The sequence below is a fragment of the Diospyros lotus genome, chromosome 3 (assembly GCF_014633365.1).
Source record: "Diospyros lotus cultivar Yz01 chromosome 3, ASM1463336v1, whole genome shotgun sequence".
Taxonomy (NCBI): Eukaryota; Viridiplantae; Streptophyta; class Magnoliopsida; order Ericales; family Ebenaceae; genus Diospyros; species Diospyros lotus.
Window position 1 is genome coordinate 28,661,343 of NC_068340.1, and position 72,089 is coordinate 28,733,431.

Here is a 72,089-nt window from a genome sequence, read left to right on the forward strand (position 1 = left end):
ACATGATCTCTCTCTCTCTCTGTTTCTCTCTAACGCTTCTGCTCTAGTCATCTCTCTGTTTCTCTCTTCTGTTTGGCGGCATCTTCGACCACTTTGCTTGTTCCCATTCAGTCTCAGTCTCTCCCGTATGTGTGACAGCATATCAGCCATAACAAGCCGAAGGAACTCTTGCTGTCTCTTTCACTCTCGATTCCGTCTCTATTAGCCTCGATCTATAAGGAGGTAAGTCATTTAGTTTTATCAACGATGATTTTCAACACACAACGATGATATATACATATATACATGGTATTTTGGTTTGGCCGAAAGGTTTAAATTTAGATTTCTGTAGATTCGACCATTGGATGTTAGAGGTTTTTGGCTATGTGGGTCAATGGGGATAAGGGTGTCGGGTGGTTACATCTGATCGCCAGAAACTATCAGCCACGGTGGCCAGTGGCAACCGACAGTGCATTTTTAAGATTGGTCGAAAATTAAAACTTAGATCTACTAAAATACAACCATTAAATTTGATCCATTTTTTTGTATGTGAACTCTCTTGACTTGGTGTTTCTAATGGTAGAATTTGATTATGGGAATTTTAGGCTGACGGTGTTGGTGGCTGTAGTTGATATACATATATATACATATTATTTTGTAATTATTTTAGTTTATATTATGGAGGTTGATATTTAATATAATTTTTAATTATAAATTTGTATAGAAGATGTTGAAGTTGAATATTGAATTTGTGATTTTTTAACATTGTAAAGGTTAAAATTAAATTGAATTGGTTGAAATTTAAATGTTAATAAATTGAATTGATTTGTATGTTGTGTGAATTTTTTGAATTGAAATTATTAAGTTTATTTAAGAATTGAATGGTAAATAGTTATTGATAATTTTATTTGAATTTAAATATTTATTAATGTATATATATATTTTAAATTTATATTAAATAAAATTTAAATTATGTCAATGTTTTTAATAATAAATTGAAGATTTTAAAATATTTAAAAATTTTGAATATTTTAATTTTGTATATTTTGAAACATTAAAAGATTGGTGACATATCACTTGTTTAATAACTTTGATTTGGTTTAGCCAATAGTTTTAAGATTTTACTTTTCATTATTTATAAAATGAAGTATTCATAAATAACACTTCAACAATGAAGGGTAATTGTTATCGTCTGTCTGATTTTGAAGGAAAGAATCCAATAGCAATAATCAAATGAGTGTAAAATAACGCTAGAAGGGTTTTAACAATTACAAGGTCTTGGTTGATTTTAATTTTGTAAGTAACCTCGTTCTAGGATAATAAATTTTCTTTTTCTTTTTCTTAATTTTCTGTTTCTCTTATTTCATTTAGACATTTGAGTCAATAACTTTGCAACAAGAATTAAAAGTACGGGAAAAAAATTTATTTTCAGAAATCAATCACAATATTAACTTGGGTTAAAATAGAATTAACAGCAAGAATAATATAATTAAAATTAATTAATTTTTTTGATAATAAATTAAATATTTTAAAATCTTTAAATTCCTTTTAAAACTTAAAAATAGAACACTGATTTGCTATAACCTACAACCTTTTGAGGCTCATCTACTTTTGATTTTACTATGATAATCTTTTCATTTTTTATACAAAAAATATTTAGTTTTTTGGTAACTTGAAAAAAATTAAAAACTATAAAATTTAAAATATTCATAATTTTTGAATATTTTAAAATCTTCAATTTATTATAAAAAATTAACATAATTTAAATTTTATTTAATATATATTAATAAATATCTAAATTCGAATTAAATTAACAATAATTATTTACCATTCAATTCTTAAATAAACTTAATAATTTCCATTTAAAGATTCACAAAACAAATACAAATTAATTTAATTTATTAACATTTAAATTTCACTATATTCAAATATCACAAATTCAATATTCAAATTCCCATCTTCATTACAAATTCATAATTAAAAATTATATTAAATATCAACCTCCACAATATAAATTAAAATAATTACAAAATAATATGTATATATATGTATATTAGTTGCTGCCACCAATGCCACCGGTGATCACCGTCGGCCGAAGATCCCATGATCAGACTTTATCCTTAGAAACATTAAGTCAAGAGAGTTCACATACAAAAAAATAAATCAAATTTAATGGTTGAATTTTAGTAGATTTGATTTTTAATTTTTGACCAATCTAAAAAATGCACTGTCAGTCGCCACCGGCCATCGTGGCCGGGGGTTTCCAGAGATTAGATGCAACCACCCAACACCCAATAACCCATCGACCAATATACCCCAAAACCAATAAGATCTAACGGTCGAGACTCCGTAGATCTAAGCTTAACATTTAAGCCAAACCCCAAAAATAAGTATATACGTATATATGATGGATGTGTTGAAAATCATTATGGGAGAGACTTACCTCCTTGTAGATTGGAGCAATGAAAACGACGAGCGACGACGATGGCAGGTTTCTCTCTTAAGGTCAAGGTTGGCTGGGTGTGGGCAAAGATAGTGCAAGCAGCGGTGGCGGCGATGACATGTTCTTTCTTCAAGGTCAAGGGTGAGTGAAAGAGAGAGTGTAATATCCGGGAATGATTTGAGGGTATAAATAATATTTGATTAAGGGTACAAGTGGAATTATCGAAAAAATAAGGCTATAGGACACACTATCGCAGTCTTAAAGTGACCGAAACAACCCGAGGGAGTACCCCGGACCCTAGATAGCCAAGAAAAATGGTATAGTATCGACGAGTGATTTAAATTATGATTTTTAGTGATGAAAGAAATTAGATCAGGAACAGTTTTCAGTACAGCTGTCTACCGGGCTGAGAAAACCAAATCGACTTAGGAGATGTCCAGAAGGTCAACGGAGTGCGTCAATGACTAGTATTTAATGTGTAGAACAAGCGTTAAGCGATTTCGGGTTAAATCAAATGGATTTAAGGTCAATTTGACCAACCGGGCCTAAGTGTAATTTTTTAAATTTGCCCGAATGAGGTCAAAACGATAATTTTTTGAAAGTTTCAAGGATGAAACGAATAGTACAAGACTTGTGGGACTTATTGGTATATTTAGATAGTTTAGGGGCACAAGAAAAAGGGCTGAAATGACAATGGAAGAAGCAGGGGGGCTATAGTGCAATTTAGCAAAATTTGAACAGTGTGAACACAAAGCCAAAGTCGTCCGCAGCAAATCCTCACACATGGAGGCTGATCTCGGCGATGGGACAGCCGGGGAGGAGCTGAGAGAGGTCATATACAGCGTGGGCTAGCTTGGGGGCCAAGCCATGGCCGCTGATTGGCCGGATTTTGGTCGGAATTTCTCTATAAATAGCTAGGTTTTCGGTCGAGAATGGAGGCTCAAAATTGGCCGCGATTTGGAGTGATTTTGAGAAAATGGATAAGGGGCTATTGATCTTTGCATCACGAATAATGTATCTAGAGCATTTGGAGGATTTTTAGCATCGTTTGAAGGCTATTTGAAGCTCGACTGAAGTTTCAATGTGGTCCGCCTCGCCGGACCTGCAACTGGCAGTTTGGGCCATTTTCCGGTGGCCTTTCGGCCTCAAACCGGTGCCAATAGGATCAATTAAGCATGGGCTTCAAGGGGGTGTCGTCATTTTGGTCATCGAAGCAACCGCCGGCAGCCGGTTCAACGAAGAAGACGATGGCGCGTGCAGCCACGCGCCAGCCTCCACACGCACCCACGCGCTAGGCGCATGAAATGGGCATTTTTGGTATTTCCTTTTTCATAATTTTTGTTGATTTATTTTAGGATTTATCATGTTGAAACATTTTGGAAAATGTTTGAAGAAATAATTATTTTGGAATTATCGAGGTGGAAATTGGAAGAAAATAGAGAAAAATATGGAAAAATTGAGGAAAATATATTTTAATGCTTCCTTAATTGAATATGGTGTTTAGGGAATATTGTGGCTTGAGGTTGTGCACGAGGATTGAGGTTGGTAATTTGGTAATTTGGCACGCAAATCGAGACTATGCACGAGGATCGAGGCGATCCGAATATGTTCAAGGTGAGTGGTTTGACTTTAGTTTTACCATTGTTTTGGATATGTCTTGGTGAGCGAGTGACACGGTAAGGCACTCGAGAGATTGCTCATGCATTTTATTCATGTATATATGGCATTATTTACATATTGATCATGTGGTATATTGCATCAAATGTTTTTACTTGCAAAAGAGTCGGTGCATGGCGTATGATTTTCATAACATCGGAGTATTGATTTTCGTGTCGTCATTGGGTTCGTATGGGACGGGATGGGGTCTTCTTGAGAATGAGACAGGGTTAATCCTGGTGAACTAGTGACACGGTAGGGCACTCGAGAGATTAAGTATGTTGCGGCAAGGTCAACCCCAACGATGTGTGAAAGGTGTTTCCACGGGAGGTTGAGTATGTCAGGGAGATTTCTCAAGATAGACATGTTGCATATCGTTTTGTCTATGTATGCCATGCTCGTATGTTTGTTCATGCATTATGTAAACTACTTCATGCCGTCACTTAGATGTTTCGTCATCTAACCTGGGTTATGCCCCTGGAACGTTCAATGTTCCAGTCAGGGACTGCTGTGAGGGCAAGGACATGGTCAATTGAAGGTCAACGGTGTTTAGATTGATAGTCGTTGTAAACTTTGGGGGTTTAGTATATATTTCAGCTTGTGTATGAACAGTTGTACGATAATGATGTTATCATTTGGTCATTTGTATTACATATTTTGTTATGGAAATACTATGTAAGAACCTCGATGTTTGATGTTAATGTATCCGTTGCGTTATGATATGTCTCGTTTAGTTGTTAAGATTATTGATCTTGTTAAATTAAACGGGCAAAACTGGGGCTTTCGGGATCTTGTGTGTGCATGTGAAGGTTGTTCATGAAGCACCGCGCATGATAATGTAAAAAAAAAAAAAAAAAAGATTCCTGGAAATACCCTTATAGTGACACGCCCGGCGAGGCGAGGTGTTACAGAGAGAGCACCGTTCGCCATTCGCCGCCCATCGCCCCCTTGCCCCGCCACCACCGCGAGCACCGTCATCGAGCCCTCACTGTCGTGAGCACCATCCGAAACAACCCAAGGGTTACTGGAAGGGAAAGACAATGACGTCCGAAATAAGAGAGAGAAAGAGAGAAGAGTGAGAGAGATGAGGCAAAATCTGAAATAATTGGTCTTGGGCCACTCAAAAAATCGCGACATATTGCGATATTTTGGAGTTGATAAATCGCGATATATCGATGGTGGCTTTAAGGGTGGCCGAATAGCATTACTCCTCAAAGAGGAGCATGGGAGAGTGAGAAAGAGAGAAGGCTAGAATGAGAGAGAGAAATGAATTTGAAAATTGAAAATTTGCTATCTTATCTTAATTTAAATATCGTGATATTTTGCATTAAAATATCACGATTACTCCTGGGTGGCACTTCGGATGGCATTGTGATGGGTTGAATAGCATTACTCCCTCTTTGAGTAAGCTCATTCCTTCCTCTCGTTCAGGCCATCTCTTTCTCTCATGTGCGTTCAACTGAGCCTCATGCACCTCTTGGGCTCGTTCTGGCTATCTCTCTCTCTCCCCAGCCCCGTGCAATAGCATCTTCGGTGTCCCTTGGGCTCGTTCTAGCCCCGATCTACAAGGAGGTAAGTCTTTAATTTTATCAGCAAAGATATATATGCGTTATTGGGTTTGCCTGAATCTTTAAGCTTAGATCTACAGAGTTTTTGCCGTTGGATCTTGTTAGTTTTTGGGTATGTTGGTCGATGGAGATAGGGGTGTCGGGTGGTTGCCTCTGATTGCCAGAAACGACCAGCTATGGTGGCCATAACTGCCACCACCAACGCTGCTGACAACCACCGCCGGCAGAAGCTTCCAACGATCAAGGCCTAGCATTAGAAACACAAAGTCAAGAGAGTTAACATACAAAAAAATGAAACAGATTTAACGATTAGATTTTAGTAGATCTGATTTTAATTTTCGGTCAAACTTAAAAAAGCACTGCCAGCCACCATAGGCCATCATACCTGGTGGTTTCCGGCAATCAGAGGTAACCACCCGACACCCCTATCCCCATTGACCAACATACCCAAAAATCAGCAAGATCGAACGACTGAATATCCGTAGATCTAAATTTAAAGTTTCGACCAAACCCATAACGCGTATATACGCATTGCTAGTCACCACCGGCTACCGTGGTCGACGGTTTTCGACGATCAGAGGCAACCACCCGACACCCCTATCCCCATCAACCAACAGACCCAAAAACCAACAAAATCTAATGACAAAAACTCCATAGATCTAAGCTTAAGGATTCGACCAAACCCAAATACGTTTAGAAGACTTGCCTCCTTTTAGATCGAGGCCAATATATACGCGTTATGGGAAAAAGAAAGAGAGAGGGCCGAAGCTGCTAGAATGGGGGAAGCTCGGTCGCACGGGCGGGAGAAAGAGAAGGGGAAAGAGAGAAGAAGAGAGGGGGGAAAGAAGTATAAACAGAAAGGAAGCACGGGAGAGAGAGAAAGATGAGTTGAGAATTTATATATATTGAGGGTATATCTATAATTATATTAGTGGCTAAATTTGTAATTATATTAGGCTATCGACAGTCTCAGATAAATTGTTGAAAGTTATGAGAGATTGCTCCATGAAACTAGCCTAATCAACCACGGACAACTCTAATTCATAAAGGAGTTTTGCCACCTCCCAAGGAAAAATATCATGAAATTGTGGAAAGTATCACAAACAAAATCACCCTTGGGTCTTAGTTAAATCAATCTTATCTCACTGCTTGGGATGATAAAGATATAAGAAAAATAGTTGAATATGTCTTGAAACAAAGGAAATTGGTAATTATAAAGGAAGACCCACATAAAAGAAAAATTCCTTTCACTACATAAATCAAGGAAAAACCTCTTCCCCCTATGTTTAAAATGCCTCAGATCAACTCTTACTCAAGAAAATGAGACCCATCATTTTAACCACATACAAAACTATGAATATGTAATGATATTACATGGATGGGGAAATGCTATTATGTGTAAAGCCTTCTTAACTTTAATATATCATGCTCGTACATGGTTCAACAACTTAACAAAGAGGTCTATCTCTTCCTCTAAGACGATAATTCATTAAGGCATTCATTAGTACCTTTGCAAGAATCCCTTGCCTTAAAACAACCAACATTATTAGCCTACTTATCCGTATGGGCCAATGAATACATATTATAGGTCGAGATAATGTGAATAGTTGGTGAATAAGAGGAAATAGATAGAAAACAGTAAGGAAAAGATTCAAATAGGAAGAAAAGCAAAAGAAAGGAAAAATTCAAAAAACCTAATAGCCCTCCATAACTCCAATTTAGAAATTATACTCCACTCACAAAGCCCTTATCCATTATATTAGCAATAATCGAAGGGTCATAACTTATCAAATTCCGTAAGAAAATTGACAACCTCTAAGAAAGAAAATAAATGTTTTTTGTCAGTTCCACAATACTCACAGGCACTCTACTAGCAAATGTTGTAAGTTAACGAATTAAATAGAGGCTTTGATCAGAAAAGGGGAAATTATAAGATTTGTGGATACTAAGACCCAACCAAAATGCCCTAAGAAGATGAGGTATAATAAAATGCAAGAGGAAAACATCGATAGCCAAGGTTTGGGGAGTATTAGTCGCCCCTCAAATATCTAGTCCCTTAGGAGCTAAGTATTATAAGAAAATGATTCAATGGAGTATTATAAGCATATTCATCTAAATAAAATCTTTCATCTTCTTAAAATTTCTTTTTTGTGTGTTTTGTTTTTTAGGACAATGAATGCATGAAAGATACTAAAATCCCAATGAACTAGCAAACTTAAAATCAAAAGCAACAAATGGGCGAGAATGATCTAGGAAAGAAAAGGGATGGATTAGCAATATGGAAATCAGAAATGCTAAAAGTGTGAGAATGATTCAAAATCAGAAAGGTAAAAAGTGTAAGAATGATCTGGAACAAAATTAATATAAAAAAGCGCAAAAAATGTGAGAATTATTTAGAACAAAACTAGTATCAAAAGTGCAAGAAAATTGTGAGAATGATAAAGAGACAACTTAGCATCAGAAATGCAAAAGCATGAGAATGGATTAAAATTGAAACGCTAAAACATTTAGGACATTCCAGAATTTAAAACAATAAAAGTGCAAAAATGATCTAGAATAACGAATACCAATTAAGATGCCTAAGGGTCACTTGCCAATCAAGAACTCGCCCTAGATACACATGGTTACTTAGCAAATAGATAATACAAGAATCCTTTAACAAAATCCTCCCAAAAGATTGGGGAGCAAATCCCAACTCAACAAGGGAGGGACACAAAAAGCAAAGAGCCCTACAAGCTTACTTAGTTGGATGGAAGAATCTCCACACTAAAGATTGGGCAAGAGCCTTGAAATAAAACTAATGTATCAACATTATGGCCCTAAATGGTAAAGTTCTCAACAATTAACTAAGGTACTCATCTTTATAAAGGAAACTTGAAAGATGAAGTGACAATGGAATCGATAATTTAAATCATCTAACAAAAAAATCCCAGAAAAATCATAATCGTTAGATGGACGAGAAATGAAAATCCAGTGTGGAAAAATCTATTGAATAAAAAATGTTTTGACAATAAGTCAAAAAGCTTTCTGGGAAAGCTTCCCAGAAATGGTTGATCGTCGCATGGAATACCATTTATTTCGAGAAACTCAAATGAAATAGTGAAAAGCAATTGATGTATTAGAAATCAAGATTGCTAAAGACAAAGCCCATGCACAAGAAGATAAAGAGGTATACATCTCAAAACTTGAGAGATTGTTCAGTCTTCAAGAGACTATCAACAACTTCCAAGAGACTGCCAACAGTTTTTGAAAATTGTCGATAGTTCGAGAGATTGTAAATAGTTCTAGGAAACTATCGATAGTTCCAATAAATTGGGGGAGATTGTCGATAGTCTTGAGAAGAAGGCTAATGGAAAAGGTTTCTATAGACCTTCTAACCTCTTGGAGACTTTCTCTTCTCACTAGGAAGTCCTGAGCAAAACGCAAATATGATAAATTATGACATTCGAAAATCTCTTCGAAAATTTTGTAAAGGATTGACATTATCTGTAAAAATTCCAATCCTAGTTGATATTGAAATATCATTAATGCTTATCACAAACTTCTACATTCCTTTATAAATAGGTGAATCCTCATTGCAAAAAAAGGTATTTCTTTGATATTTTTTTCAATACTATTTGCAAGCCTTCAAATTAAGTATTTGACTTGAGTATTTGAGTGTTCTCAAGGAGTTACCCTGTACCTTTTAATTGTGTTATCTTTTGCAACACTTGGAACAACCTAATTAAGGATTCCTTTATTACAAATCTATTATTATGTCCCAACTACAACAAAAAATAACTAAAACATTCTTTTAGTATGATGAATGTTTTGAACCTAGGCAATGTATCAAACTAAAAAAGAAAGTTAAGAGTTAATAGTAGATTATAGTTGAATCCTAGTAAAATTGATATGTAATTTTATCAAATAAATAAATAAATAAATATTAATTTATTTAAAATCTAAAAGTAAATGCAAAAATACATTGCATAGTTTATAACTAAAAATATATTAAATAAAATATAATCACATTATATGTTTTGATATATTTTTGAATTTTTTATTTTTCTTTCTCAAATCCTAATTCCAAACATTTAGATTGCGTTCTCTTTGCTTTTTAATTTTCAATTTTAAGTTTTAAATTTATTTTCAGTTTTTTGTTTTGGTAGTCTGTTTTTAGAAAATTAAAAATGCATTCTCTTTGTCATTTTGAAAAACTATTTTTCAAAATAGAAAATTAGAAAACGCGTTCTTTTTGAAATTTTGAATTTTTTTTAATAATATTTTATTCAATAAATTTGATTATTAAGTAAATTATAAATATTTAATGTTAATATATTATTAAAATATATATATTAAAGTTAATGAATTTTATAATATTTTTTTCTATTACAATAATAAAATATGAATAAATAAATAAATAAATGTGTTTTGAGTTTAGAGTTTGTTTTGAATGAAAACACTCCAAACAACTTTTTGTTGTTTTGAATTTTCTTTACAAATTTTTTTTTGTTTTCAAAAATATATTTTTAAAAACAGCAAAGAGAACGAGTTTTTATTATTTTAAAAAATTGAAAACTAAAAATGACTTGAAAACAGCAAAGAGAACGCAACCTTACATTTTCAAGGTATTTAAAAATATTAAAATAATACTTTTTAAAAAATAATAATACTCTTTTAAAAAAACATTAGTGAGAAAAAATAATAAAAGAAGAAAAAAATATTATAATATATTAACATCAATTTGCTTACTATTCACAATGGAAAACAATGGCCGCCCACTGTAAGATTTGGTGGAGATCGAGACAATTGACAAATGACTTGAGATAACATAATTAAGGTTATTATATGATCAAATGAAGCTTCCATTATTTGTTATTTATATGGCAAGTAAAGTAGCACCTTATAAATCTAAGCAAGTTAACATATATATATATATATATATTTGATGTGGAAATTTGTTTGTGACAGGAGAAAATTACCGCCCCCCTAATCAGGTAGCATAGGGAGACTTGCGTTTTAGTGGAATCAAATGTCATGATTAATGAATTATTAGAGATTATTTATGCTAAAATTCAACGATTCTTGTGGGTAACTAAAATGTTAAATTAATCCATAAAATATTGAGTTTTTATCAACTTAACCTCTTGAATTGACTAAGACAATTATAATTCTTTGTGATTATGGTACCTCTCATTAGCCAAAACATTCAAACACACACACTACCTAATTCAATCCACAAATAAGGCTGATTAGGACAATAATAATCCACCTTCTGAATTGTGATTAAAAAGGTAAACTCAATGTGAATAGGTCAATTGACGACAAAAATACAAATAGTGGAATGGGAAATGATTTTTCACAATAACTCAATTAATTATATGAAGATTAGGGGCAACTATAGGGATATGTGGGGCACTTGGCACCCCCACCCATCTTTGATGCATTGTAACCTTTTTTAAATTATACTATATTTTTTCATGTTATACTGTGATTCACACCTCTTTTTAGGTATACCATGCTCTCTTATTTTTTATATCACATCGTAGATATATATATATATATCTAAATATATTATTTCAGTCACAATTTTTTTTTATTAATCATAGTTGATAAGAGACAACATAATACCTAAAACAATATATAAAGTTCATTAAAATTATTAGTCTTTGGTGCTATCAAATGGTAGATTGTAATTTTTTTTGAAGTCAATAAATTATAAATTTTATTTGTAGGATGATCATTATTGTACGACTTTCAGTATTCTTGCATTCGATTATATCAAAAAATATAAATCGCAGACGTGAAACTTTATCTCATTATATAGTGTGATGATCAAATTCACGATTCATCGAATTAATACCGACATATCACTAGCACGACCACTCAATCATGCCTTGAGGCTATAAATTTTGTTCTTGTAACCGTTCCTAAAAACTGAATCATGGGAATTGAACTGATGGCGAGATATTGAAGGGTCCTATCCAAAATCGCAAGCCGAGGGCGGCCAGCCAGAACAGAAAAGGGGTCTTTTTTTTTTTCCCCGTTTTTTATGTGGCCGAAGCGCCCCCACTTCTCCAGCCTCCAGGCCTCATTGGTTACTTGCAACTCACTTTATGATGCAAAGTTGAACACGGCTGTGGCTTTTGTATTTCCAAGAGAGCCCGGGCCGTCGGCGTCGTTGTTTGCGCGATCCTCATCGACTGTGGTTTTTGCTTGGTGGCGGGGTTGGGGAGTGGCGGCCGTTTCGGGAGCAAAGCAATGTCTGTCGGCGTTCTCGCTTTACAGGGGTCTTTCAACGAACACGTAGCAGGTGACCTCCCTCTGCCTTCGCATTTTGTTTGTATTTTTTTATTTCGTATTGTCTTGAATTCTGTTTCCGTATGTGTTATTTGTTTGATTTTGTTCTGGCGGGGCAGCGCTTAGGAGGCTCGGCGTGAAAGGTGTGGAGATAAGGAAGCCCGAACAGTTGCAGAGCGTGAGCTCCCTTATCATCCCTGGAGGTGAAAGCACTACCATGGCCAAGCTCGCCGAGTATCACAACCTGGTAATTTCACGCTCTATGCGTGTGTGTGTTTTGTGTGTGACACAAAACACACACAAATATATATATGTACATTTATACATGTTGAAAAAGTTACATATTTTAGCCCAAACAAAAAAAAAAGAGTTTCATATTAGTGATTCTATGCTATTGCTCTGTTTGAATTGTAAAATGTCTACTTGTTTTTCCATGAACTCAGTGAAACACACAAATGTAATGTCACCCCAGCTATTTCATTTAGTCTCTGGAGAATAGAAGGAAAAAAAAGAACAAAGTTCTGGAATCTGTATGTGCTTTTCTTGTCCCCCCTTCCATAGATGAGAATCCTCAGGCACTACCCTTCAGGCGCATTAGGTAACCCCACTAGGCCCATGGAATAGCCCACAAACCAGGCGTCCCAGGTAAGCACATGAATGTGGACTTGCCCCTAGTGGTTTGAGCCCTAATTGTAGAGGAATTGATCAGGTTATGGAATTTAGTTTCACCTTAAATTGATATTACTTTTATTATTTGTACCAAAAGTAATAATTTATACCCAGTTCACTAAACACATTTTGAGATAAATTAACTAACTCATACACATTATTATTATTTTTTATCATTAATAAAAACATTAAATATCTATCCATACTTTCATGGCATTAGAATCAGAGGAATTGATTAGGCTATGATATTGATCCATGCAGCAAGATATAGAGTAAATTAAAAAGAAAATATGGTAATGCTATTTGTACATGGAGTTTGGACACTACTTTGTACTCTTAAGAAATTAGCAGTACATTCAAGGCATTAGTGACTTGTTGAAAAAATTATCAACTAATTTTCGAAAAATTATAAACACATCACATATTAGCAGTATTTTTAATTTTCAAAATTGGTTGATAATTCTGCTAAGAAGTGTCACAAATTTCTTGAATGTACAAATAGCATGGCCGAAGAAAATAGTGATACTCAACCTAGTGACATAAGGAGCATACTTAATGAGGTCCTAGGAGACATCATTTCCTAAAAATAAGATTTCAACCAAATTGTTGCTTTCCTCTTGAAGTTGCTAAAAGTGGAAAGAAGATGTTGAATATTGGAGTGAATACCACACAAGAAACCCTACTCTCTCACAATCAACACTCACCCGATAGAACAAAAATAGGATGACACAAGTTAAAAGAAAATCAAAGCAATAACAGAAAGATAAATGAGACAAGAAAACTTATCCTGGTTCAGTCATGAAAATCCAAACTGCCAATAGGATCAAGACAAAATCTACTAGAAAGCCAATAGGATACAACACTCCCTCTCACACACTCTTAGCTATGAACAATAGCCTCCCACCCGAGAATACAAGGACCGAGCAAAACTCTCTCTCAATTCTCTCTAAAACCCGTGCAAGATAATCTGAAAGGAATGAATGCTGAATGCCTACCTTTGAACCTATCCGCCTCTATTTATAACATATAGAGGCGGTTACAAAAACAGGGACTTCAATGCAAAATAAAAAGAAATAAAGGTCCATTGGTGCTAACTCAAAGTAAGTTAGTTCCGTTACATTTTAAACTCATAAAACATAAAATACGCACTTATTTCTAACTATATTTAAAATCCTCTACTGAGAATTGATCCTAACTAATGCAAATCCTAACAGAAGATTTCATCCAAATTGTCGCTTTCATCTCAAAGTAGCTAGAAGTGGAAAATAACAAAAATATTTTATTCTCTTTGGGTGGTTTGTTTATCAATGAAGGAAAATGGTAGAGTTTTGTCTGTTTTGTCTTCATGGAAGTATTACCATTTTACAATGCGGAATAAGTTGTTGCAATGACGACAACAATAACAACAATCACAAATCTTACTCCCTTATTATAGTTACTACGTGAAAACATATATTTCAAATGCTAAAGGTTGGTTGCTACTTAGAAATTCCATGAATACACTGAAAAATTGAGAGACTTAGCCAAATAAAATTGGGCCAATAATAGGGAAAGTAGGATAAGAAGATACACAGATTTTAAAACCACATAATTTGTGAGTTGGGCCAATGAACTACCAAGTAATCTCCAAGTTTGTCTCAAACGTCCATGCAGAGACAATCTACCATTTTCCTTCGTAGATAAACAAACCACCCAAAGAGAATAAGACATTCCATCATTTCCACTTCTAGCTACTTTGAGAGGAAAGTGACAATCTTCTTTTCCACTTTTAGCTGCTTGGAAAGGAAAGTGACACTTTAGTTAAAATCTTCTTTTCAGGAAAGGATGGCTCCTAGGACTTCATTAACTATGCTCCATATGTCACTAGGCTGACATTATTTTCCTTTTAATTTACTCTGTATGTTGCCACATGGATCAATGTCATGGCTTAGTCAATGTCTCTGACTTTCTAATTTTCATGTCATCAATTTATGGTTGGATCTATAATGTTTTTATTAATGATCAATGTTATAGCCTAATCAATTCCTCTGCAATTAAGGTTCAAACCTCTCTACAGGTGACCCCGCATACTTGAAGGATAGTGCATGAGGGCTCTTATCAATGGAATAATAGAAGGCTGTGTGTGTAGTCCCGGGGGGTGGGGGGGGGGGTGGTGTGTGGGGGAGGATGTACAATGTCATAGTGTGGATCACTATTAGTTTACTTGGTAAATTAGTTTATCAAAAAGATATCTTTGTTTTAGTCTACAGACAGTATATGTTATCATTATGTGTGATCATATATGATTGTTGAAGGAATAGAAATGGTAAGTGTTATGTGGTGCTGTCCGTACTCATCACAATCTTCTCTCCATGTTGTATTTATGTGTCATCATCAACATCATCATCATCTTGTATCTTGTCGTTGTTTGGAGAGCTAAAGACTTCATCAATTCACTTAAGAATAAATGTTTCTCAGTCATGTAATTTTTGCATTTCACATGCTATAATCCGAAATCAAAAGCATGGTAATTATGCATAACAATGCAGTTTATTGATGATCTCACGTTGTTTGCCCCTTACTTTTTTCCCTATTGAGCAACTTTGTTTAGTGCACAAGGAATTAAACAAGATAAAATTGTTGTCCTTCATAGATATAATAGCAGTGACTTGTCAACAAGTCTAGGATATTAAAAATTGCTCATTTGATCAGTCTCTGTAAAAAGACATAAATGAAAATGCAAAATGATGGCACCTTATAATATCTAGATCAAGTATATGTTTAAATAAAGATAAGGCACAACCAAAATTGGATGGGTGACATATTGCAGTGATTACACAAGAAGAACAAGGGAACAAAGTTTTAAAACACTTAAATTGTTTCAATACATGTTAGGCCAGATGTAACATTCGGTTACCATCCCACATATAAAATGTGGGAAGACACTGAAGCTGGCAGCATTTTTTCACAGTTCATCATGCTGGGAAAGGTTGCAATATTGTAATTGGCTCATTTCATAGGAAAGGTGGCTACCACATCATGCAACAATGGCTATCAAGTAATGGTGGTGGTCTTAACCATTAATAAAGTTAATCTTAGCATTTTATAGATCCTATGGTTGGCTAAGCTAGCTAGTTGGGCACACATTAAAATAAGAGAGAACAATGAAGTGAAAATGAGGATGAAAAAAAGGTGAAGTGAGTGGAGAGTTGGGAGTGAGTGCCTTCTTTTATTATATTCGATAGACACATACTCCACTGGTCTTATTAGCATATAAACTTGTTGAAAATTTCAAAATGCTCCCATTTTCTTACTTCTCCCTTAGACGGTAACCAAATAGGCATAATTATTTCCAACGACAACAACAATCACCAACCTTAATCCCACTGGATGGGGTTGACCACATGAACTCTAGACCACTAGCCATCTTTGTCCATAGCGCAATTATTTCCATTCATGATTATTGTCATTTCATCATCACTTGCAGTTTCCTGCTCTCCGTGAGTTCGTTAAAATGGGAAAGCCTGTCTGGGGGACTTGTGCAGGGCTTATCTTCTTGGCAAACAAAGCTGCGGGTGGGTTTCTTCCTCCCAACTCTCCTCTTCCATTGCTCAACTAGGGCTATGCAGATTTACTAGCTATGTAAAATCAATTTTTAGTCATGAGTCCCTAGTGATTTTGTCATTTCACAGATTGTTTTTGAATTTGTGGTCTTTGGTTTGTCCTTGTTCAGGCCAGAAAACTGGAGGGCAGGAACTAATTGGGGGCCTCAACTGTACTGTTCATCGCAACTTCTTTGGCAGCCAGGTATTCCTTAGCATTTGGCATCCTTGAGTTTTCATGTTTATCAAGGATGGAAGTAATAAAAGAAACAGTTATTGAATCTATGCCAACAAATGTTCAGGTGATATAGAAGTTGGATTTAACAATTTTAAAGGATGGAAATGTAGATGACAACTTTATAAATTAGTTCATGTTCCTAAAGTGTTGCAATATGACATTGTGCTCTTTCATCTGTAACTTAATGGAAGGGCAAACATGATAAGAATAATAATTCAATTAATGCAATAAAAGCTGCAAGGGGAGTGAATTTTTTATTAGTGAAATACAATGATGCCACTCAACTCAACTTTGTTGAAGTGTACATATTTATTTTTCTCGTAAAATAAGTTTGGCATCTCTATCTAAAGAAGATAAAAAAAATACAGATTCAGAGTTTTGAGGCAGAGCTTCAAGTACCTGAGATTGTTGTCAAAGAAGGGGGTCCTCCAACATTTCGTGGGGTTTTCATCCGTGCTCCTGCAATCCTTGAAGTGGGACCAGAAGTTGAAGTGCTGGCTAATATTCCTGTCCCATCTAACAAAACAGTTGATCCAAATCATGCTCTTGAAAACCAAGAGGTTTGCTCTAAGCTGTTTTCTAGTTAGCTAATGACCTGAAATATTCAAGTGATCTTCATTTTGACATGTGCTCTTAAACTATCGTTCAATTTGTGGAAGCATATCCTTTTGCTATTACAATCCAGGCAATATTTTGATAGTTATGCTATGACTGAATGTGTTTTTCCTGTTGCATGTCATAGCATGTTGTATGTGATTAATAAGTTCTAATTGCATTCAAGTAATAATTATCTACTTATGTAAAAGATAAACTTACAAGCAAGTGTTGCTTCTCAGTTCTCATTGTCATCCTTATCACAAGTCTTAGTCCCATTAGGTGGGGTTGGCTGTATGAATTCTAGTTCTTCAATCATCTCTGTCCATGGATATGTCTTCTACACGACAATTATATTCATATGATGTCTAAGGGTTCCTTTCCAAATTTTCTTTCGCTTCCTCTACCTTTTTTGCTACCAACTTTTTCCATTCCATTTACCCATGTAACATATCTAAAACCATTTTAATTGCATTTTGTAAACCTTATCTTTAATAGGCATCACTTCCATCTTTTTACAAATAATTTCTTTTCTAATTCTAGCTTTTCTTATGTGGCTGTACATTCACAGTAATACTCTCATCTTAATTATGCTCATATTTAGACCAGCATGGAAGGTCATTTTATCAATTGAACTGCCTGCGGTGCAGCCTATGAGTTAGCCTTATGAGCAAAAAGAACCAACAGAGCAGCCATCATTAGCTCTGACCACCTGCCTCCAGGTGTGGAGGAACACTGCATGAATGATTTGTTACTGTATGTTAGGAACAATGGATGCCCAGAAAGAGCTGTGCATTCTGACTGTGGTGTAGCCTCTACTAAGTTTTATTGTGATCCTCCATAGTGTGTAAGGGCTTTCCTTTTGTCTGATTTTTAATGTTTATGACTGATGGCAATGCATTTGCTGAGAAAAAAAATTATGCACAACTTGACACTTAACTACCCAGCATTATGTACCATAGAGCAGTGATGTTCTTACATCCAATAAAATTTATCTTTTAGTTTAAAAGGGATTTTATGATTGCATAAAATGCTGAATAGACTTCTTCATGTCAACCATTTTGCCTTACCTTTGGGATTAATTTCTCCATCTTCTTGAACGATGATTGTCCCAAGATATGAAAATTGATGTTTTTATAGGAATGGTTTGATTGTCAAGTTTTACCACGACTTTATTCATACTTCAATTTTTACCAAACTTAAATTCCATTTATTTGATTTTCAACTTGTCTTGCTTAAGCCTTTGGATCAAATTCTTGTGTATCCTATGAAATGATTTTTCTTTTATCCCTCTTTTTTTGGTTTTTAGTCAAAGCTAATAATTGATATATAAAGATTTATGGATAATCTGGAGCAACCCGTTGACAGTCATGGTACCAATCTATGAGCCCAATTTAGATAATTTAGCTATTTTCATAAAAGTATTCTTCAAGTGTGACGAGGTATCCACTATTTTTTCTTGCTAGCCTTCTAGATGTACTTAACATTGGATTATATTCTTCATATTGACTCTGGATCATTTTCTTAATTTCTTCTTTTTATTTTGAGTTGTTCATTCTGCCAAAAATAATTAATGTATGGTTATTTTAGGTTTTGGAAACTTTTTCAATGCTATAGTCTTATGAGAAAAAGAAACAAGGAATAAAAAATCGAATATAATGAATTAAAAGTGGAGGGTGTGCCTTGGTAGCAATGGGGAGGTTTTTCCTTTGCAAAACTAGGGTAGTTTGTATACAGAGAAATTGTTGCAAAGCAGGGAGCCTTGTGCATTGGTGATATTTTTTTTCAATGAACTAAAATCTTGGAACAGTGAAGCTTTGGATGGAGTATAAGACATTGTTAGACCAAAAAAAACATGATTAACTATAGGAAAAAAATGCGAGTATAGTGTACTGTTTGTAATGTGACTAGTTGTTACAAGAAAAATTGCTTTAATAGTACCTTAACTTCTAATAATAACCTGTACAAGTGTACTTTGAACTAATAAGATTTTAAAACATGTATCTGTGCATTCTTGTTCCTGCTCCATGTTCTAGACAAAATAGGATTTGACTGAATGTGGTACAATTTTTACATTCTTTTGTTTTTATGACAAGTATGTCTAATGTTAGTTTCATCACCTGGCAACATCTTTATTTAAATAGTGTGCATGAAATTACCTCACTGAAACACTGTTTCTTTTCATTCCTTTTCTATTCACTATGATATGTTTCTGGGCGGTCTTAACTAAGAAATTTGATTGAAATTTCAACTTTGACGTGCATTCTAAAAATCTTTTCTTTGTTTAATGGGGCATTGTTTGCTCCGTGGTTTGTTTCCTTCCTGTCCAAAGCAAAAAGTGATTTTTACTCAAATAAGGTAGTTTTTCCAAATCTATTTGAACAGTTTGATAGCTTAATCAAAGAGCTGCATTGATATTTGCAGTTTTTTCTTCCTGATTTTTATTAATGGGTGTGGTGAAGTATCCCATTTTTTTATGCCCGATTAGAAAATGGGGGCAAAAAAAACAGTTCCCCATGTCAAAACTCCAGTTCCAGAAGTTCTGTTGTTCTCATTCTGGAATACTTAAAAGGTTCGGGTTCTTTCTCTGTTTTAATTCAAAACCTTTTTAATCTTAAAATCAAGCACAGGTTGTGAGGTACCAAAATTTTTTATTTTTTTTTGTTTTGACTTCAGGCTCTAAGCCATCCAAAGATGATCCTTGCAGTAGCATTCATAGACATCCCTAAGGAGTCAGTGCCTTCCATGGCATTTGGAACCAAAGAATCCCATGCATAGATATGTTGTAGTTAATCAAGGAGCTCCATTGAATTTCTCCGTTTGTGGTTCTTTGCTACTAAAAGATGATTTGGTCTTGTGAAAGAAAACCAATAATGGCCCTTGTGAAGAGAGAGGATGAAGTAGAGCAAGTATTTAGCAAAAGAGCTGGAGCAAGATTAAGAAAAACTTGGTGGGAAACTTAAAGATGATTGGTGAGTAACAATTCATGTTGCAAGCAGCCCACCTAGAACCCAGCGGGATTAAGACTTGGTATGTTGTTGTGGTTCTTTGCTAACTTAACAGTGGTTTTCTCATCTGCATTAGCGCCAATTTGTTGGGCATATATGGGATTGTTTGTTATGATAAGAGCCTAATTACAATTCTCATCTTCTTGATTTTTGCTAATGATGTCCATTTTTTTTTTTAAATTGTTTAGATTAAAACTTGACAGAAGATGATTGACAATATGGGTAACATAGTTTTCATATTTAGACTACTTATATGGCTTGAGTGTAGGCATCTTATCTGTAACATATTTCAAGGTGTCTGTGTGCTTATCTGTTGGTAATAGTTGTTATAATACTTTTTAGTAATGTTACTTTTAATTCTAAATGAGCAGAAAGTTGTAGATAACTGGTCAGACATTTGCATTACACTTGAACCTTAGTAGGAGGTCATAGCCCAACTACTCTAATGTCCAATGTTTTGTCTCTGAACTCTTTGGTGGCATGAATTGTTTATGTCCTTGATCATCTTTTTTGGGAGCTAGATTTTTTTAAATGATTGCTTTGTCTCTGAGAGGGTGAGCCCGGATAACAGCTCTAAGGTTGCTCATTTGTGATTGGAGGTCACAAGTTTGAGTTGTAGAAATAGTCTTTTTGCAAATTTAGAGTGAGGTTGTATACATATATGACCCTCTCTTGTTCCTCACAAGACGGGGAGCCTTTAGGGGCTCCAGATGACTGCTTCAACTTTGAGCATGCTATTGATTTACTAATTGGATTTCAGCTGATGGCGTGTGTGCTCCACACAGATGCAGTACTTGTGTTCAACATGGTGCTTTACACATTCCAAAGGCACAAATCACGTCACAAATTTTGCTGCAATTTATTTCTTATTGCATGGAATAGCTTTCAGTTTGGGTAAATATCATGGTATATACTAGCATTAATTTAGTGAATTTTAACAGGGTCCTCTTCGTTATTATCAAACTCTGGACCAGGACCAAAACAGTTTGACTAATTTGAGCAGGCTGTGATAAATGCACTCCCTTAAGTATCGTTTTTGTGTCCTAAAATTTCTAGTTAATAGCCGAAATTCACTAGCCTTTACCATCTCCAAATGCAGCTGCTTGGCTCCAGGCCTCAGAAGATTTTAACATGCAATTAGCCAACCACAGAAAGCAAAAAAAAAAAAAAAAAAAAAAGGGATTTTGAAACATGAGACTTCCATATAACTGGATGTCATGATTCAGTGCAGCAGGATTAATGTGTTTATTTTTCAGGAAAATACTGGTGAGAAAGTGATTGTTGCTGTGAAGCAAGGGAATTTGCTGGCAACTGCCTTCCATCCCGAATTGACTGCAGACACACGATGGTACACACATTTACTGTTCCTCACCTCTGTATAATCTTGTATGAGGTTCTAAACATTTGCTTGTGCAGGCACAGTTACTTTCTGAAGATGATGGGTGGCGAAGCTGGAGTAGGAACCTCTGCAGTTGGAGAAGAGCTTGGCTTGGAGGAAAGGCGCAGCACTGATCTTCCCATATTTCAGTAGCAACATTTGGTAATGGGTACAACAAGAATGCCTGATGGATATTTCTATCTCCTCTCTTTCAATTATCCTTATAATTTGGTTGCTTTGTTTGGGAAGATGTTTGATGGAACTTCTAGTTCTAGGGTCAGTTTATGCTTCAAATAGTTTATTTTATAGCGGCGGGCTGTGTTCGAAGCAGATAATTGTTCTGCTGTATATATTGTATTGGGCGTCACATTAACTGGACACGCCTAATAATATCTCACAAATTACGTTTGTTTTGCATGGTACATGAATACCAAATGAATGGGTGGGGGATGGATGAGTTGGTTTCGTTTTGGTCTTTGACAACACCAAAGGGGGTGAATTAAACAGTGTGGTGTGGCAGCTCCGACTCAACAAAATGATATCAATATTGATGATGGATTTGATATGTCAACTCTTCCACCAACTAGCATCGATCCCGTGATTCCCAAAACAGTCGACCATTTCGGTCCCATCCTCCCTTTATTTCTTTCTTGTTTTAAGATTATCTAGACTATGATGTTTTAACAACAGATCAGTTGCTTATGAATTAGATTATATATTGTATAATTTATACATATATTTGAATTTTATTGCTCGCTTTAAAATAAGTAATACAGTAGTATAATATTACATCATAGTACTATTTTTTTTTTGTTTTTTTTTGTTTTAAAGTTTAAAAGCAGAAACTGAGAAGTACAGAGGAAGAAGGAATGGAGGAGGGAGTGAGAATCCTCTGATCTCTCAGACACAGCAAAACCAGAGGAAAAGAATACCCTAATTGGGTGCATTTTTACTAATTTTTTTGTTTCAAATAAAATTAGAAAAAAAAAAAAATCCAAACCCAAACAACATGTCCTGTTTTGATTTCCAAAGTCATGGAAATGAAAATAAAAAGATCAAATTGGTCCTTTGCATTTTCAGAAGAAAATATCGTCCTTGTATAAATATCATACAAAAGTTCTTTTCTTTTTCAAAAAGAATTGGATAAATAGTCATTTGAATTTATCCATTTTGAAAAATTTAGGAAACAGGGAGATTACATTACATGTTAGTATATATCTAAAATATCACTATTAAATCATTTTTATCATAAACAGAGGTATAAAAAGATATGAGTTGGTTAAGTGTGTTGTCTAAGACATGGAGGAGGAGCTGGAGCTATCCAATTAACTAAAAATGGAACAGGGGCAAAGTTTCCAGCTCTTAAAGCAAAGCAATCATGAAACCTTTAATTATATATTATCACACACAACACACACACCCACTTCATCAGATCTCTTCTGTATTTCCTGCCTTTGCAAGCAACCCCCCTCCCCCCCCCCCCCCCCAAAACTGTTGGAACAGTGCCCTCCACTCTCTCTCCGTCTCTCTCTCTCTCTCTCTCTCTCTCAGATGATGCTTCAAATTATGAACAAATCCCAACTTTCTAACCCCCCAAATCTACACTAAGTAAATAATTACCACCAATTGCTCTCGCTATTATTAGGATTCAAAAAATTAATCTCTTAATTAAGGGATCTGATACAAATTTTTCTAATTAAGCTAATCTTATGTGTGTAATTTGTAGACTATTGCACTTGTATATACCCAAAGATGGTGGTTGAGCTTTTAATTATCAATTAATTAAAGAAATCATTACTTTTCCTACTTTCATCTTCTAACTAAAAATTAGGCAAAACCACCAAATCGAGTTGGAACGAATGCTAATTGGTTTTCTAACTAATATAGTTCCCTCTCACCAAACATCTCTATAAAACCCTTCTCTCCCTCACATTCACGTTCAAGGCCTCTCTCTCTCTCTCCTTTAATTTTGCTCCATTTCAAAGCCAAGAACCCAATTACCAATTATTCAGAGATGGTGATGCAGAAACAAGTAGCCCTCTTCTCTCTTTCACTTCTGCTCCTCTTTCTCTCCCACTCCACCACCACTGTGGCTCAGCCCGCCGCCCCGCCGGTTCCGGCAGGCCCTCCTAACATTACCAAGATCCTGGAAAAGGCCGGCCAGTTCACCATCTTTCTCAGGCTTCTGGGCACGACCCAGGTGGGCAGCCAAATTAACGGCCAGCTCAACGACTCTAACAGCGGCTTGACGGTGTTTGCGCCGCCGGACAATGCCTTCTCCAGCCTCCAATCGGGGACGCTGAACTCTCTGAATGACGAACAGAAGGTCGAGCTGGTGCAGTTCCATGTATTGCCTTCGTTCTATTCCGTCTCCCAGTTTCAAACTGCGAGCAACCCTTTGAGGACCCAGGCCGGCGACACCCGGCAAAACGAGTTCCCGCTGAACATCACCACCTCCGGCAACCAAGTGAACATAACGACGGGGGTGGTGAACGCGACCGTGGCCAACACTTTGTACACGGATAACCAGCTTGCTGTGTATCAGGTGGACCAGGTGCTGCTTCCTCTCAGCATCTTCGGTCCTCAAACCCCGGCTCCGGCCCCAGCGCCGGAGGCCCCCAAGAACAAGAAGAGGAAGTCGACGGTGGCGGCGGGTCCGACAGCGGACGATAAGGAGGCCTCCGGCGCAGTAGGTGTCGGCGCGCATGCAAAGGTGGTGGGAGTGACGGTCGGAGTGGCTTGGTTGGCAGCATTGCTCTCGTGACACGTGGACGGAGAGGATCGGGCCAAGTGGACAGAAAGGACCGAGAGTGGGGACCATCTGGAAATGATTTTGCGGAGTTGAGAAGGGTGAGTTTGTTTGAATAATTAAGATAGCGAAGCAAAGCAAACCTTCTGAAGTCTGAAGTCTGAAGTATTGTCTGGTTGTATAATTGCCAATTTTGAGGCTTTTGTAAGCTTTCTTTTTCTCTCATTTGTTCTGTTCTTCATTTTCTCTGTTGTTTCCCAGATTTCATGTAATTGGAGATTTTTTTTTTTACTTTAAAAGGATTCTTGGATGTATTTTTTTAAACAAATGGAATAGCCTCCCTCTCCATTTTCTATTTAATTTGAAACCAATTAAATTAAACAGTACTGACCTGAAAAACCTATACAACCATCAAGCATGGCATCATAAATCAAACCAAATGTGACCTAAAGCAACAATATATTATAGGCTAAAAACACATCCGGCCCTCAACTTTGCCGGTTTAATCATTTGTGGGGCCCTTATGTTCCACGTGATTGGACAAAATTTTTATATTAATATAATATATATATTAATAAATTATACGTAATTATAAAAAAACATATTAATACAATATATATGTTAAATATAAAAATGATTGTTAAATATATATATATATATATATACACAACGATTGGGATGTGAACGTCAATGATAGAGAAGGCTACGGACGATGGACAACAAAAGTAGAAAAATTGTGCACAAATGACGGTAATAGAGGCACAAGTGATGATAAAGACGATGATAGTGACGAATGATGGAGACGACAATGGGGATGGGGTTGGAGGCAACGACTGACAGCTGCCATGAAAGAGATGGAGATACCAACGACGACAGAGAAATTGGGGATGAGTCTGGAGAGTAAGAAGACAGAGAGAATTATAGAGACATATTTCATCTGTCACCTTCTTTAATCGCATGTGTTTTCATGTGTGGTGCTAACTAGACAATAAGGTGCATAATAGGTCCAAAATTAAAACTTGAGATTTTTAATAAATTTCAAATTAAAATTTGAGGAGTATAATAGGTTCCCTTTCAAGTTTAGAGGCACAATTGGTTGAACTTTCAAGTTTAAAGGCACAATTGGTTGAACGGGCAAAGTTGAGGGGCATGAATATATTTTTAGTCATATATTATACATACAAGCATCCCACAAATCATCATCATTATCTTTGACTAAAAGCATTTTTTTCCCCTGGACTTTTCTCGTTTAATCACTTATGCTTCTTAACTTGAGGGGGGACTCATTGTATGTAACGTCTCGTTTTTTCGAGTGTTAAATTATTTATGAATTTTGGAAGTATTTTTTTTTAATATAAATCATTTTTCGACAATCCTAATTTACCTTCTCAGCACACTAAACAAGAATCAATAAGGTAAAACAAGTAATCATCATAAATACGGAAGTTTAAAATCGAAACCTAATATAATACATAACTTAATTCACTTAATCATAACATAAGAATCTGTACCATCATATAATCAAATACTTAAATATATGGAGACTTATTTGTACAATTTGACGATTCCTTAGAAATACATAATTATACATGATCTTCAATATAGTATAATCTTCTAACCATGGCTAAAGACGTATCTTGAATCCTCACGAAGAAGCATATACCCAAACAACTCGCCGAACCCATTGGCCACGTCATCAATCCCTTGCCATAACTGCAAATCCTAATTGGAACGTTTGAATGTTCCAGGGGCATAACCCAATTAGAAGATGAATTTTTTAGTGAGAGTTTAGAAACATGATACATAAATACATGATGCAATAACATGAACAATCATATGCCCTAGTATAACTTTCTTGGCTCGTAAGCTCGGCACGGAACTCTAGGCAGAATCCTGACCTACTTTTAGGATAATCCTAACGTTGTTCCATCATTTTTTATTGAGGAATTACAGCTATACTATCGGGACGACATCCCAATCCCATGCACGAGTATCAATATGCCAATAATATCGTGCCATGCAAAAATCATGACTTTTCATACAATATGACAAAATGATCATAATTTCAATAAATATCATGCATAATGAAGCAAACATGTCATATATGAGTTCTCGGGATAAAACCACTCACCTTAGCACGAAGTTCGAAAGACTTCAAAAAACGTGCATCACCTCAGTTTGCGTGTCAACCTAAAAAATAATGCAAATCATCAAGATCCTTGGCCAAATCACTTCATGGCCAATAATTTTCAAGGAAAAATTAATAATATAATTTTTCGCACTTTTTCTTATTTTTCCTCTATTTTTCATAGTCATAACTTCTTTCAAAATTAAAAATAACTATCTAATCAAGTAATTTCTTGAATTCGTATTCATGAAAATTCCTAAAATAACATTTCTAACCTCCATAAAATTTCTGAGAATTTTAATAAATCTCTTCCTATTTTTTTCTAATTAACTTTCCTTTCAAAAATTCAAAATAATTATTTTCTCATACAATTTCCAAACTAAAAATTCATACAAGCAAAATATTATTTTTTATTGTATTTTTAGACATTTTTCAAGAATTTTATCCATCTTATTTCTATTTTTACTCTATTTCCCTTTATTTTTAGCATTTAAAAATAATAAAAATTACTTTCGATCATCTTCTTCGGCGCCGGTACACCAGAAAATCAAACTGACTATACCAGAAGATAGCCCACCTTGAGTCGATTACTCTGGTTAAATTTGAGCTTGAAATAACATCCTGAAAACCTTATTTCGGGCAAAAATTAGTTCCGCTTCGACGAGATTCGATTTTTCTAGCAAAACTCTGATTACCTCTCAAATGAACTACAAAATTCCTCAAAATTTTCAGAAATGATCTTCACCTCATGGGCAACAAAAGCCCTATGGTTTGGTGCCTCAATTTGTTCAAAAACGAGGTCGATTTAAAATTCAAATTTTGCAAAACCCTTGGCCACTATATCTTCTATTTATAGTAAAATTCGAACCCCAAAACGATAGATCTCAAGCAACCCAAGGCCTCTGATGTCTCCCTTTGCCATATATCCATCCAAAACCCACCGAAATAGACCTCAAAAGCTTGATTAAAGTGGCCAATTTTCAGGCCACTTTCGGCTGAAATTTGGCCATTTCGGTCAATGCCAAGGCCGATTATCGGCGTAGTTGTTGCCCCAAGGTCCCTCAGCTCGCTCCCTCGAGTCTTCCACCATCGAATTCGGTGACGGGGGAAGCGTGGCAAGAAGTTTGGTCTGCCATGGTAGCTTTCATGTTTTGAAAATTACACTTTTGCCCCATTCATTTTTAATTCTTTACTTTTTGGTCTTTCCATGAAGCTCCGGAACTTTCTATAACTTCCATTAAGTCCCTCAAGGTTTGAACTCTTCGTTTTATCCTTTAAGATTCCGAAAAAATGTCATTTCGACCTTATTCTGTCAATTTTGAAAAACTGCACTTAGGTCCAAATATTCGTTTTTGGCCGTAAACCCTTTCGTTTTTTCCTGAAACCACTAAAGGGTTGTCTTAAATACCGAATATGAGCCCCTTTAAGGTTTCGTTGACTTCTTGGAAGTCTCTTACGATAATTCGATTTTGCAGCCTAAATCGCAGCTACATTTTACCTGTATCAAAAATCGTTCCTGATTCGATTTCTTTCGATGCCATAAATCACACCTCGAAATACTCATCACTGCCATATCATTTTCCTTTAGCATCTCAACTCTAGGGCACTCCCTGCAATCGATTCGGTCAATTTTTTGGACTATTTAAATATCAATTTTTTCCAAAATTTTATTTTTCTAGTAAAATACTTATTTTCAAATAATTATAATTTCTTGAGTATTACATTGTACCTCTTAAGTTATAAAAGGGATCTATTACACCCATTAAATTTTAAAATTTTGCGTGTGACATATACATTGAGACAAAATTTTATATTAATATAATACATAATTATTTTATTTTTGATAAATTATATATAATTATTTTATTATTAGATATTGAGAAATTATATATAATTATTTATCAAAATTTTATATTAATATATACATACACACAGTGACTGTTAAATATATATATATATATATATAATGCGCATAGCTTTCGCTTACCTGGTCATGCTCACTGTCATATCCTTCAACGTCGGCGTCTTGCTCGTCTCCGTGACTAGATACTCCGTCGGATTCTTTATCTTCGGCAGCTGGGTATTTGAGAAGTCAGAGACCCCTTTCATCCTTCACATTCGTGATTTAACGCGTGGTGATATATAATTGGACAATAAAGTGCATGGGATGAATATAAAATTTTGATCTGGGGGTGAAATAGGTCAATTGTTATAACTTGAGAGGCATGAGTCCCCCTCAAATTAAAGACATAAATAATTAAACGAGGTTTAAGGTCTAGCCATTATCTTTCCATAATTCTCACCATCATCATCATCATCATGACATGACCCTCAAATCAACTGTACGTGGGATGTATGTCTTGATGATTTTTCTATTGGCCCTCCCAGTTGTAAGCAAAAAATGGGTAAAATTGAAAATTTATCCCTCGAACCATTTTATTTTATTCTACCAAAAATCATTATCTTTTCATAATTCTTATTTACGTTTGGGGACCAAAGATTATATTCCCTTGCTCTTCCCTGGGTCTATCAACTTTGAGCAGCAGCTCTTCATATAAAATTTGGACTTTTGAGACTTAATAAACCTAATCAACTCTAGAATCAGCCAAAACAATTAAAAGGTACTTTATTGATTCTTTTAATCATCTGAAAAAGGGTCACGATTTCACGTGACAATCTAGTGTAGTAACAATGATGCCTGACCTTCTATATATATATGCACGAGCCTATACGAATATATATATATATATATATATGATGTAACAAATATTTTTTCAAAATTTTAGAAATGTTTCTTTGATTTTGTCAAGTCAAAGCTTGTTAAGGTCAGAAAATCACGTACCACAATATCGTAAGAGTGAATATTCTAGACTTATTTTCTGCAACGATGATTCAATTTAATAAGTCAATAATAATACTAACAATAACAATAATAATAAAAAATAATATATGCATGCAGGTTCTTCCTCTCAACTTACAAAAACACAAATTAATCATGCAAGGAGGAAGACAAATCATATTACATCAACTATAAACCCTATCGCTTGTTTTGGTTATGGCTCTCTCTACAGATCATAAAAATAGGTTAACAGTCAGAGGCACTGCCATGTGGCAGCCTGTCATAGGCATCTATCTATACACACATAAATCTTCTTGGATCTTCACAAGATATGGGATCTGTCATCCGTGTCCTCCTCCCTAGGATTCATATAATTTAATATAAGGACACAGTTAATTCGATGGCAACAAAGTTTAATTAACTCATGCGTGATCTCACAGAAACGATAAACGTACCGGAGTTTCAATCTGCAGTCCATTTGCAGACAAATTTTGGCCTGGGTTTTATCGGCTTGTACTGTTTGAAGAGGCTTCATCCACCTAACATTTTCAGCACTGTTCTATTGGATAACATGTTATTGAATCTAATGTAAATGGACAGACCAAGTTGATAATATATCTAAATACAGGCTGAAACTAAGCACAGCCAGCACTAATCCAGATCCATCTACAAACATTCCTTGCAATTATTTGGGACAAGGTAATTAGCATCAAATCCATATATAGGGCAATCTGGAGTGGTGCTTGAATTGTACCTTGCATGTATGGGCTGAAAATTAGTATATCAGATAATTTTGAAGATTTCAGGAAAGAAATGAAATTCAAGATTTCACTGAGGCACTAATTTGGTTGTAACATCAACTCTTCATACATATCCTTAAATTCAGTCAAAAACATGAAGGAATTAATCATATATTTGTATTAGAGGCCTTAAATTAACAAGACTGCCTAAAACCCGTCCTCTCTCATGGCTAACCATGTGGAAGTGTTAATCAAAAACTTGGTATAAGTTTACTGTGCAAGACTTCTAAGAAAGAAGATGTTTGTGCATACTAACTGAGATATAAGCGAACTAGTGACAGGAAGTTAGAAAGACATAAACCAACACCGCATTTATAAAAAGTTGTGGTTGTCAAGTTCACTGTATTATGCCTCTACATTCAACACACGGCTGCCTGGTCATGAATCTTTGACTTGGACTAAACCATGCCATAACAAGCAATACATTTTAAGAACAGCATCTTCACATGCGCTCTCAAAATTTTCTCACAGATCATGGGATTAATTTAAGTTATTGTTGCTAATGAACAACTCCTTTATGAAATTGATCCCCTACGTTTATTTTACTTCTACCAACTCCTTTGTTGATATAAGGATTTTGATGAAGTTGCCCTGGTATTAGATAATCAGTATCACCTTGTCTGAGCCAATAGACCAAAAAGATAATGCGCATTGATATATTCTGTCTGCAAGCTACCTTACGGTGATTTTACCAAAATTAGGCACACACCCTTCAATTTTGCTATTTACAAAGTTTCCACTCAACAAGCTTTAACAGCAATGTGAAAACATTTACTGCACGATGGCATACATTTTAATTGCATGAATACAGTAAAAGAGCGGTTTTATGTCACAATCAAAACTACAATACCAAGGTAAAACGTTGTCATCAATTCATGAGACATTTAAAATACTAGCCCCCAAGAGGCTTAGGCAGTTAGACGGATGTCAATTCCAACAAGTAGATCCAAGTAGATGCTTTTCTAGTTCATTTCTTTAATGCTTCTGTATAAATTATTTATTCCTTTCTGTCTGCTATCTTAGACAACATCTACATCTTCGTGAACTCGTTTTATAATTCCTCAAAAACACTGAACACAACATTACAACTGTAGTACTAGAAATCATCGTCCCTCATTGATACTAAGCGTCCCAGCCATTTCATTTCAGACCAAGGAGCCTTCTTCCATGGAGACTGAACCCTTTTCCACTTTCCACTTCCCTCCTGGTTTCAGATTTCATCCTTCTGATGAAGAGCTCATCATTCATTACTTGCTAAACAAAGTGAATTCGCACCCACTGCCGGCATCTGTAATTGCTGAAATAGAGCTGTACAACTATAATCCATGGGACCTTCCCAGTATGCTCTTCACCATGAATTCTTCGTTTATTCATTTCTCCTTCCTCACTCAGATATCAATATGAAGCTGCTTAATTTTCTTTTTCTTTTATTTTTTTTTAACCTACAGAGAAGGCTTTGTTTGGAGAAGATGAGTGGTACTTCTTCAGTCCAAGAGATCGGAAGTACCCAAATGGAGAGAGGCCTAATAGAACAGCAGCTTCAGGTTATTGGAAGGCAACTGGAACTGACAAGCCCATTCTTACTTCTAGATCCAAAAAGATAGGGGTAAAGAAGGCACTAGTCTTCTATACTGGTCGGCCTCCAAAGGGGGTTAAAACAGATTGGACTATGAATGAATACAGATTGCCCGAGACATCTCGGCCCTTGAAGCTTAGAGGGTCCATGAGAGTAAGTGGGTAACACTGATATCTATCAGTGAACGCCAACTGTTTCTTTACTGTCATTAGGAGGAATAGAAAATATTACTGCATCCATAATATGTGTTTTGGTGTTGAGACATTGAGTCACCGAGGAGAATAAAGTTGCATCTATATTTGAAAAGTTGAAGCAACTGAATGACGAGGCATGTTATGGGTTTAGGGTTCTAGGTATGTTTGTCAATTAGAGCTAGACAATTCAACAGGTTTCTCAGCCTTCATGGCATCAAATAATAATCAGTCTTCATGGCATCAGGTTCTAAATATTTTATTTATTTTTTTCTCAAATAATAATCAGTATCCTTGAAATTTAAGATACATGCAAGTAATATTTTTGTCATGCAACGAATATTCCTCCATTTTAATACCACATTGATAATTTTCCATATTAAAAAATTATCAAAATACCCGTCTCTCTCTCTCTCTCTCTCTCTCCGCAACACCCCCAATCAGCGACTGTCTTCATTTTCTTCAAAAGTTGACTGACCACGAGTTTTGGCCCTCTTGGGCAAGGCCAACAATTATTGAGGCAAAACTGACTTCATCTTTGTGAGGAATTTCATCAAATTTGCATGCCGTCATCTGGAAGTATGGTTTTGTAGGAAGTTGACAGGGGAAAAGACGTTGAAGGGTTCGGTGGAGAGCGAAAGCTTAAAAGAGACTCTGAAGTTGGGAACCAAAGGAGAAAGAAGGGAGGGAAGAGTGCAGTGGTTGGGAAGCGTGGAATGGAGGAGCATAAAAACGAAATGACGGAGGGAAAGGGAGGCATAGGAGAAGGCACAGATGAGGGTGGTCAAGGAGATGACGCTTGGGGAAGGGATGGCATTGAAGAGACGGAGGGCGTTGGGTAGAAAATTTGATTTCTTCTCTTCAAAGATGACCGAGTCGTCTTGACTCTTGACACACTTTGAAGCAAATTTGTCTCTTAGATTTCAGCTTAGAAACCTTGACGACCTTCGCGATTGGGATGTTCTAGGCCTTGATTTTCTTCTTAGCCGCTTTGGGGGTGAGTGTCGAAGACTTGGGCTAGTCGTTGGTGATGAGGCAGAACTGGGGGAGAGAGAGAGAGCCTATGTTCCAGCAGACCTTATTAGGGTCCAACTTGCAGAGAAGGGTCTCTGCAAATTGAAGTTCAACCCTTCTCTGCAAATGGAACCCCATGTTGGGGTTCATTACGGCGTGCAAGAAAGGGCTTCTTCTCCAGTGGGCAAGGAGACCATTGTTGGCCGATTAGAGAGGTAAGTTTTCTACACTCTCTCTCTATTTCTAGCCATGGAAACCCAGGAATCACCGGAGTTCAGCAATTGAATTTTTTTTTTTCTCTAAAATCAAAGGAGAGAAGAGAGAAAAGAAAGGTAAGCCGGATATTTTTTCTTTAAAAAACAGGGAAATTATTGTTATTTTCAAACAGTTTAGCATGTTTGCAATTAAGACAAATCTTTGGGAGATTATTATAATTTTATCATTTTCTTTTTTCTGTTCATTTTGTGAAAACTCAGAGCTTGGACTCAATTCAACATACTGCCCCTCTAGACAAAGAGGTCAACAATAATGTAATCTTGGCAAAATCCTATTTCATTTTTGAGGTGCCGCCATGTATACCTTCCTCCCTCATACTATAGACACAAGGCATCTAAAATAGTTAAGCTGCCCTCGATTTGACTTGGTTGAAATACTACGTCTTCCTTCATACCATGCAGATCTGGAAGTTTTACTATGCCTATAGCACAGAGGTAGATGATTTTTAACTTGATTTATGGAAACACTCTCTTTTTTGTCACAGTTGGATGATTGGGTACTCTGTCGAGTTCGACAAAAAGGCAACATGTCAAAGAACACATGGGGAAGAGTTCAAGACAGTCCCATCCAGGAACTGAGAGGGAACTTCCCTAAGATTGAGGAGCTCCCTTCTGCACATGCATACTCAAACACGAATGTTATCACAGATCATGGATACAGAGGTTGGCACGTGTCAGCTTCGATACTGACTCAATCTCTTCCTCACTTCAAGAACCTTTCAAGTGAAATCTTTCAGAATAGCAGTACCAGCACTATCAGTTCACTTTACGGAGATGGTTCAGATGAAGGAAATTTTCCCCTAGGGAATTCTTTCTTTGAGACCATTTTTAATGCACCAAAGGGGAAGTTCAATGAGGAGACAACACGTGATAATGTACTACCATCAGCCAAAAGTGTGACCAGTGACAAAGAGAATGAGGATCTTCAACCAGGAAGCACACTGTCTACCAACAATATGAACTACTATGTTCAGAATCAGTATCAGAGGGACATCTTCAATCCTAACCTGTTGAATACCATCGCTGGTTTGCAAGGGCTTAATGCGAGTAGCTTCACAGGAAGATTTTCCATGTAATGGAGGAAGCATTCACAGGACGCCGAATTGGAAGAGTAACAGGCTAAAAGGAAAGCTGCCTCAGCCAAATAACGTAAATAAAAATACAGTTAGACATAATTTCACATCATGGTAGTGGCAGTTAATACCATAGTAACAAAATCTATTGCCATAATAGTTTCCCTGTAATATTGAGGAGTTATCCATCATTATATTTATATTTCTGTCTCCGAGTTCCGAGAGCATTGATGATGTGAATGATCTCATAAAATTTGACATATCTAAGACCAATTTGATGACATTCCAAATGGAAGAGCATCTTATATGCAAAAGAACAAATAAAAGAACACCTAGGAACTTACCGCAAAAGTTATGGCTACAATGAACTAAAATTATATGCACACAACTAATCTGTGGCAGTAATGTAAAAGAATAAAAATGGCAAGGGCCGCTTTTTAAATGCCAATGTAAAAACAATGAATCAATGACATTCACAGATACCCAATCAAGCTCTCAAAGATAAGTGAGGATTCAACACTACTAGAACAAGCCTGCTCTGCATTATCAGAAGCTTTTCCGATATTCACTTCAAACCATTGCATCAAACTAGCAGGACTCTGTTGACTATGTTATTCTGGAATCAATAACGAGTGGTTTATTAGGAGTGCGAGCGCCATCATTAATGAGATTGAATTAAACATATATAGCGTCATACTCCATTTCACATGCACAATAAGAATATATGAAGTGAAATGCTTCATGAATTATTTAGTCAAAGATGTTAAGGCATATTTTAACATCTAAGATGGGCAAGCACCCATCAAGGTAACATTGTACCCCCCAAGTCCCTTGAAGTCATACGCAAGAAACATATAACTAACATGTGAACAACTGTATATTCAAACAAATTTTGTTTGTAGGATCATAATTACATGAATTTGACTACATGTTGATTTGAAACCAAACTCAACAATCAGACAGTTTTTGCAATTACATGCCAGAAATTCTATGGAAACTATCTACCCACAAAAAAATTGCTTTCTATGTGGAGTTCAAGTTCAAAACCAAAACCAAACTAAGAGGGAGGCCCTGCAATCAAGACACTAGATAATAAATATTATTGTTAAAAATAGAGGAACGCCATCTTGATGGAACAATCAATTAAGGAAAACTGATGAGGCTGCAATTAATCTGGTACCAATTAAAACCCCAGCAGAATAAATTTAAGCAAAACAAAAAGACAACAGCCTTGCCAAATCAATAAACTACTGATTTTTAACATTAGAAGTTTGATAAGAATATTCCAGTCATAAAAAGAACAGTTAGGAATAATAAGGAACGTAAAGCTCAATAGAGGAGCTTAATTATAATCCCCCAATAAATTTATTTTCTTCTCTTTTTAGTAATAGCAACTATTTATGCCAAGGGAAATTCTATCGCGAACCCGAAAAATTACTCTTCATAACCCACGTCCCATCAAAATTTCTAATAATTTTAAAATACCTATTTTATCCCCCCACAACCACAGCCAACCCTTTTCTCCGATCACCTCTCATCGTCGACCATCATCTCGCATCTCTCTTTTCCTTCTACATCATATACACACAAACACATATATATATATACACACAGCAACCCAGCACACACACACACATATATATATATATACACTCACACACACAAAAGCATAGTCGCGGCCATGGTAGCCGCGGCCATGGTGCGGAGGTTTTTAGCAACTCCCGCACCGCGAGGTGCGGGGATTTCAGCAATCTCCACACCTCGCGGTGGGGGAGTTTCAGCAACCCCCGCACCGCGAGGTGCGGGGATTTCAAAAATTCCCGCATCTCGCGGTGCGGGAGTTTCAGCAACCCCCGCACCGCGAGGTGCGGGGATTGTTGAAATCCCTGATTGCCAGCAGTTGGGAAAGCCAAGTTTCCCCGACTGTCAGCAGTCGGGAAGACTTTTTATATTTTTATTTTAATTAAAATTTTTATTATAATAAAATAATACAAATAAATAATTTTTAAATTTCTGGATTTTAAGTAATTATAATTTAACTAATTTTAAATCATGGTGTTGAATTTTTAATACTTAAAAGAATTTAAAATTAATTAATTTATCTTATTAAATTACTTAACGATACACATATCTAAAAATTCTATCATCATTTAAAATATATATTTTTTATAATTACATATATTTAAAAAGAATATATTTTAAATGATGATAGGATTTTTAAATTTATCTTATTGAATTAGGTAAGGATATATATATTTAAAAAAATTATTTTAAATGATGATAGGATTTTTAGATATGCATATTTTTAAGTAATTCAATAAAATAAATTTTAAATTTTTTTAAGTATTAAAAATTCAACACTTAATTACAATGATTTAAAATTTAAAATTAGTTAATTTATAATTACTTAAAATACAAATATTTAGAATTTATTTATTTATATTATTTTTTATTTTATTTTATTATAATAAAACAAATTTAATTAAAATAAAATAAATAAAATAAAACAAATTTAATCAAGCCTTCCCAGCAGTCGGGGAAGGCTTGATTCCCTGCACTGTGAGGTGCAGAGATTTTAGAAATCTCCACACTTCACGGTGCGAGGATTGCAGGTTTCCATAGTCGCGGCCATGGAACTTGTATATATATATATATATATGTGTGTGTGTGTGAGTGTATATGTGTGTGTGCGCTAGGTTGCATGGTCGCGGCTGCCATGGCCGCGGCCATACTGTATGTATATATATATGTATAAGTATGCGTGAGTGCGTATTTATATATTTAGGTGATGGTTGGGGATGAGAGGTGATCGGAGAAGAGAGTTTGTTGTGGGTTGTGGGGGTAAAAGAGGTATATTAAAATTATTGAAAATTTTGATGGGACGTGGGTTTTGAAGAGTAAATTTTGGGGTTCTGAATAGAATTTCCCCAACCATATATATGGGCCTGTTTGCTAAAGCTGCATGACTCTGATATTTCATATTTTAGTGTCTTGGCTATAACATGTTGAATTTATCATAAGGATGCACCAGAACAATACCCGTAGGAACAGTTTAACTTTGCATTCTGATGCTTGGCATATCTTATTTTAGGTAATCCACTTAAAGCATCACAACCCAAGCATGCAACAAACAATGTTAAACAGAATCTTCCAGCCGGCATTTAAGTCCACACACATGTAAATAACGATTGATGAATTATAAATTTAATGACCGATCATCCAATGAAGTTGGAGAACCATTGTTAGCAACTGAATAGAATTATTAGGCTCGAGCCAATTAAAACGTCAATATGGCATTGAATAGATATATGAGCAAGAAAGCTTCGCTATGACTCCATTTTCTAATTCAATAATAACCTCCGACAATCAAAGCAAGACGGTGATTGTCTCGACCAAAACAACAGTAACACGAGAACATCCGAGTAATCTACAGATCAAAACCTCGTGGCGTTGCCAAAATTGCAATTACCGGAATCAAGGCACGGGACCCGAGCGGTGGAGGTAGAGCTTGCCGAAGACGTGGAGCGCAGTGAAGAAACCGATGAAGCATAGGCTCATGACGAGAACGACTGTGGGACTGATTCTGAGGCCGGGGGCGTCGTCTGTATAGAACCTGAGCACATTGCTTCCGCCACAGCCGAATCCGCCGGCGCCACCGGAGGAGCCGCCGAGGTGTCCCCTCCGCATGCCGGCGATCGCCGAAGGGGAGCCTAGGGGCCCCGTAGTGACCGCACTGGCCGGGCAGTGGAGGAGCTCGGTGAACCTCGCGCCATCGTGGAACAGGGCGACAAGACCCCAAAACGAGGTAGAAATTAGAATTTAGAATAGAGAGGGGGTGAAAGTGTAATTTTAGTGAAATCTAGGTGCTATTTGCTGAAGCTAACGGTGGTAAGTGGCAAAGGGGACGGTAGTTTTAGAAAGTGGACAACTATGGGCAATTGTCAAGGACCCAAGGTTGTGGGTCGGGGCCTGGCCATCTTGAGTTGGGCCTTCTCTAATCCGGAGCCCAAAGCTAGTAACAATTGAAAACTTGAAAGTGGCCATGCCTTGTGTGTCTATACAAAATTACATCATAGATAGTAATCAATTTATTTGAAAATAAAAAATAATTAATTTTATAATTAAAAATAAAATTACTTGTAATAAGAGTAGAGTAGAGTGACCTTGATTATAAATAAGATAAATAAAACACAAAAATAAATGATGAATAAACAACTAAACAAATTCCTAACGAAGGATGATAAAGGATGAATAATAATTATAAATTTTTTATAAATGATAAATGGCACCCAAAAATAACTAACAACTTCATATAGTGGAACCCATATAACACTATAAAAAGACTTGATGAATTGTTCTCGTGACAAATTTGACTTGGCTCTCTTTGGATGTCATATCCGTATTAAAGCTACCTTGAAATACATGCAAGTCATTTATGACTTTTCATAGTGTATTTACGATTTTGGCATTTCATGCCATTGTTCTAAAAATCATAATTAATATTATTTTTTAATATTTAATATTTAGTATTAAAAATTAATATTTATTTAAGCTAATAACGACATGACGACGGTCGAAGATGAAGGAAAAGATAGAGATAAGGATTGGTTCGGTGGGTTTTACTTCTTTTGTTTCTTTTTTTTTATTATTTCCAACTAATCTCTTGTATAACTTATGTATTATTTTATAGCAGATTATTATGTAATTAATAGATAAAAATTATAAATATTAAATAGGTTTGATTTAAAATTCAAGAGGATGGTAGACTTTTCATATAAAGTCCAATAGAAAAAATATGAGTTTGATTAATAATATAATTGTGTTTGTTTTAAGATGAATGAGATTTTCATAATTGTGCATGCAAGTGTTTGCAAGCTTGTTCTAGTATTTATATTTATACGTAGTGTTTGTTAATTAAGATATAGATTAAAAAAAAATAAAATATGAAAAGTTTTTTATGTAATTTTTATAAAAGAAATCACGTGATTTCTTACCTAGAATTGTTAGATAAACTTATCTCTCATCTCTATAAATAAATTTATTTTGAACTTTAAAGATAATAAAAAATAACCTATATGTCCCTCACTACATTGCAAAAAATTTAACAAATAATCTAATAAAAATTTTGAAATACTTCTTAACCTTATTTTAATTATTTTATATCTTTGTCCACATTTTAATTTTATCTTAATACAATCTTATCTTACTCATTTTAACAAACGATGCCTTATCATATAGCTTTCATTGTTAAGGATTTGATAACAATTAAATTTGAATTCAATTAACAAATCTTAATTAATTTTGTATGATTTAATTTTAGATTTTCAAATTTTAATTTCAAGTTTTTTGGCTTGATTTTAAATATTAAAATTTTATTTACAGGAAAAATATTAAAATTTTATTTTTAATTGAATAAACAAGAATAACCAACATCTAAGAAAATAATGTTTATTAATTTTGCTGGAGAATAAGAAGCTATATTCAATGTCAAATTATTGAAGTTTTACCAATATCCCTCCGTTAACCATTTAAGGAAAGCCCCGTTGAATCTATTAATTATATGAATAAAGTAAAATTTGTAAAATCTACATAAAAATTCAATTAAAGAACCAACCAACGTTCCCAATAAAATATAGTGGGCCTATAAATGAAAAATAACTCTCAAGGCATGTATAAATCATCTAATCTAATATATGTTTATGATGATTCCGCATTTAAGGCATAATAATTATGAAATTTTGATTGTGCCAAATATGAAAATTTTAAAAGTGTGGAGGTATATATTAAAATTTTAGAACTTTAGGGGGCAACCATCCCCATCCGCCCCTGTTTCCTACCCCAACCAGCAAGTAAAACCAACTTCTTTTTTCAATCGTCCCCTCCCTTCCCTTCCCTCAACCTCAAACGTGACGTGAAGGTTAAGGTATTAATAAATAGGGTCAAGCCTGAATTTCAATCCTTCTTGTGAGTTTCTCAAAAGTTTTCTTCAAAGTCAGTGTTTTGTAAATTTGTAGTGCTTTGAAAGTTAATTATTAAATTGGTAATAAGTTTGTTTTATTTTAAGATAAAGTAGTTTTGTTATGTCTTATTTTTAGTTTTTAAATAATTTTATTAGTTAATGATAAATGTATTATATTTTCAAATATTTAATTAATTAATGAAATTATTTAAAAAGTGAAAACAAGAGGTGATAAATTCATATTATTTAAAAATAAATTACTGTTTAACCATTGTTCTTAAAATAATAATTAATATTAATATTTAATAATAATTTTTAATATTTAGTATTAAAAACTAATATTTATTTAAGCTAAGAATGCCATTACAATGATAAAAAACGAATGGGAAGACAGAGAGAATGATCAGTTTGGTGGATTTTTCTTCTTTCATGTTGACATCTTCTATAACTCACGCATTATTTTAAAACAGATTAGGTAGTGAATAGATGTAAATTATAAATGTTAAACATTCAATAGATTATATTTGAAGTTCAAGAGAATGATAGGCTTTTCATATAAAGTTTAGGAGGGAAAAAATATAGGTTTGGCCAATAATATAATGAATAATGTTATTAATTTTCAATAAAGATGAATAATGATAATATAATAACCCATGTAAACTGTATAATTTGTTTGGAAAAGATGAAAGAACATCCAACAGATTTTATTTTTTATATTTTAAATAGATGTGTAATGCCATGTAACACAGTCCACATGAGTTGCCACATCAGAACTGTTCATTCCTACTAGAAATGAATAGCATTATTGTAATATAATTGTGTTTGTTTTAAGATGAATGAGATTTCCATCATTATGTAGGCAAATGCTTGCAAGCTTGTTCTAGTATTCGTATTTAGATAGTGTTTGTTAACCAAAATACGGGATAAAAAAATAAAATATGAAAAATATTTTAGGCAAAAATAATTTTTATTATATTTGTTAAATTTATTTAATAACCCTTAGAAAAGAATTCATGTAACTTATTATATGAAATTGTTTATATATATTTATTTTTTCTCTCTTCAAATAAATTTATCTTGAATTTTACAAATAAAAAAAATGGCCTATGGCCTATATGTCTCCTAATACATTCCAAAAAATTTAATAAATAATCTAATAAAAATCTTAGAATGTTTTTCAATCTTATATTGACAATTCCATATATTAGTTTAAAAAACATTCAAATATTATCTTGATACAAATTTATTTTACTCGTTTTAATAAATACTAACTTTCATTGTTAAGGATTTGATAACAATTAAATTAACAAATCTTAATTAATTTTGTATGATCTAATTTTAGATTTCAAAATTTAATTTTGGGTTTTTGGCTTAGTTTTAAATATTTAAATTTTATTTACAGAAAAAATATTAGAATTTTATTTTTAATTGAATAAATAAGGATAACCAACATCTATGAAAATAATGTTTATTAATTTTGCTGGAGAATAACAAGCTATGGTCAATGTCAAATTATTGAAGTTTTGCCAATATCCCTCCCTTGACCATTTAAGTAAGCCCGTTGAATCTATTAATTATATGAATAAAGTAAATTTGCTAAAATCTACATAAAAATTTAATTGAAGAACATACGTTACCAATAAAATCAGCTACCATCTACTTAATTATGATTGAAGAATGAGTAATTTTTTTTTTTTGACTTCCAATGTATAGGTTGAACGGTTAAATAAGTAATATGTCAGTGTTAATTTGGTAGATTGCGAGTTTTATTCTCGTCTTATATAAAAGTTAAAGGCTCAACTTGTGATTTAATTTTTCTAACGTAGTCAAAAGCATGAGCACTGGGCGTCATGCAAAAATGATCATATTAAAAATGAATAATTTTTATTTCTTAGCGGAGGTAATTGAGTGGGCCTATAAATAAAAAATAACTCAAGACATGTATAAATCATCTAATAATATATGTTCATGATTAGCATTTAAGGCACAATTATGAAATTTGATTGTGGCAAATATGAAAATTTTAAAAGTGTGGGGGTATATATTAAAATTTTAGAACTTTAGGGGGAACCATCCGCCCCTGTTTCCTACCCCAACCAGCAAGTAGAACCTACTTTTTTTTCAATCGTCCCCTGCCCTCCCTTCAACGTGACGTGAAGGTTAAGGCATTAGCAAAAATTTCAATCATTGTTGTGAGTTTGTCAAAAGTTTTTTCAATTCTATTATTTATTTGTTTCCTAATAGTTGTATATTGATGATTTATATTTTAATAATTTAATTAGATAGCATTTGTTAAAATGAATAAGATAAAAAAATATCAAGATAATGTCGAAATGATTTTCAGACCAAGATATGAAATAATCAAGATAAGATTAGAATCATTTCAAGATTTTTATCAAATTATTTGTTAAATTTTTTAAAATACATTAGAGGATACAAAAATTATTTTTGTCTTATCTATAAAAATCAAGATATGCTTATCTTGAAGGGGGAGAGAGATAAACATATCTTCAAAAATCAAGATAAGAAATCACATTACTTTTTTTTTACAATAATTACTAAATAAGTTTAACAAATATGTTAAAAACATCAAACATCCATAATGTTTTCTATATCTAACTATTTTTTCTTTTTGCCTTCATTAACGAACACCCCCTAATAAACATACTTTGTAAAAACACATAATGGCCAAGGCCTTCCAAGTTCATACTTTATGGTCGGATTGAGATTTGAGAGATGATATGGGCTACGGTCGATCTTTATCTTTATGATGATTTTGGCATAAAAAAAAATATGATGAATGATTTTGATGGATGTTAGTGAATACAAAGTTTCCATTAGAGATAAGAAGACAAGATATTACACCTATTTTCTAATTACAAGCTTAATTTCCTGCCAAAATCAAAGGCTTTCCACGATTTTATAATTGTCCTCATTGGCCACTCCAAAATATTAATTAATTTCGCGTACTTCTTGCTCTTTCAAATGAAAAATCACGCGACTCCACGTCTATCTCACGCTCGGTGGGAGCCACCCGGCTGGACCCCTGCTCTTGCCGGCCGCTCAGCTCTACCTCACGGCCGGACTGGTGTGGCGGCTGCGGAGGGGGTGAGGGCGAGCCCTCGATTTCCCTGTGTTCGAAATTTGATGATATCCTGGGCGACGACTGGAAACTGTCCATCTCGCTCCGGTAATGGCGGAGGAGGTGGACTGGGGAGGTGTGGTGGGAAGGCGTCGCCGGCCAGCTCGACGGGGAAGAGGCCAGGCCGGTATGGCGGTCGTGCTTGATGTTTTTCTTGGCCGTGCGGAGCCATTTTCGGAGAGCTGCGGCCACTCTTTCGTTGAATATGGTTGGCTTCATTGTTGAACCCATCTGTTAATTAAATTACACCAATTAGCAAATATTTTGAGTCCAATAATTGAGGAAAATTTGAACCTAAAGTGCTAAACTTCACTTTTGTTGGTAACAAAAAATGTTTAATCAGCGTGGTCAGGGATGTTACAAGTATATATTCTTTTTTAGTTTAGCAGGAATTAATATATTACTACTCCAAAATATATACATTTCCTTGAGATGGTTTAATTTAATTAATAATTAGTTCCATTGTCATCAAAGTCATGGATATGGTTGTTCTTAATATATTTTGGTTAATAAAATTTTGTGATGAATGGTTGAGTCTTCAATGCCTGCCTGGTAGTGCAAATAATGCAGGTTTAATGAAATGAAATAGCATATATATAATTTTTGTTCGTTTAAGGCTGAAATTTTTACCTGTGTGACAAGGGCATAGAGAGGGAGAGTGACGTAGCTACACAAGATTTGTACAAGGACCCTGAATCAAATTATCATATAATTGGAGCATGTTAGCAAATTTTAAGGACTTAATATATCACTAACAAAAATGATATTTTTATAAAAATTAATTGTCAGCCAAATGTTATAATTATAGTCATGTTTTGTTTTAATTTTTAATTTTTATTTTTTTGCTGAGATAGTAGTCGTATTTTATGATTACTAAGTACTAACAAATGGATTATTTTGGACAATATTTTATTTTATATGAATAAGAATAATAATTGGACAGACAAATGAAGGAGACTCACCCCATAGACAGTCGTATGATTACATCTTCTAAATTGGAGTGGAAACAAGACTTCAATCCGAATTCATACTGAAATCAAAAGAAAAATCAAGATCAGGGGGTGGGTGCATTAAAAGATTTAATCACATGCTCGACTTGAGTTGTAATACTAATAATAATAAATACAAAAATAATATCTTCATCATATATATCATTATGTTATTAGAAATTATATTATGTCCAATAATATAATTTAGAAATTATATTATTGGACGGATATTTTTCCTTCTTTCAGGTTTAGAAAATTTGACATAATTAATAAAGGGCAGACAATGAGATATGGAAAGCTAGGAGTTTGGTGGCTTACCCAAGTCCATGCAAAGAAAGCAAACTGGAAGGCGTTCTACATTGATTAACGCACAAAAAGAAAATAGAAAAAAAAAAAAGCAATTAAATATCTGCCATATTAATTAAAGACATACAATGCAAAATGACACAATGATTTATTTGAGAGAGATAAAAAATAATACCTGAAAAAAGACAAAGTTGATAAGGTAGAGAACGAGGCGGGGCCGGTTGAACCAGAAGAGATCGTCGCCGGGCTGAACCACCGGCACCCCTTTCACCACCTCGCATCTCTCTTGGATTCTAAGCCCCATCTTAGTTATGACCACCTGCAGCTTCGTTCCCACCAGAAGAATTATCTGCACGAATCATCACCATCACCACCAGCCGCCGATCATTATTTTCGACCACCAAATTATAATTTTAATATATGTTAAATTAATTATTTAAAGTCATATATACGGAATATTCAGCTGGGCTTACAATTAATGGGGTAAATGGCAGCCAGAAATAGGAATACCAGCCTGTACGCGTAAGATTTGAGGGATTTAGAAGATCTTTAAGTCAAAAGTGTGCTAAATCAACCCACTATTAGTATTAGCATTGTCAATCATTAATATAAGATTACGAATATTCACACCAATCATTAATTATTTACTTATAATAATAAATTATTAATTAAAGAGTGCTCACCGTGGGTATTAAACAGTAGGAAAAACACGGCAAAGAACCAGATTGGCGGACTGCAAAGAATTGTTAGTTAGTTGTCAGTGTCCGTAATCAAACACCAAGATCTTGGGATGAGAACTTAATAAGAGTGTCATTATGTATAAATATAATTATTAATAGAGGAAGGGTATCACACACACACATATATATATATATATATATACTGGGTTAAGAAAAAGAAAGGTAAAAAAAATAAAAAATCAATAATTAAATGCTAACCTGATGCCCACAACCACCTTGAAATCCTCTTCTAGTGATCTATTTATATACTTCTGGAAATCAAAATTTGTATGGCTTTGAGGTGCCAAATGTGCCTGAAACAAATTAATTAAACAGTCGGATTCGGATACGAGTTAAGTTTGCTACCTCGACAACAATAAGTAAGACGACATATCTGTTTATTTTGGTTTAAATTTTGACTGGAGTTCTTAATGATATATATATAGCTTTAAATATATAGATAATTTATTTATTACATTAATATAGTAGAACAGAGGAGATCACGTACGTACCATGATAAATCCGTGTCGCAGGGTCAAGTAATCAACTTTAGGAACTGACCTCACAAATTGCCTGAAAAAGCAGACCTGAAGGCCAAACAGGGCAGAATTAACTAAGTACGAAAGCAAATCACGCAGTGGCGTCAGCAGAAGGGAAGATGTGGAAAAAGATCGATATAAATCGTGAGTTGGCCGGCCGGGGCCCAACCATGACGTTTGGTTGGTCGAAAATCTGAATACCATTACGACGACGACTTACTACCTACACATACATTATTTTTGTGGTCGTGGACAGCCAGACGGACCGGGACTTCTTTGCCATTGGATTATATATATATATATATATATTAGCGTAACATGTCATTTATTCCAAGTTTTTATGCGCTTATATGATTGAGTGAGCTTTGCCGAGTCAAAGTCAGAATTCAACGAACTGATGACTTATTCGATTCTCTTGAGATCAATGAGTAAGTCACAGCTTAATTAATTAAGTTCATGAATTGAGCAATTAATAATTAATATTGGAGATTAAGTTTAATTAATTAATAACATATAAGCTATATATTTTTACGAGCAGTATCTTAATTTAGATTAATGAACATGTAACATGTATACATATATAGAATGGGGAAGATTATTAAGGACACACACACACACACACATATATATATAGGTACATGCATCGACATATCACATCATATTTTCAATAATAATGTAATCTTGTGTGAACGTATGGGAAGATTGTTGATGATTAATGAATTAATGAGAAGGGTTGACTTACAATCCAAATGAGGACAGGTGTTTTGGCCCAGAACCTCAAGTGCCTTCTCCCAAACGAAGTTTCTCTTGCGAATCTGAACCTCTCTGGATCTGCATCACACACATGCCTTTTTTGACATTTTAAACATATGCATCTATATACATTCACATGTACGAAACCTGATCGCAAGGATATATATAATTACTTTGCTCATTCTTCTATTTTTAGCCATGTTTTAACCAACAACATATTAATAAATCACGTAATTCTATAAGATTGGGTCTTTGGATAGATTGATTTTAAATTAATAATTAATTTGAAATTAACATAAACTTGCACATTTCAAATACCAATAATATGTTATATATGTCAATGCATTCATATATATTTATGGGAAGTACCAAGTGTTTTCCTGTATATAATTGAGAGCCTTACATTCTAACATGCTATGCGGACGCGTTCATATTGGGGATGTGAGAAATGTGGCTAGCATCCATATATAAATATATATATATATATATATTTGTATTTGTTTATGTATATACCATTCTTTGAAACTTAATTACCCTAAACCAAAGTAAAATAAAAACTTAATTACCATGAGAGAACTGGTACTCGACTGTTCTTGTTTCCTTTTCCCATGCTTTCCAACTTCTCATCTGGATTCACCCAAGTAATCAATCAATGTATATACATGCATATATATAATATATTGTTGCATGTATATATATGATTAGATATGAAGACATATATACGTTAATTATGGAAGAGAAATTAAAGGGAAGGAATATACATGTATGTATGTATACAGGTACCTTAAGTCTTCCGAGAACCATGGTGAGAATACAGTAAATGACATGGAAAACCGCCAGCACAAAAATGAATATGTGAAGTTGATGAATCCCATCCGCAGACACAAATGGCACCTTATTCTGAAATTAATCACATTAAATATTAGTTATAAGAGCGACAGAGCTAATTATAATTAAATAATTTGCTCAATTTGCATGTGTGCCATTGAACTAATTAAGAAGCAAATGGAAGCAAGTAGAAGTACTGGAAGGTCATGCCTTGGCCGCGCATTTGTCAGTTCCGGCCGCCTCCAGAACACGCCGGAAACTTCCCTCAGAGCTCGACAGCGCAGCCTCCAGAAGCTTTCGGCGGTGTTCTCCTTCTTCTCCATAATCGAGATGATTGAATTTGTTTAGTTCAGTCTCTTGTTTCTTGTTGCACGGATGCCAAGTTGCCCCCACGCTCTTCGATATGCATATGTTGGAAATTGTACTTTGCCCCATTGTTAGCAGCAACGATATAAACCCGAGCAACATAAGCTCTTCAAAAAATAAAAGAAAAAGATTAATCAGCCACTGTTATCTAGGCTCTCTTAATTGGACATCATAAATAAATTAACAACACAGTGTAGTGGTTTTATTATTATTATTTTTCTTTTGGTTTACCTGATTTGATCTTTTCAAGTGCTTCATGGAGAGCTTTCTCGTGTCTCTTCTTCAACCACTGTAATTAGTAGTGCAAGAATATCAATTAATTAACTGTGAATTAATCTAAAGCTCCAAATTGAAAAACTATATGAAGTGTGCAAATATATATCAATAAACACTTGCCTTGCCAATGAGATGGATGATGTATTCGATAACAATTGAGACTGCGACCAGTAGGAAACAAACCGCTGCAACTGCCCATGTCGGCGTTTCCTCCAAAGACCGTCCTCCTCCACCTCCGGCCATATCTGCCCCTCAAAAACCCACCGGAAAACTTGCTCTCTTCTCTGTAGCAGAGAGTGAAATGAAGACCAGCTGGAAACAAGAAAATAATTAAATCTCTCTAACGAACATTAATTTGCTCATACACACACACACTCACACTCTTCCAGAGGTTTTGAGTCATCGGATGGACATATATTGTGTGTGTGTGTGTGAGTATATAACTGATCAAGATTGAAAGAAATAAAAGGGTGGATAGGAGAAGTGGACTGTGGATCGATGACTTCTGACTTCTAGACGCGTAAACATAATCGCTAAGGAACAGAGACTGGCTGACTGGATATATACTGATGGATGGAAGTGAAAAATATTGACTTGGTCGAAATATTGGGTGGTTTTTCTTTTTTCCCAATTTTATATTTTCTCAAAGATTTCTTTGACTACTTCTCTATATGTTTTGGAATTTGTCAATAAAAGTTAATCACTTCCCCATACAATAAACCTATTTGCAACTGAATGAATGATTGATGCAGTGCATCAAACAAAATATGAGTAGCAGCTCATGTGGAAAGTTGAGTTGATTTGTGAGATATCACATCTCTTATAAATATCGTGTTTTAACACTCTAAATTTTTTTTTTTTAATTTTTTGGATGGGCTAGTGGTAGTGGTGGTCACCATAAGTTGAATGAGATGGAGCCCATCATATCATAAATACTTAGTTGCCCTCTCGCAACAATTGAAAGATCTCCTCGGCTTCCCAAAAAAATGACAGTCAAAACGTTTTAAGAATTTTATAGGCTTATATATATATATATGTATATATAATCAAAAAGTTTTTATTATATTAAATTTATAGTTTTAAAAATAAAGTAATAAAGTATTTTCAAGTTATTTTCTATATAACAAATATTTGCGATTTTATATAAAAATAGTTATTTGCCTTTCCTACCTTCAATATTATTTAAAAACAAAAACTCAACATAGCGCCCTATATAATTTAATTTAATAACTTTTACCGTAATGCCAAGGGGTGCCACCAGAAACATTTAATTTAATACAATTAAAAATCATATGTAAGTTAATGTGCATGTAAATGACTTAATTACCCCTATCATGGTGACAAGAAACCTATTGCAACCTATTACTTCAATCAATGTATATTCAAACAAATTAATTGCTCTCGTTATCAGTTAAGACTTTTCTTATTATTAATTACACAAATTAATTGCTATTTTTATTACTATTTTCATTTGATTTTAGGATTTTGTTAACAGAGTTCTCCTTAATATCTATTTAATATATTTTATTTTCAATATCTAATCATTTTTAATAAAATATTTTAAAATATGATATATTTATTATTAATTAATAAAAATATTTAAATATTAAAATAAAATTAATTAAATGCACCTTAGGTGCTTGTTAACAAAACCCTTAATTTTATTAAATTATTTTGGGTAATACTATTGTTATGTAAATGCATCTTATTTTTAGTTTAAAAATACTTTTATTGCTTGACAATAAATGTGTCGTGTTTTATGATATTTTATAGACCAATAAAATTATTTTAAAACTAAAAATTATATGCATTTACTACACTTCAATCATTGATTTAGATCAATGATTAGCATTATCCAATTCTTTTTAGGCTAAAATACACTAGACACTTTTAAAATTTAATTAACCCCCTTATGATTTTATTTTTAATAAATAACCCATTTGATATTATTGTTCGATGAACAAAACTAGATTCACACGCTAAAAAAAGAAAAAAAAAACCATAATGTTTTAATTAATCCAGAATAATTACACACAATTTTGTTTCTATAAATCAAGTAAATGCAAAAATATCAAATTTACCCTTAAGTGGAGAAAAATGGTGCCAATTACTAATTTGAAAAGAAAAATAAATAAAAAAGTGAAAAATATAACTACTAACCCCAATGTATCTCTAACCATAAATATATAGGATGTTCTTATGGTGATCTGATTAAACTGATGAATTTTTCTTCAAGAATCCTATCCTTAGGAGTGCTTTCAAACCACTTAATTAAACTCAAGTTTTTGCTTGCTTTTTCACTAGAGCTATTTTTTATTTGGGTTCATTACATATGTTTGATTTGTTCTTATTCACTTTGGTGGCTTAGTGGGTGGGAGTATATCTATTAGTGGTATGGCATTTGATTTGTTCTTATGGTGTTTGGGTAGAGCTTAGTCTGTTGAATGTTAGGCTGTAGATTTATTCTATTTGTATTGTTCTATTTAATTAGAGCAATATATAGCTAGTTTAGTAGATAAATTGACGATATATAGTTGCTATCATTTGTCACAATTTGTGCTCTAATTGAGACTTAGCATACTATATATGGATTGTCCATTTTGGATGGTTGAAATATATATATAGTTGGTAGTGTTGTGTGTCTCCATGAGTGTAAGTGTGCGCCCGCGCTTTTGTGTCTCACATTAGCTATGCAAAGAAAAGATAGTGGGTATTAATATTCCTCTCTTACTCTGGGGTTTAGGCCTCAAGGGGCACTTTTAGATTTTGTGAGTGGGCGAGTCTCTTAATCCTCTCGCGCGCGTTGTCATCGCTGTCCGTCGGATCAATGTCTATATATATATACATATTTGGATAAACTCATATTTATTATTATTATTATTATTATTTTTGGTAACGGACTGCACATTTACGCCATTGGCACTTCGAGAGCTCCAATTATTGGAGTTAATGGCCGTTTTCATTACCGACATGAATGCTGTGACGGTTCGGCTTTCTGGGTTTGAAGAGCTACTGCCCGACAGAGTTTCTGTTAGATCTGGTCATTCGTGATCGCCGTTCGTCACAGCTGACTATTGTAACTAAAGTGGACAGTCGTCGGAACTTGCTTGCGTGTGACAGGAGCAAGGCGCCACTGTCTTTCGGACAGTGCTTTCCAGGGTGCCTCGGTCGTTGTTTTACCACTGCCGTCGACTAATTTTTCGGTAGCCATCTGCCTCGCCAGATTCTGGATTTGCTATTATTTTATGGTTATCAAGCTCTGTGCTGTTCCTGTTGCTGTTATTGCGTTAACTCGTTGTTGCTTGCTTGTTGATTCTGTGAAATATTCAATTGTTATGGTTGCTGTTTCCATAATCGAATTATATACATATACAAATTTGCTATTGCTTGGGATGACGTCCGTGAATGCTGCCCCCACTACCACCGCAACTTTTTAGTGAGAAAGGAGATAAATTCGGATATTATTCATCAACAATTACGTTGGAGGAGAATTCGAACACGAAGACTAAGCTTCCCTAGCTGACCACTGAGACCACCTTGGGGTTACAAATTTGCTATTGCTGTTCTAACAGGCAGGACTTTCTCTATTTTAGTTCTCTTTATTTGCTTCATTTTTGTTTGGAATTGTAGATTTTGATATATTTATGGAGATGCAATACAGAAATTGTGTTGTTTGATCGGGGAATAACGTGGAGATATTTAAGGAGAATTTTTGGTTGTGACTTGTGGCATAATTATATATAATTCTTTTATACATAGATTGATTCTAATTAGTGTAAATATTACTAAATACTCGAATTTATTTTGAGTTTAAAATTATATGAACAGGTTACATACATTATTAAATATTATTAATTTTTTTATAAACATATATATATATATATTAATTATTCTTTGAATAATAATGTTGTTGACAGAACCAGCTCTAAAATTGACCAAAATGATTAAATAAAATATTTATATCTCTCTATATGATTATGATGTTTCTATATATATATATATGAAGATTATAATCTATTAATATTCAGAAGTTTCTTTTAGAGCCCAAGACAAATTCTCCCACTTTTAACTTTATTTACACGACATCCGTCTGTCTCTGCACTTTTCCACTGCCTTTTACTTGGAAGTATATTAATTAATTTCGTATATATTGCTGTCTGTCTATTAGTGGAGTCTTGGGTTGGGTTAACGCTTAATAATAATACATATGAGTCGTATAACTTTGACGTTAGCATATATAACAAACTGAATTACGCAATTAGTTATTATCGTAAGTTGGTTTAATAACGACATGCATAATTGGTCAACAAGTGGCATTAATTATTACAATCTCCTACTCCTCCTGCTTTGAAGACCAGTAATTAGAAACGGAAATTTTGTTGGAGAAGAAATTGGTGTTAAAGCTCCTATTTATTTTTCATCATTAATTAATTAAGACACGAGATATGAAGCCATAAATAAATATATTTATTACATTTTATTTTTAATTTATAATAAATGCGTATTAATTTTTTCATAAGACTTCACCAGCCAATGTGTGTTAACTAGTAAAATTATCCATTTATTAATTATAGATTTTTTACTCTTTTATAATGAATTAATAATATGCCCCCTTATCCTTAATTAATATCCAAACAATAGAAAAACACATTAATTATTTGATGAACCTCCAAAGGCCATGTCTTTGCAATTCCAAATGAACTGGATTACAAATCTTGTTATTGTTTATTAAAATTAATTTGACACCAACTGTGGCAATCTTGTGATTGAACTTTAGTGAATGGACGGACCTTTATGTTATGGACTAATTCCAAAAATAAAGAAATCAAAGTGAGTTCCTCAAGATCATCATATATATATATATACAAGGAAGACGCCCATATACATGCATGGTTAGAATTAGTCCAGATTTCTGAATTTGTGCTATTAATGTTACCTTATGCAGCACAACAGAGGGATTAGCAGAAACAGTAATCTTTCTTAAAAGAGTAAATTACTCTCAGCTGCTCCGTTATTCTTCTTTTATATTATATGTGCTGCACTTAGCTTTGTTCTGTTGATTTGGGTGGCCTTTATGTTAGGGCTTGTTTTCTTATATATGTAGGCGAGGGTGTGTTAATTAAGTAGTGCAGTATTTTACTCTTCTGTTATTCTCTTTACTGCTTAGTAACATGTGTCAGTCAAGTTTTAAAGTATAGCGTTTCAATCTCATGCCACCGGTGGCGATTAGGGCTGATAATGAGTCGAGCTACTCGTGAGCTGGCTCAAGACTCGACTCGAAAATTGGCTCAATAAGCTAGCTCATGATACAAATGAGCCAAGTTTGAGCTCAAATATCTAAATGAGCCGAGTTTGAACTATCATTAGCTCGACTTATTTGGCTCACGAGCCGGCTCAATATATTTATATATATATATTAATTTTATAAATTTATTAAATAAAAAAATATTTATTACTTAATACTCAATAATATAAATATATACTTAATAATTTTATAAATATATTATTTAAATATATATATATATACATAAAAGTAAGGTGATAGTTAATTTTGAGTCAAGCTAGCTCGTAGTCATTATCGAGCTTAAAAAATTAGCTCATATTAAGTTCGAGCCGAACTAAAATCAATCGAGCTAAACTCGAGTTAGGCCTAACTCGGCTGAGTTCGTCTTATTGCCAGCTCCAGTGGCAACTAGGCAACTACTGCTTACAAACTTTGTAGGGAGGACTGTTGCTCTTACCTCTTGCTTACAAATAGAAGCAATCTCTGCCAGTTTTAGGGGCCCATATTTTCGTGGACTTCATGATCCACGATTATGGACTGTTATGGGCCTACTAAGCTCATTAATAAAAGAAGGCTGCCGACATTTCATGGGCCAGGGCCGACCAAATGACATATCCGCAGCCCAAAAGGGGCAAAAAAGTGGGGCATTCCGAGAATTGAACTCGGGACCTCTCGCACCCTAAGCGAGAATCATACCACTAGACCAAATGCCCGAATTCATACCAACAATAAGAGCAAATTTATAAAAATAAAGAAGTATTTATGAAGCGGTGGCGGACCAAATTAAATACCAACACTCCATAAATTTGAAAAGTATTAAGCATGAAAGGGAGACCACGACCAGTCATAAATGGCTGACTGGCTGGCTGGCTGTTGATGTAATTAATAACTTGATGCTGATATGTCTGTCAACCGTCGGGTCCAAGCTTCATCTTTAAGTTCGCTTAAGTTGGTATTAATCATTGTTTATAATGTACAAAATTTTACTATTAACATTTACACAAATCCTATTTAGGCATGCACTTCAGTTCTCACTCAAATTTAAAACATTTGGTCCCTATATTCAAGAAATTTATATATCTCCCGCTCGGCTGCCAACATTAAAGGTTTTTAATACCTGAGAAAGGGAAAACATGTAAGCAAAGTTTTAAGTCATAATGCTTTGTTATAATAATACAAGTTCAGAACGCATAAAAGTAAAAGTCTTGGTATCGTTTGACTAATGGGTGTAGTTGATATATAGTTTTGTCTGTTTCTTTCATTTTCTTTGATAGGTAATTGGTTTTTTTAATTATATTGACACAAACAACACAAAGGCTAATTTTATGCAATCAAATAACTTGTGTTTATTATTATTAAAAGAGAAAGGGAGAGAAAAGTCCCCTAGAAATAAATATGGCAGAGAGCTACCAAGTCAAAACGAAGAGACAGAGGAACAAGCCAGTTGAGACCTTCACCGGTGCAGTTCAGCTACAGGTCTAATTAACTCCTCTCAATTAACTCCTCTCTCTCTCTCTCTCTCTCTCTCTCTCTCTCACACACACACACACACAGAGGAACAGTTGCTTCGAACATGTCTTCTCCTCCCTTCAGTTTAATTCTTCCTTTCTTCCCTCTCCTGGACCACATATATATTTAAGATAAGATATCACTCTTTTCGAATTCCTTTATCAAGCTTAGTTTCAGCACTATGGCTGCCGACGTCGGCGGAGGGGCCTCCAGTACTACCGGCCGCTCTCTGCAAGTAACCCCCACCTGGGCTTTAGCAACCGTTTGCTTCGTGTTCATCTTCCTGGGCATTTTTATTGAGCACCTGATCCATCTCCTTTGCCATGTAAGTCATCACCGACACAATTAGTCAGCAAATCCCAGCAGCTGGATTACCTTTTGATGCAATCAAGGTTTTGACTGCATCTACGAAGAGATATTATGCGCTTTAGCTAGAGATGTATGGATATGAGACGAATGAATTTGTTTTGAAAAGGATTTTCACGAGGTCAAGGAGTAACTTATTTGTTTATAATTAAGTTTTAATTCTTCTTCACTCGATGTAAGACTGTTTTTAATCAAGGATGAGTTATGTGTTAAATGAACAAAGAATTATATCCTTTTCCACAAGAACCCTTTTCAAAAATAAAATCATAAGAATCACGCTAATGCATTTATAGTCAAAGTGAAGAATCTCTTATGCCGGGCACATCCAAAACTTTGACCGCATCACCATTATACTGTTCCTTTGTTGGGTGATTTTTACTAGTGCTTTGTGTACAGTGGCTAAAGAAACATCGGAAGAATGGCTTGTTTGAGGCAGTAGAGAAGCTGAAATCAGGTGATCAGTTTGGATGCTTCTTCCGAACCAAACTGCAAATTTTGTGAGTTCTGCTTGATAATTAATGAATGGAAGGGTTATTGATGCAGTTTTGATGCTGTTGGGGTTCATGTCGCTGCTATTGACTGCAACTCAAAGGCCCATTTCCAGAATCTGTGTAACAAAGGGGGTTGCAAACTCCATGCTTCCTTGCCGGAAAAGCATCCAAACGAAAACAACCAAACACCTGGCGGATGTGTTCCCGCCGGAGAGAGTGTTGGCCGCCTATTCTTCCTCCTCCGACGATCATTGTGCTGAGGTACTAGTTAATTAAAAAGACGTAATGTTTGGTATTAATTGATTGGTTGGTTGATTGTTTGCTGGGATTGAAAATAAGAGGGGTTTTTGGTAAATGGGTATTTACAGGACAAGACTTCTCTGATATCAGCTGAAGGGGTTAATCAGCTCAGCGTCTTCCTCTTCGTGTTAGCTGTGATGCAGATTGTGTACAGTGTCATCACTATGGCTTTGGGAAGGGCCAAGGTACAAATCAAATCTATATATATGCCATGTATTATGAATCATGACAATAAAAATTTAAAAATTTTCTATTAATTAATTTTATTTTTCGTCCACAAATGGTGTTTTAGTTTTTTAATTAATTAATTTATAGGTTTTTCTACCATTGGTTAGAGACGTCCTATGGCACAAAATATTGCATAATTAGATCTTCCATTTTGTCCAAAGAGGATTAGGACCCCAACTTATTAATGGACCTTATATGCAGCGACCAAAAGTATATGAAAGTCCAAACAGAGTTAAGAAACAAACTTTACGGCATCGGGAAATATTTAAATCTTTCCAAATCGGGAATTTCTAATTCTAGAGACTTTGACCTTCCACTAGACACAAGTTTTCTTAATTCTATTTTATTCATTTTAAAAGCTTTGTTTGCTTTGACGATTGAAGCTTTGTTAGAATGATCCTCCAGCCTTTCTTGACATTTCATGCCCAAATGAATTTACCATTAATTTTTGGATTTTTCCAATGACTGTCTCATTAAAATACATTTAATATATTTCATGTCAATAAAGTGAGAGTTTGTTAACAAAACCCTTAATTTTTATACGAGTAATGTTAACTATTATCTTAATAATAAATATATCTAGAATTAGAAATTTATCTTATTTTTAATAGTTACGTAATAATAAATATATCTTATTTTTAAATAAGATAATATTTATTATATTTTATTTTAACATCTAAACAATTTTATTAACCGTTAATTAATAAATCATGTTTTAAATCATTTAATAAATCAATAAAATTATTTGAATGTTGAAAACAAAATATAGTAAATATACTTTATCTCAAAATAAAGTGTATTTATTAGTGTTTAGTGATTATAGTTAGAACAATATATAGTTAGCATTACCCATTATATACTGTCTTTTTTGAAAATAAATAAATGGGGTTGGGTATTATATTTTAGCAAAGTTTTTCATTCCTACACTTACAAACTAATGCACAAATAGAAAATAAGGTTTTTGCATATATAATAATTATACAGATATATTGGCAAGGGTAATTAAAAGTGTTTTGATGAAATAAAATAACATATATAATTTTTGTGTTTAAGATAAATGAATAATCATGCATTAATGAGATTGAGAAACGAAGATGCCGAGAGGGGATTTCCCCATTTTATCCCTCCCTTTCTTTGCCCTTCTTGTAAAATTTATAATTAGATCTCTTTTCTGTTATTTCTATTTGACATTTTGAAGGTAGGTAGGTGGGCTTAATTTCTATTGATTTTTGGCTTTATATTCGTGTAGATGAGGCGTTGGAAATGTTGGGAGCAAGAAACCCAAACAATTGAATACCAGACAGCTAACGGTATAATTTCAAAACCCATCACTTCATATATATGTCAAAATTAAATTAATTTAATAAATGTAATTAATGTTGACCAAATACACACATGCATAAATAAAAAAATGCAGATCCGAATCGATTCAGAATAACAAGGGAAACAACGTTTGGAAGGCGACACATGAGCTCTTGCGCAACCACCCCTCTTCGGCTCTGGATTGTGAGTTCATGTTATTATGTTAATTTTAATTTGTTCTCCCCAAACCAAACGTACGCTCCCAGGCCAGCTCCTTTCCTATAACTAGCTAGCTACTCGATCGTTTAAGTTTCCATGAGCCATGCCCATGCATTTATGTATCTGTCTGTTCAGTGTATCTAATTTGGATGGAATTCATGAGCAGAAATGTTTCTTCAGACAGTTCTTCCACTCAGTCGCCAAAGTCGACTACTTCACCTTGCGGCGTGGCTTCATTGCTGTGAGTATATATATATATATATATATATATGTAAGCTTTATTATTTAATTAAGATATATATGGTGAAATATATATTACTGATTTGTGCAGGCACATTTGTCAACGAAGAACACCTTCAATTTCCAGAAGTACATCCAACGATCCTTGGAAGAGGATTTCAAACTTGTCGTGGGCATAAGGTAGGTATATATATATATATAAATAGATTATTTTGGAGTTCAGTTTCTTTTTCCTCACATCAACGTACATATCTAAATCACTTAAAAAAACCTTTCTTTTCGTATATGGCCATGGGCAGCCCCATCATGTGGCTTGTGGTTGTCATCTTCATGGTAGTGGACGTGCATGGTGAGTAACAATTTCTTCACTTACTTATACAACTACAAAATTTTGCCTTAATTTTTCTCATCATGATTTCAAGCACACACGCACACACATATGCATAATTAAATTCAAATATCGGTGTGTGCTGAAACAGGCTGGCACGTTTATCTCTGGATATCGTTTCTCCCCTTGATTGTAAGTAACATTAATATTATTGAATTGAAATATACTATTTATATCATTATATATATATATATATAATTATTAGCACGGGAATTGATGTCCAGAAAAGAAAAGGGCATTTTTTTCTAGGAAGGAAATGATCGAGTGTGTGTCATAATTCTTTATTGGCAAATGATCATCTGAACAGACGGTGCTAGTTCTGGGAACAAAGCTACAAGTAGTGGTGGCGAGAATGGCGCTTCGGCTGCAAAATCACAACAGCGTCATCAGAGGAAGCCCTTTGGTGCAACCCAACGACAGCCTCTTCTGGTTCAGCCAACCCCAATTCGTCTTGACTCTCCTCCACTACGTTCTTTTCATGGTACCCCTCGCTGCTACCCACCAAAATCATTAATTATTCTTAATTTCATATATATCTAGCTAAAATTAATTCACAATCAGAATCACATTCTCCATTCATGATTAATTTTCCTCCTCCTTTTTTAATTTTTTCAGAACGCATTTGAGCTTGCCTTCTTTGTCTGGGTCACGGTATGAATTAAATTCTTTCCATTTAATCTGTAGGTCAGACTGTATTAATTACTAATTTTATACTATGATGTGAAAGTAATGTTAATAAATATGACGTTTATTTATTTCGGGTTTTGCATGTGTTTCAGGTAGAGTTTGGGTTTCATTCTTGCTACCATGAACGAATAGTGATCATCGTTATCAGAGTGGTATTAGCGTAAGTTTGTGTTATACAAAAGCAACACAAAATTGACACCAAATGACATATATATATATATATACACACACGAATAAAATCTAAATCTTTATGATTAATACATTAAATTTATTTTACAGGGTGACGGTTCAAGTCCTCTGCAGCTACATCACTCTTCCCCTCTACGCTCTAGTAACTCAGGTATTTTCTACAAAAAAAAAAAAAAGAGATACTAATCGTGTCCCATTTTGATTTTTGTTATCCATCAATCAATTGCATACTAAGATTTACTATTCTTTCTTTTTTGGCAGATGGGAACTCATTTCAAGGCCTCAGTGCTGGAGGAGCAAACGGCGGGCGTGATAAGGCAATGGCACGCACAGGTGAGGGAGAAGAGGAAGAAAGGCACCAGCCCCTCTTCCCATTCAACTCCGCTGTGGAGGGAGGATTCCGGCAGCGTGCCGAGCATCACCGGCATAGCCAATTCGCCGGATCTCTCTTCTTTTCTTCGCCGATCGCTTACTCCTTCTCATCATATAATGGAAAATGATCATCCGGAGATCGTCCCAGACTACTACGACAACGACGACGATCGTATTCAACCGAGCCAAGCTCCGGCTTCATCATCCAGTGATGAGGTGGAACTAGAAGTAGAGCTTTCGGAGAGACGAACCAAAACGGCAGCTTCTTCGGACCAACGACACACGGAAAATGTTGTATAAAATAAAATTTCCTTCTTATAAGCATTATTTGGTATTATTTTTTTACTTTCTCTCGTTAGGTGTCAAATTGTGATTGAGAAATTAATATAAAAATTTAATAACTATCTAATTTTTAATTTAAACCTATATATTGATGCTTTAATATAATTTGTTTGTCGAGAAAACCCATCTAACAATTTCAAATACTCTGCAAGAAAAAAAAATTGTCAAAATACACATTATCTTATTTGTCTAAACACCCATATGTTTAAATTAAATTTATTAAAATTAAGGAAAACTGTGAAGCTCTTGAATGCATAAAAGTAACTTATTTGGGAGTACGATTCTCTTTTATTTATAATTGAAATTGATAGAAAAATATAATTATCTTTGATATTTTGGGATTAAGATTGTTTTTATATAATTCTTTTCTATTACACAATTTTTGAAATTTTTTTAAAAAATAATTGTTCGCACGTTTGTGGTGGGAGTGTCTCTAGGAGACTTTGTGAAGTTTTTTCGAGACCGTCGATCCTTTCTTTGTAAGAGTTTGTTGAGATGGTCTCTAGGAGACTCTTTAATCAAGAGTGTATTCTAGATTAGTTTTAATTCTTATATTTTATTTTTTACTTTTATATTTATCTTATGTGAGTTTTTAAAAATAAACTTTGATCCATATATGCACGTTAAAACTAAATTGATATGAGTATTTAATTGATATTCATGAGTGGACCAAGAAAACTAAGTATATTACCATGTTTGTAGGGATGTTGAAAAAGATATGTGAATAAAACAAAGTGAAAAAAATAAATCTAATTTATTTTTACGATGCGTTTGATTAAAAGGTGGAAAGTGGAATCAAATCTTAATTACATGGAATTTCAATTCTCACCCCACCCCCTAAAAATTCAAATTCCTTGATTTCAAGGAAAATCTCCACTTTTTGAACTAAAATAAAATTCGAATTTCATAGAAAAAAAAAATTGTTTAATAGAATTTCTTGGAATTTGGGTGAAAAATAAATTTTACCCTTATTTTTCACCCTCATCAGACGCACCCTTAGTTTATTGCCATTCTTAATTCTATAACAATATTAATTAATTGGGCCCAAAATTAAGAAAAATATAATTAATTGCATTCTGTTTTGCTTGGGCTTCAAACCCGACCCAACCCGTATCAGCCCTTTCTTAGGAAGAAGCCTGGGCCAGATCAAAAATTGGTAAAATAGTAACAGATCCATATTGTTAGTAGGCTCATCCTAATGGCCCAACTATTGAAATGCTATTCTTACTTTTATAGAAAAAAATCTGAGACTTTTTTTTTTTTTTTTTGTTGATAAAAAGGAATAAATCAGTGTGAAAGGACCTTTTTGGGGGGCAAAAATGAGCATAACTTAACTGGCTAATAATTCATGTTCCACCCATAAAAATTAAATTTTGCTAGAATATATAATTTGATATTATGTTAGATATGTGTGTATGAATCATCTCTAATTTACAGAAAGTAAGATGTGATAAATAACTAGTGATAATATCATTAGTCACTTCATTCTTAAACCGTAAGTGTGAGTGAGAAGCTCTCTTAACACTTTAGCTCCAAATTGTTAAATTCTTATTGCAATTTGCATTACACTAATAGTTAGTTTTGCAGAGAGTAGTAGTCTCCATCGTTGATTCTTGACTAAACCACTAATTTCTTTGTCATCTCGCACTCGCACACACCTAACTATATAACATTGATGATATTGTTCAGTGCGTTAGGAGCGATCGATCGAGGAGACGTAATTTGGAACAACGTGGGGAATGGGAGCCCACAAGCTGCCCCCTGCTTTGCATGCCAAAATGGGCAAAATGTAATGAAAAGTTGCAAAGACAATGGCAAGCTGAAGATGAGTGTCTTCTTTGGATGGTGACTCCTCTCCTCCATCCCTCTCTCCTCTCCTCTCCTCTCTTGTTTGATTTAGATGTCTAATTTGTAACCCCTTCTCAGCTACCGCCTGCTGCAACTAACATGTCATGATAAATCTATGTTCAACATGTTAATGATAGGCCATAAATAGACGTACAGTGACAAAACTCAGCCATGTGGAAAGCTTCCATATGATCAGTGTGGTTGTCTATTATTATTATTATTATTATTATTATATATTTAAACGGGATTAATGGGCGAATAAGCTCATACTAATATTATTATTAATGATTTATTAAAAGTTACTCAGCAGTACGTAGACCATCTTTGTATATAATAAAAGCATCAAAGTGTTAAACTTGGACTAAATTACAAAAATAGTTCTTGAACTTTAGATTAAGGTATAAAAATGTCATTAAAATTTAATTTATAGCAAAAAGATCACTGAATTTTTCACAAAAATATAAAAAAAATCGCTAAACTTCAATTTTATATATAATTTCATAACAATTGTCGGTTATCGTTAAAAGAACTTAATGAAATGTTATGTGGCTAATAACGTGAGTTCATATATAATATTAAAATATTACATTATAAAAAGATTAGGTTAATGATTTTTTTTGTAATTTAGTACAAAGTAGTGATTGTTTAATTCTTGAGTGGAGTTTAATTTTTAGATCGGATTTAAATGACGTGGTATTTTAATATTATATATGTGCTCACGTTGTTAGTCACGTTAGCATTCTGTTAACTTCTTTTAACTACGACCGACGGTAGTTATGAACTTAATTGTATACAAAATTGAAATTTAAAGATCTTTTTATATCTTAATAAAAAATTCAATTAGTTGATTTTTTTTTTTATAATTTTAGTACAAAATTTAATAAAAAAAAATTTCAATTTATTATCCATTAAACTTGTCATGTGGACCTTAGCGTGACGAAGAGACAGAGGTTGGATAAACTCATTTTATAAGTGACAATCACTGAATATTAGTTTAACACTTTTTTATTTTAAACAAAGAAAGATTTGACGTGTGTTTTTGGACCAGCTTTGGCCCAATCCATCAAAAACACCCCAACAATGATGTCTTGGAATCATAGAACATTGGAGAAACAAAGGTCGGATCAGTTGGAGACCCACACCTTGCGATCGCCATCGTCAAACCCCCATGTCGTCTATCCATTAATTAGTTACCTCTAATTAATTAGTCTTCAACCAATTCATATGTCTTCAACTTGCTCATTAATTAATTACTACACAAACATAAAGTTTTTATTATGTAAAATTCTCAAATAGAATTATTGTCACATCATTCTGCAATTATAATTTTTTATTCAATTTATTTAGGCAATGTCATGAGATATAGTTATATTTTATATTGATTTTGTTTTCAAGGGGGCCGGGGTTTAATCTATCATATTGTATCTAATTAACATTAATTTTGACAATATAGAGATTAGAGATTCACACGCCTCATTAAGCGATCTTAATTAAACTCGTATTAATTTGAAACTCTTCTCCTATATATATAAAGCAAAAGTATAAGCAAAATTAAAAAATATATATATTTTTAAATAAAATTATCCCAAACAACAACATTATTTAAAATTATAATTAAGTATTACACTTACTATTTCTGGTAATTTATTGTTTTTTTAATGTTAATTGTGGTAATTTATTGTTAAAAAAGCACTATTAATTATAATCCCCAACCGAACATATATCTAACAATATTAAAAATGTTTGTTTGTCGCATAATTTGACCAACCAACCAAATGCTAATTAACCTATTTTTTCATGAAAATAAATCATTTTCCCACTAGCCCTTTATAATGCTTGGTAATCATTTCAATATTACAGATTCCTTAAATATTTATAATGATGGGTGACAAATATATAAACTAAGGAATATATATATATATATGCTATCACACAGATTGCTTAGACCCCAAACAACATTATGCCGTATAATCATGGTTTTATGGTTAGCATTGTCCGAGAATTAATCATAATCATCACTATATAACCGTTTCAATTGGCTTTTCATATGGTCTAAATGCCCCAATTTGTACCCTCTCAATGATGGAATATGATTATGATCTTTAAAAAAAATGATGGCATAAGATTTGTCATCCCTAATGGACAATAATTACCCCTAATTCTTAGGCTTTCTTATCACGATGATAATATTATTTATATTGAATTGAATTTTTATCCAACAAAATATAGTCTTTGGTGAGTACATGCATGCAATAGTACTTTATTAATGTGTTTATAATTAATATCCAATTGGAGCTACGTACGTACTAATATATAACCTTTTACATGTATAAATATTTTCATAATGATTAAAGATAAAATGATCCGCCATAATCTACCATAAAGAGGTCAATTTTATTACCTATTAACCCTAGCTAGCTAGCTCTCTCTTTTAACTATATATAAAAGCAGATGTTGAACGATTACAAGAGATACAATCTTTTTCTAAGCATTCTATGTCGACTTGCATGATGTGTACTAATTAATTGTGTCTTTTGCTAGCTAAGCTCTTGCCATATATTAGACTTAATAATCATCAGATGATTTTTTTAAGACAAAATTATATATGTGATTCCACTTGTGTGTGCCTCTAATTAAGCTAAAATGGAGGATTAATCCTTCTAATTACAAGATGCATTCATGTTTGGATCATAATAATGTTAATTTGATTGTGCGAACACAATTTTTGAATGTGGAATTAATTAGATAAAATAATTTAATCTATTCTCGATCGTCTCCCCCAATAGGATAATGTGAACTCTGGTTGAACATGTTTAGGATGGAGATTGGGATCTCCTAATTCAATTTAATTAGGGATGGGGTCTCACTACAAAAAAAAATAAAAAGAGTTTAGGGATGGAGATTGAAAAATTCGATCACTGATATAATAAAAAAAATTGGTTTTTCCTTGGAAGGTCTAACTGGAGCAAATCTTCCCTACCCTTTCTATTTCTTTTGATTTTCTAACCTCACAAATCCAAAATATATTTTCAAATGGAAAAAAATTTAATGCTAATAACTTGTAATATCACCAATTCCTATAATAATCATACCAGTAACGATCCATAATCCCAAAGTCGAGAATCAAAGTCCCCGAACATTTATTTAAAATAATCATTCAAAATCCTCCGAAAATTAACAAAGAAATGACAATTTTAAAAATTTCATGTAAAGGTCATCATTAATAAAATTCAAAAACAAATAAATAACAAGATAGAAATGTCATAGTTTCAAAAATTTTCATCAACAAAATCATTAAACACGTCATCATAGCCATGAGTGTTTGTTGGATATCATGAGTATCAGTGGTAGGAGTAGTTGTCTGTGGTGGACTAGTTAGAAGTTAAAGTTGGCAGAGGACGAGTCGAGGGCATTCAGGTCATCCCCAAGTACTAGAAAAGTGTGCGTATCATATCTCTTGTTGATTGTGCAACTTAGTAGTTAAATTTGAGATTGTCTAGCGCATGGAAGGCAACTATGTAATTAGGATAGGTTATCCCTAGTCCAAATATGTGTCTTATTCATTTCTTCAACCACATTCATATAAAAACTATTGTCTGAAATAGTTGAAATTTGACCTTGAGAACTCCCATCTCTAGATGCACATGATGAGTTTCTCTCCTTTCATCACCTAGTGAAACTTATCCTAAAATAAAAATTTAGATGCAAATAAGTTATGTAAAGCAAAGTATAGTTTCATATTATAATGATAATACGAATTCGAATATTAAATTTTGTTTGAAGCTTTGTACTTATAATAATTTGTTCACCTTTTTAAGAGATTCAATCCTTTTTATTCTTAAAATGCTTGATGTGTGTGAAAAGTTTAAAATTAGTTGGATCTTTCTTTAACTCAATTTTCTACAAAAGACAAAAAATGAACATTTTAATAGAATTAAATATAAATATCGATCGCCATGGGGTGTAACCAAACTTAATGCAATAATATGATTATCAATGATGATTAAACAATACCATTCTCTTTCTGTGCATTGTAGATGAAAAGGAATAACCTGTGTGAAGTGAGGAACCTTCATATATGGAAGCGTTTATTCTACCTATTTTGATTGCTCTTTTGCAACCATTGGGGATCTTACCATTTTCCATCCAATGCTTTCCTAACATCAAGAAATGTTGATACAAATTCATCATTTAAATTTTGATACAAACTCATATTGAATTCATTATAAAGTTTATACTTATCTATTTTTATGATTCTAAGCTATAGTCTCAACCATCATTTGATTGTAGGGAGTAAAGTAATATATAGGATTGAGAATGAAGTAATAGATTCTACAAATTGGACCGATTCTTTTACTTGTAGTTTGAGAAAATGAACTATCAAGACCAACAAAAACTTAATAGGAAACTCTTAGTGAATTATATTAGCCGTACAAAAATATATGATCGTAGATACAGATAACTACTAATTTAAAACCATGCAGTTGACTTCACCTACTAAAATTAAGCCCTAATGTTTTGTAGTAGTAGTAGTGATGTGGCACCAACTGAAATTACTAGAATACCCCTACGCGCTAATAGTCTCACCTGCCACGTGGATCACTTGAGAGACCGACACGTGGCCAGTCAACACTCCAGAGCAGAGCCCGAGAAATCCGGGCCGAACCGCAAGACCCGTTCCAACTTGACCGGGACCCTCAGGAGTTGTGCCCGCTCATCTTGGATACCCCAAAATAGGTTTGCCTATAAAAGACAAGGACTCTCGCCAGGTATACCCAAGCTCTACAGCTCTCTCATTTACTTCTACTTGCATTTACTCTATTGATTTGAGCGTCGGAGTCCACCCCGGGGGATCCTAGCCCCGGTCCTCCATTGTCTTGCAAGTTCTACACCCGAGGTCCGACATCACCAAGTCCGAGGTACCATTCCCGAGGTCCAATCGCAGAGGTGGCACGTGCAAGGTGGTCGGTCCCAAATACCATCATCAAGTAGTTTGATAATTTTGCTAATATTAATGTGTATATGTTATAAGTAATATAATTAGACATTTGACTAGCTAGGTTGTGTAGAATATTTCACTGACTATTTCCATAAGTGAGACAGCCATTAGTCATCAGTATTCCACAAAACATACAATGGCTCAATCACATTTCACAAAATATCATAACTCAACATTCTACTAAGATGTTGTAGAGACTTCTACTTATTTTTCCCTCTAGATAGATATTTATTGAGGAATAATCAGATCCTGAATTATTGTTGCCTATAATTCGTATTAAGATTAACATATAACCATTCATGTGCAGTCAAATTCAAAACTATAAGGTTTAATTATGAAAAGAACAAATATATCAAACAATGGCATGCTAACAAGTGATTCAAAGAACCGAATGGATTGATGAAATGAAGCAGTAGATCAAGGGCGAGATGAAGTACCTTTGTGTTTGAGGATCCATTGAAGTTGTTGAGAGTCATGGTTTAGGGACCTTGTAGGATTGGTCACGATGGTAGGAGAAATTGCTAATCTAAGTCACAATAGATGGTGACAAGCTGTGGTAAAGAAGGATAGGGAGAAGGATGGCGAAGACAACAGCATCAACGACGATATGGATCTGTCTATAGTAGAGAAATGCGAGAGAGAGAGAGAGAGATAAACAACGGTGATGTACAACAACAGAAAATAGGAAAGGTTCTTATGACAACAAAGGAAAGAAAGAGATACAAAGATGGATGATGAAGTGGGCAACAACAAGAAAGTGAGGATGGAGAGAAATAGACAATGAAGAGAAAATGAATCGATGAATGAAAAAGAAATGAAGAGAAATTTGGGATAAAATTTGAATCGAGCTTAAAAATGGAATATTTCAATATTTAAATCTGTCTTTTAAATCCAAATCAAGATTAGAGACAAAAATATCCTGTCTCTAAATTTGTCCTTGAAGCCTTATTTTCACTAAAATACATTTCTTTTTAATATTTTAATATAAAAATAATATTTTGAATAGGGATGAAATTTTTTGTCTCTAAAATAATAAGAAATATTGAAATAACAATAAAAATATTTTTTTTCCTTAAAGATGGAAAACTATCCATCCCTAATTATATTTTTTTATTTAGAGATAAAATTTGAGACGAATTCTTTATTTTCAAATAGATATTGTTAAAATAATAATAAAAATAATTTGTCCTCAAGGATGAAAAATGATCCATCTTTAGTCATATTTTTCCATTTAAAGATGGATTCCTTATTTTAGAATAGAAAAGAAAAAAAATCATCTTTAAAATAATAAATAATATTAAAATAATAATATAGAGATAGAATAAAAGATAAATTTCTTTTGAGGCGAACAAATTTATCTCTAATTCTGTTTTTGTATTCCTCTTCTACTTTTTAGAACATAAACACTTGATTTTCTTTATAATTTGTCTCAATTTCTATCTCTATTAGAGAAAGATATGATTGGGTTTCTAATTTTGATCGATGATCATGGTTTTTTTTAGGGATGATCGTTTTTTCGTTACCCTTATCGCTTGTGCCCTCAATTTTAATAGAGGAGGTAAATCATAGATGTGAGATTTTGTCTCACTACGCATGCGAGGATTGAACTTATGACTTATCAATATGAACCTGGCATATCATTTGTCCAACTGCTCAACCTATGTCTTGGGGGCAATTCTGGTTTCTTTTTAAGATTACTGTCCTTGCGTAGTTTTCGCCACTCGTGCTCTCGATTTCGATAGATAAGATAAATTATTTTGTTTTATTGCGTAGAACAAATAATCAAACTCATGGTCTACTAATGTGAATCTCAACTTGTCATGAGGTAATTACTTAACTTGTGCTACGAAGATATAGTTACTTTATTAAGTACGTTATTAAATAGGTATGAATTAATATGTGTATGCATCGAACTTGGTGCTTGATACACGTGTTTTAGCAAGCATCAATGCTTTTTGAGACAAGAATAGCTGAATCTATATGCACTCTTGTCTTATTCAGTTTGAAATTATAGTTATATGGGATTACTCTTATCGTTAAATTAGAGAGAGATATATATATATATTTCTAGCATTTTATATAAAGCGAGATAAAGTAGATTAGACATTATTAATTAAGAAAAAAATTGGAAAAACTGTTGTGCTTCTTAAGATTAGATAGAATTTTTTGTATTTTAATATTAAATTTTAGCATTTAAAAAGTTTGGAAAAGCTTAGTTAGAAATTATATGAAAAAGGAAAAGACAGTTGAAAGTGAGTGCGGGGGATATATCATATACGAAGAAGGAGAAAGAGAAAGAGAAGGAGCGAGCGAGCGGGGTATGCATGTGACATAGATATGTGAGGAATTAATTAATAATAATAATAATAATAATAATAATAATAATATAATAATAATAATAATAAAGGATGAGAGAGAGAGAGAGAGAGAGAGAGAGAGAGGGAGGGAAAGAGAGAAAGTACGATGATTTCGGGTGCCGTAACGTAAACCACCACTGCCAGCAACGATAAAAGCCGTCTTCTGCCTGCCTGCCGATGTCTACTTGACATATGAACATGCATGCATCCATGCACATCGCCCATTGCCATTGCGTGGAATCTGGAATCGTCCGCCGTACTCCGCCAGACGCGGCCGCAGAATTAAGCGAGGAAGATGATGCCATGCTGCTGCCCCTGCCCCCGTACTGATCACTACTGCAAAAGTTGTTGCCTCCCGGCATAATTCTCGAGGGGTCTCCCTCTCTCTCTCCTTTCTGGGTTCCGGCTTTCGCTCCTGTCCCTTTCTCTTTCTCTGCTCCTTTCGTCTTTCTTCTCTCTTCCTTTTAACCAGCTCTCCTTTTATTTTATTTTTCTTTTCTTGATTTCGTTCGTTTGTTTGTTTGTTATATATATACGTACGTGTATACATACACACACACATATATATATATATAGAGAGAGAGAGAGAGAGAGAGATGAGGTTAATTATATATGTGTGATCAGTGGCTGGCTGTCCTCTTTATCTCTGGGTCTGCAGCGATTGTACATGTACGTAGCAGGGTGTCTTTTTGTAAAGAGACTCTTAACCACATTTGGAGCAACAGATATGTTTTGTGTCCCATCTTACATTCATATTCTCATTTACCTTCCCATCCTTCATTCTCTTAATTAAAAAATATAAAAAAAATCAATTTTATTTTTTATAAATAAATAAATATATTATTTGCACAATTTGTATTGAAATTTATAGTAAAAAAAAAAGAGTTTTGCTTTTCCTCTTAACAATAAAGGAAAAAGGAAATGAAGCATTGATATGTTAGCAAGTATAACCGGCAATTGAAAAAGAAAAGCAGAGGAGGAGGAGGAGGAGGAGGAGTCGCCATCGGACGCACCTTTAGGAGTGGTCCATGGTCCATGGCATGGATGGGCATAGAGCGCACTACCACACTTACACAATGTCTAGTCTCCCTCCTCTACCCTGCTCCTGCTCTGCCTTACGGGAGAAGTGGGGGCCCCGTGGCATTTCCGTCCCACCACACATGGACCTGAAATTTCATTCTTCCCTACCCGCCACTTGAGCGCGTGCATGTGAGTTTGAGTCGATGTAGGCCACATCCACGTCCACATCCACTCAGTCCAAACTACGGAACCCACCCAACTCTCTCTCCCCTCTTCATCTTTCAAATTTTAATTAAGTTTCAATTCAATGAATGGGTGTAAAAGATAGATGATTTTTTTTTTTTTTTTAATTTGTCTAATAGCAAAGAATTGAAGGTGAAATGGCAGTTCTAAGTGGATAACATTTGGCACATTGGGCAGGGGGTATCGTACGTACCGCACCATGATGGGAGGAGACGTACAGTAATTTGATGGATTGGATACCAACCAGGCAGCTATTATGAATAAATAAATATACTTGCCACCACACCAGCACCAAATATGAGTAAATGGCCTTAATGGGTGTCTTTGTTTGTTGGCTTCATTTTCTTTTCCTAAAAATAGCTCCTGCCTTTTTTTACCTTTCATTTCTTCTATTCAATTAAAACCTCCCCCCATCTCTTCACTTTACATGTTTGTATCTATATATTTATGAATACAAAATTTTTAATTTTTTTGAAGGTTCAAATTCACTAAACTTCCTCAAAATTTATAATTTGGTAATTTATTTTTTTACTGAGGACCTTTCTTGTAATATCATTCTAAATTTATGTATTGAAAAACAATAACCATAATATCCTAATTAATATTATATAATTATACATAATTCTATTATTATAAATTAATTAAAGATAAAAAATACTAAACTTACCCTTAAATGGAAAAAAAGTGACACTAGTCAATGACTTAAGAGGGGAAAATAGAGAAAAAAAAATTGAAAAATTTAACCACTAACCCTAATTAATTAGCCCTTAACCCAATAAAATCTTAATTTATCTCCCAACAAGTGAAAAAACCAATTAGTTTATAACTTAAGAAAAATTTTAATTTATCTTTGAATTATAAAAGCAAATTAGTTTCCAATCTATCTTTGAATTGTGGAAGCAAAATAATCCCCCAAAGAATTAATTTTTTTAATTAAACTTTCTTACTTTTCTCAATAAATATAGTTTTTGATTGAATTTTTAATTACTATATTTGTGTTTCTAATTTCAAAAATTGATAATTACTTTATTTCCATATTTCAAAGATAAGATTGGAGACTAATTTATTTTTGTGATTCAAAGATGAACTGAATTTTGCTTTTAAGTTATGGACTGATTATGTAGTGTTATCTTCGTGTTTCAATTTTGACTTTTGAGTCTTGAATTTTTTTTAGTTTTGTATTATGAGTATCCGTCTTGAGATTTTTGAAAATACGTTTTTTTTTTTTTTTTGTCATTCTAAAAAAATATTTTTAAAACAGGTTTATGATATATTATTCAATAAATTTGATTATTAAATAATAAAATTAACTATTTTTAATATAACATTTTATATTAAATATTATTATACATAATATATGTAATACACTTAAAAATATACTATATGTTATCCTATATTTTTAATTATAATATAGATATACTATAGTTTTAAAATTTTAAATAAATATATAATTTTATTAAAATTTTCTTCTTGTTTTCCCTTCTTTTATTTTATTTTTTTTCTTCTTCTTCTTCTATTCTCTCTAGTGCCTGCATTTTCTCCATCGTTGGCCAAAGATTCACACTATCAAAGCGTACCATTAATTAAAAAACACAATCAGTAGCCTTCTGCCGTTACCAATCGTCGATTTTCTTCTCCGATAGGTCATCTCAGACCGAACCTCTTGAGCGTCTTTGCCATGTTTGATCAACCATGCCTCGTGCATCGTCGCCATCGATTTTTATTGCTATGCCATGGCCGTCTTTTCTTACCCTCGCCATGGTAGTAGATGTTGCTTACCCATCAATATC

At 33.9% G+C, this 72,089-nt stretch overlaps 5 protein-coding genes, 1 non-coding gene and 1 pseudogene across 8 annotated transcripts; 4 read left to right on the top strand and 3 right to left on the bottom strand.

Annotated features, from left to right (window-relative positions):
• The first annotated feature begins 11,657 nt into the window (after positions 1 to 11,657).
• On the top strand, positions 11,658 to 21,815 carry LOC127798087 (probable pyridoxal 5'-phosphate synthase subunit PDX2). The gene is made up of 7 exons (XM_052331396.1): positions 11,658 to 11,938; positions 12,045 to 12,172; positions 16,061 to 16,148; positions 16,307 to 16,380; positions 16,782 to 16,973; positions 21,272 to 21,363; positions 21,432 to 21,815. The coding sequence occupies exons 1-7, from the start codon at positions 11,887 to 11,889 to the stop codon at positions 21,544 to 21,546; spliced, it is 741 nt and encodes a 246-aa protein (XP_052187356.1). The 5' UTR covers positions 11,658 to 11,886; the 3' UTR covers positions 21,547 to 21,815.
• Positions 21,816 to 23,319: 1,504 nt separating this feature from the next.
• Positions 23,320 to 24,495, top strand: LOC127796475 (fasciclin-like arabinogalactan protein 11). Its single transcript, XM_052328629.1, has one exon. It carries the CDS (start codon positions 23,408 to 23,410, stop codon positions 24,155 to 24,157), a length of 750 nt encoding a protein of 249 aa, XP_052184589.1. The 5' UTR covers positions 23,320 to 23,407; the 3' UTR covers positions 24,158 to 24,495.
• Positions 24,496 to 31,076: 6,581 nt separating this feature from the next.
• On the top strand, positions 31,077 to 34,198 carry LOC127797856 (NAC domain-containing protein 2-like). Its single transcript, XM_052331017.1, has 3 exons — positions 31,077 to 31,248; positions 31,358 to 31,638; positions 33,451 to 34,198. Exons 1-3 carry the CDS (start codon positions 31,077 to 31,079, stop codon positions 34,039 to 34,041), a joined length of 1,044 nt encoding a protein of 347 aa, XP_052186977.1. The 3' UTR covers positions 34,042 to 34,198.
• A 3,151-nt stretch (positions 34,199 to 37,349) lies between these two features.
• LOC127798336 (protein transport protein Sec61 subunit beta-like) lies at positions 37,350 to 37,811 on the bottom strand (annotated as a pseudogene).
• A 4,842-nt stretch (positions 37,812 to 42,653) lies between these two features.
• LOC127796424 (MLO-like protein 6) lies at positions 42,654 to 48,575 on the bottom strand. 2 transcript variants are annotated; one of them, XM_052328559.1, is made up of 15 exons: positions 48,036 to 48,575; positions 47,871 to 47,928; positions 47,484 to 47,746; positions 47,229 to 47,345; positions 47,012 to 47,072; positions 46,435 to 46,523; positions 45,666 to 45,740; positions 45,373 to 45,467; positions 45,118 to 45,167; positions 44,908 to 44,948; positions 44,610 to 44,783; positions 44,447 to 44,482; positions 44,102 to 44,169; positions 43,770 to 43,830; positions 42,663 to 43,370 (listed from the first exon to the last, which is right to left on the bottom strand). In XM_052328559.1, the coding sequence occupies exons 1-15, from the start codon at positions 48,156 to 48,158 to the stop codon at positions 42,954 to 42,956; spliced, it is 1,728 nt and encodes a 575-aa protein (XP_052184519.1). In that variant the 5' UTR covers positions 48,159 to 48,575; the 3' UTR covers positions 42,663 to 42,953. The 2 variants fall into 2 exon arrangements, with proteins under 2 accessions (XP_052184520.1, XP_052184519.1); XM_052328560.1 differs by lacking the exons at positions 47,871 to 47,928; positions 48,036 to 48,575 and having other exon boundaries at positions 42,654 to 43,370; positions 47,471 to 47,734.
• A 5,265-nt stretch (positions 48,576 to 53,840) lies between these two features.
• Positions 53,841 to 53,912, bottom strand: TRNAP-AGG (transfer RNA proline (anticodon AGG)). Its single transcript has one exon. It is a non-coding gene; the product is annotated as a tRNA-Pro (tRNA).
• Positions 53,913 to 54,578: 666 nt separating this feature from the next.
• LOC127796316 (MLO-like protein 3) lies at positions 54,579 to 59,899 on the top strand. Of its 2 annotated transcripts, none has more exons than XM_052328401.1 (15): positions 54,579 to 54,675; positions 55,471 to 55,528; positions 55,618 to 55,826; positions 55,934 to 56,050; positions 57,343 to 57,403; positions 57,511 to 57,599; positions 57,781 to 57,855; positions 57,946 to 58,034; positions 58,154 to 58,203; positions 58,334 to 58,374; positions 58,550 to 58,723; positions 58,858 to 58,893; positions 59,022 to 59,089; positions 59,209 to 59,269; positions 59,380 to 59,899. In XM_052328401.1, the coding sequence occupies exons 1-15, from the start codon at positions 54,595 to 54,597 to the stop codon at positions 59,788 to 59,790; spliced, it is 1,620 nt and encodes a 539-aa protein (XP_052184361.1). In that variant the 5' UTR covers positions 54,579 to 54,594; the 3' UTR covers positions 59,791 to 59,899. The 2 variants fall into 2 exon arrangements, with proteins under 2 accessions (XP_052184361.1, XP_052184360.1); XM_052328400.1 differs by lacking the exon at positions 54,579 to 54,675 and adding an exon at positions 54,682 to 55,033.
• Positions 59,900 to 72,089: the final 12,190 nt, after the last annotated feature.

What these genes read in the sequence shown, in the direction of transcription:
- LOC127796475 (XM_052328629.1), top strand. Translation starts at nt 23,408, where the DNA reads ATGGTGATGCAGAAACAAGTAGCCCTCTTCTCTCTTTCACTTCTGCTC.
- LOC127798087 (XM_052331396.1), top strand. Translation starts at nt 11,887, where the DNA reads ATGTCTGTCGGCGTTCTCGCTTTACAGGGGTCTTTCAACGAACACGTA. An exon ending in TTTCAACGAACACGTAGCAG is followed by an intron (nt 11,939 to 12,044) that starts GTGACCTCCCTC and finishes CTGGCGGGGCAG; the next exon opens with CGCTTAGGAGGCTCGGCGTG. An exon ending in TCGCCGAGTATCACAACCTG is followed by an intron (nt 12,173 to 16,060) that starts GTAATTTCACGC and finishes CATCACTTGCAG; the next exon opens with TTTCCTGCTCTCCGTGAGTT.
- LOC127796316 (XM_052328400.1), top strand. Translation starts at nt 54,890, where the DNA reads ATGGCTGCCGACGTCGGCGGAGGGGCCTCCAGTACTACCGGCCGCTCT. An exon ending in AGTAGAGAAGCTGAAATCAG is followed by an intron (nt 55,529 to 55,617) that starts GTGATCAGTTTG and finishes TTATTGATGCAG; the next exon opens with TTTTGATGCTGTTGGGGTTC. An exon ending in TATCGTTTCTCCCCTTGATT is followed by an intron (nt 58,375 to 58,549) that starts GTAAGTAACATT and finishes TCATCTGAACAG; the next exon opens with ACGGTGCTAGTTCTGGGAAC.
- LOC127796424 (XM_052328559.1), bottom strand. Translation starts at nt 48,158, where the DNA reads ATGGCCGGAGGTGGAGGAGGACGGTCTTTGGAGGAAACGCCGACATGG. An exon ending in CTGACAAATGCGCGGCCAAG is followed by an intron (nt 47,346 to 47,483) that starts GCATGACCTTCC and finishes GATTAATTTCAG; the next exon opens with AATAAGGTGCCATTTGTGTC. An exon ending in TGCCATTTACCCCATTAATT is followed by an intron (nt 44,784 to 44,907) that starts GTAAGCCCAGCT and finishes TGATTCGTGCAG; the next exon opens with ATAATTCTTCTGGTGGGAAC.
- LOC127797856 (XM_052331017.1), top strand. Translation starts at nt 31,077, where the DNA reads ATGGAGACTGAACCCTTTTCCACTTTCCACTTCCCTCCTGGTTTCAGA. An exon ending in TAATCCATGGGACCTTCCCA is followed by an intron (nt 31,249 to 31,357) that starts GTATGCTCTTCA and finishes TTTAACCTACAG; the next exon opens with AGAAGGCTTTGTTTGGAGAA. An exon ending in AGCTTAGAGGGTCCATGAGA is followed by an intron (nt 31,639 to 33,450) that starts GTAAGTGGGTAA and finishes TTTTTGTCACAG; the next exon opens with TTGGATGATTGGGTACTCTG.